Raw genomic sequence first — 72089 nt, 5'->3', positions numbered from 1 at the left:
ATCTCGCTCATGGAGGGTATTCCACAAAACTATGCTGGGGCAGTTGTTGTCACAAGTCACGGGTGAAACTAACAACCAAACAAGAAGCTGTACTACAGGACAAGTTCTACGTTAGTGAGTCTCCTGACTAGGAAGGATCACTGTACCGCTTCGGAGAGTTCCTCTGGCCCCAGCATGCAGTGGGCCAGCTCGTGCATGACATCAGGCTGATACACATAGAGCAGAGATACTGTCAGGAGATTGTGGGCATATAGGAAAACAGTGCGTGAGAGCGGAAGAGAGAAACTGGAGGGAGAATGACAAAGCAGATCAGTGAGAGAATGTGGCCAGTAATGGGTCTGCAAAGCAAAGGAGAGGTGTAGGCATGAATTTTTCTCATATTCTCACTAGGCAAGCAAATACCACACACATCTGCGCACAGAGAATCCACATGGCCTACTTGAGCTTGAAATGAGGTAGCACACATTGCATAGCTTAGAGAAAAAAAAAGTTTGGACACAAAGGTTAGAATAACCTTACACCTTAGTGACATATTTGCCACAAGGGGGAAAAAAAAGAAACAAACTAGCTGTCAGCCTTCTCCCCCCTGCTGACACGCTGGCTACATGTAGCACGTAATGAGCTTGAATGAGCCATGGAGGAGTGTGCGCACACATCAACACAGAACTATGCGTGCAAAGGGCAGAGGGGGAAGAAAATGGGGTTATGGGGCCTGGCATCCAACTTACAGGGACTAGCTTCCAATACCATTTGGAGGGAGACTATCCAGTTTGCAGGGATAAGAGAAGGGGGAAGGAGGGACAGATGAGGAACAGGAGCAGAAAGATTAACACGTCAGAGGTCAGAGACAAAAGGATTGGATCTGCTTCCAGTTTAAACAGATAAGAGTAGAGGAAGGTCAGAACAACATCAAAACGCCATTAGGGAGAAACATTCATGTGAGCGCTAAGGATGCTGTTGCTGTTTTGAAACAAGTGATTGCTTGACACACCTGGATAAGACATTTCTAATAAACGAACCTATTTTGAGTGGCTTTACCTTTTGATGGCTAGGGGACTCCAGTGGGTGGTGCTTGACTTTGTGCTCCCTTTCTGCAATCTCCCTCATCTTCATGTTTACCTGCAGAAGAAAAAAAAAGAATAAAAAACAATTATTAGTATGTTTGCATGGAGTCAATAAACCACACTACAGAATGGTAACAGAGGGCTAGGAACCGGTTATCAACTATCTGGCGACCACTGAATGCAAATGGAAACTGCATATTAAGCAACTGGTTGGAAAATTGTTCCTGCGAGTTGCTGGCTGACAGTGGATGAAATCATTGACAAAGAGGATGTAGCAACAAAAACCTCCTTGTGGATATTTTGATTGCAAATAGATTTCTATGCTTGCCTGTAGTTTGCTTGAATGACATCTGTAGTGAAATTTGAAAAAGTGTGATGCAAGGCAGAAACAAAACATTCACTTAATAAAAAATAAAAGCTGCACCCCAGCCTATAACCAAAACATTTCAAACGGCAAAACCTTTCATTTGAAAGCAACTTGTTTCAGTTTCAGGTATGCGGTGCACTTTTCACAAATTCACAACAGCTTGGTAAGTAATCCGTACAAATGATAGATAACCACGGCAATCTGCTAGGGACAAAATATTTGTAAAGAGGTTGCCATATACTTTTTTGCGATAGGTTTCATGCTAATAGTGGCCAGTAACCTTAGAGAAGAGCTTTCTGGATACAGCAGTTAGTTAGTGAGGCATTTGGAGCAAAATTAAACAACTGCCTAGTCAGAAATTGCTAATCAGGTCAGAATTTTCTTGACGCAAACTTGACAATGTTAGAACAAATTGGTTTTCTGAAATTTAGTCTAAAAAAATGTAATCCATTTAAATATTGCGCTAGTAGACTAAAGAACATATTCTTAGTCTCATGAACAAGGAGATTTATATCACAGTTAATATCAGAATAATTCGATTAAAATTTCCAAGATGATAAAAACAAAATGTGCATTCTGGCAGATTAATGTGGAAAAAATATTTTAGGATTATATCCCCCATAGACTGACAATGTTCTTTCAAAAGACAACTACAACATGAACTTGAGTCTGTGCGTGTAACAGACCTAGACTCCTGTCTATTGGACTATATCCAATCACCAATGACATAAGTGGACCACTTTATTCAGAGCCCCAGGAATAAAGCCAGCTGGATTTTAGAGGATAAAAAGCCTAAACAAGATTTGTTGTGAAAGAGTTTAATAATAATAATGATAATATCCTGCTGTGTGTCTTATCTGGGTCATGAGTGTCTATACCTTGTTGATCCAGAAAACCATAGCATCCTCCAGGTCAAAGGGCAGCTCCTTAGAGGCACTGAAGGTAGAGAAGCGCTTGACAGAGGCCACCACTTTCTCTATGCTGATCATCTCCACTGTGTAAGCCATCATCAGGGCATCGATCATGGGCATGTGAGCACTCTGAGTGAAAGTCAAGAGCAGAGCACATGGCAGTTCAATCCTGCTGTATTTTTTTCAGATTCCAATGCAAACAGGCAGAAATTTTAAAGTTCCCAAAACATAAAACATTTGTTAAAACAAGTGTTACGTAGATGATTATAGGGAACCTAAGCACCTATAGCAGGGTTCTTTTAACATACACTTTTCTAAATTAGCACAATCATCACCGATGCAGCAGAACAAGAGGTATTTTTTTTGGTAATCATTTACAGTTTTCAAAGACACTAAAAGCCACAAAACACTCAGTATTTCACTTCTATAAAATATGCAACTGCTTGGAAAGAGAAGAAAAACTAAATGTTGCAGCCATTAACCTTTTTAATTTTAATGTTCCTTGTCTCATAACACCATATGTTAAATTATCATAAAAACTACATATTAATGCTGGGTGTCATCATTCATTGCCTAATTTCGTCGCACCATCCCACAGACACAGGAAAATCTGGATTGGATTGTTTGGTTTTTTTTTGTTTTTTTTGGTAGGGATTTTCTCATCTCAAACTGAGATGAGAAACAGCCCGAGACGCTTCTCGTCTTCCACCCGTCTCCTTTTTGTGTGTTAGTCTTTCTTCGTATCAACTTTGATGTCAAAACTGTTTTATTTATTTATTTTTCTTACTTGAGTCACAGCGAGTGTCTGAGAGGAAACGATATTCAGAACCTCCACTGTTTCTGCTGGAGCGTTGCTGTTTTTTTGTTCGCTTTTTTTAACTGTCATCACTTTGGTGGGAACACCTTAGAAAGCCGTCCCTTTTCTGGGATCCTCTTTAGACACAACTGATTCTGTTTCTTCACTTGGACTTTCTCCTTCTTTATTGCCATAGCGCTCCAGGGTTCTCTCACGTCACATAGTTTATCACACTTCAAACATTTCTTTTGGAGCCTTAACAGAGCTTTTCTATATATGCTTTAGTAATCCACAACTCATCTTCCATCCATTCATGCAGCACCTATATTGTTTTAAAAGTTAGTAATGACTAAGCATCCTGCTATTTAACAACCACTAACATCTGCGAATGCACAGCATAGACTTCTTAAATAATGTTGCTATCCATGGCTTCAGTGGTACGGCCATGAGGTTCTTAAACAAGTGTGAAGCTTTAAATAACCACAATGGCTTAATCAAAGCTGAAGTCTCTCAGTCGGCACAGTAGGTGTCCAATGTTAAACCCGCTCTTCAACTCCTAATGCAATCAAGAGGCCCAGCAGGGGCATCCCATCACCCAGCGAGCCGACAGCTGATGCCTAAAAGTCAAAATATTGATCCTTGATGGTCAGAGTGCTAATTAGATCCAATCAAATACCAGGGAATCTTAAATTCCCTTTGGCTAGTGAATCTTTATTTTGTAAAAGTCCACTACTAAGTATTGTTACTTATGTAAAACATCATAGGCAGCACCTGAAACTATAACAAAACTATTACAAAACACATATATAACAACACACACAAGTTTCAAGCAGTGCTTTGTGCAACACACTGCTAGCTTAATCCAATTGGTGATGGAAGTGCACAGAGATTAGGCTTGTTAACATAACAAATGAGAGCTATTCAGAGCTTTCTCCACTGCATGACCTACATGAACACAAACAACACTAAAATACACTTCCAAACAAACTAACATGGTATTGTCTGAGACATGGAAAAGTTAACAAAACAAAGTAGGAATGACTATTGTGCATACGGGAATCTAAAAACTGCTTAGCTCTGGTAGCTCTTGGTCTCAAAATCAGACTAAAACGTTTTCATGAAAGAAGCCAACTAAAGGGTAGGGCTGACCTAAATACCATTTTGGGGGCTTTTAGGGTTTGTTGAGAATTATTTGCAAACATCTGAATCTTTGAACACTGAGAGAATCATAGAGCGAGGTCTGGGGACAGAGGCAACCACTGTACCTACAACAGTTTTAGGAGCCCTTTTAGTTTTTTTTGGTTCAAATGCTTCCTTGGACACCAATGAACATAACATAACATAATAGGCCAAGGGGTAAAAAACGTAAACATTTGTCGATGGAGTGAGACTTTTGCTCTAATTTGCCAAATCAGGCAGCTCTCTTGGCTGAACCACACTTATTACTTACAACAGTGTAAAGGGTAAGAAAGACAGCCCTTTCATTTTTGTTCTGCATGTGGGGCAGGAAAACCCTGACTAAATTATCCAAAATTTAAAATGGCTCAAAGTCTTAGCAGGATATAATACTACAAGAGCAGAGAGGAAACCCCCCCAAAAAGAAGCCAATATTATTCTTTACCCTAACTACACTATAAATAAAGCCCATTGATTCTGAACAAATACATACTGAATTCAATTTAAAACATCCAATGTGGTCTGCAGAAAACAACAAAACATATTTAAACTTGACATTAAATAACATCAAAATAGCATATTTAGGATACATGAAAGTGTAAGATGTTCAGTCTTTTGTTCTCCTATAACACCATGGCCTTCAACAATGCAGCATGTAGCCCCATGTGGAGCAGGGGCTGCTGGTGCCCCAAGCTCTCTGTGTACACACTGACCATGTGTGCGCACACACACTGTAGTATAAATTGGTCTACAACAAAGGGTAGCTTCACAGGATTTTTCAAGCCCCAGCTGTTTCCCAAAAAAGAGACAGGCAAGGTGCAGAGGAAGTGCCTGTAGGTGTAGGATCCCCTTCATTTAAACAGACACACAAAGTAGGAAAACACAGGTTGCTATGGAAACACCTTGTCAAGTCAGCAATATGGCAGTGGGGGTTTCAACAGTCTGTCACAGATAAGTGGTGTCCTGTTCAGGATTTTCTGACATCCTCACTTGGCTTTGTGTCTGGCCGCTTACATACCGGCCTGCCTGGATTATTGTATCAGACTGCTGGGAGGAAAAGCAGACGTACATCACTTAGGAGCCAGCCTGCAGAGGAAAGGCCTGCTCAACACCACTGCTGGTTTCCATGGTAACAAAGGGGTAGGAAGTAGGGAGATGTCTAAGAGCAAATGAGGCTGTTGGTGTTCATCCTATCCTGTGTGAAGTGCTCTTAGTTAAAGTGTGATACATCGTATTTCATCACCAAGGGTTCTGCATTCATTCACACGGATCTGCCATGGTGACTCAAGCTGTGCAGATGTGGAAACAATGCAGAGGGCATTTAACCTCATTATGAGGTGATCTGTGAAAATCTTACAAGGATTACACTTGCCTCAAGACAACTAAATGGGTCAACAGGGCAAGTAACCAGTCACCAACATCTTTACCATTTTGCTAAGTAGAAAGCTTGAGAAAGGGAGGACAGCTAGGCTGGATAAGCATTTAAACTGAGCGTTTAGGGAGCTTTTCCAACAGATGGATGAAAATGAAGGTGAGAAAAATACCAGACACAATGAATTCATTTCAACAAGGTATTAACACAAGAGCAAACCTCTTAATGCTAATGCCCCCCACTCTGAGGGAGCACAGAGATCAGTTTATTTAGCAGGATTTCTATTTTTTAGTGATCCAGCCAAGGAGAGGGGAGAGTCATTTTACAAGTATGTTGCCTCTTGCATATGATTGCAGCAGTGATTGGAAAACTGACCAATAACACTTTATGTTAGACACTGAGAACAGGGACCGCCATCCAAATGCAAAAAATAAATAAAAAATAAAAAAAATCATAGTGCATCTCTCTTACTCCTTAGTTGCTCACGTCAACTTGAGCTATCACACATTATGTTTGATTTATGTACATTTAATGAAAGTTTACTTGTTAAAATATGGGTCAAAGGGATGTACTACAAATCAAATTCACCATAGCCAGGCTTTTTTGTGTTAGCTGGATCACCAAAACCCTATACTGCTTTCCTAGATAACGAGTATCGCAGTAGAGGTCATCGACTTTACCTGTTAACCCAGGCTTTCTAATTTAGGATTTGTGTATGGAGTAAGAGTCAAATGACCTCTCAGCAAACAAATAAATTACAAATTTTACAGCATGCTTCATTCAGAGGTATTAGAAAGGCCTACCTCAAAAGTTTGCATGTAAGGAATGTATTTCTTCCTCAGAGAATATATAAAGTGTTTAGAGGCCACTAAAAAAGCAGCGCATTAAAAATATGTTAATCAAAGCTGATTTTTAACCTCGACACTGAACATACACAAGGCCACAAATTTACTGAATATGAGATAACTGCATCAGTTAGTGTTGGTTGTTGACAAAGATTACCTAATGTCAATTTCAGTTTCGAAGACCAGAATTATCTCTAACTTCTATATTTCCAGGTATACTTTAGAATGATTCAAATAAAAGAAAAAAGAAAAAAACAAAACAAAACAAAATAATGTAAACAGTGCAAATTATTCATTTATACCAATGGTGGAATTTCATATTTGAAAATGTTTAAACTGGTGCTGCTTCACTCTGCTTTTATCAACACAAGTTGTAGCCATATTATTTAAATAAATGTATTTATACGTATTGTCAGTTAAGAAGTGAATGGGGACCTTTGTGTTTAACTAGCCAATTCAATGACCAAAGAGTTGCAGGATTACACTGTGCAGGAGTGCCAATTAAACTGTGATTAAAATTGCAGTGTCTGCCCACCTTTCAAAGATAACCTTGATGGCATTCTGTCACTGTTGCGGGATTTGACCAAATTATTAATTTGATTATGCCCAACTCTGCTTCTGGATAATTCTAAAATTACCAACTTCTTTCAGATTTAGTAACCAAAATGTCTACAGTGTTATCAATAACAACCAGTAGAAAAGAGTAAGCTCCTGCCTTAAATGAAATGCAATAACCAGTAATAATAATTACTGACAACTCACCTCTACCTCCTGTTGTATTTACATAAAAAACACGGTGGTTTATCTGATACTGTGGTATCATCTTTTAACATCACAGTGATGTTTATCTTTTAACTTGTGTAAAAAGAGCAAACTGTTAGTAAAGATATGAGTAACCTGTGAGTAGTGGAAAAAGACTCATTACAAAAGCATATATAGTATGAAATAAGTGCTTGTGTTAATTAAATTAACTGTGGCTAAACTCTTTCAAGACAGATTAAGGACAACAACACCTTTGCACAATGAAGAAAAGAAAAAAAAAAAAAAAATCACGCCCACACCTTTCACGGTAACCCCATACACACCTTACATGCCAGCAGTCAAATGTCACTTATCCATTTGAATAGATATGATGCAGGAAATATTCAAATATTCTGGACACTGTACTAAAAGCAAAGCATGCTTAAAACTCTTTACAAAGTGGATAATGTAAAGAATCTGCAAATGTTTTTGGTTTTATGTGCACTGACAGATGTTTTTAGGTTTGCTGGTATTGCTGGATAATAATAAAGGGACTACTAACTTTCACTGACTTCACTGAAGAAAGATAATGCATCTGAAGCAGGAAGAGCTCATCCCCTGATAGACAATCTGTGCTGCTGAGATACACTTTGTAATTGCTATTAGTTTCACGGCCTATATGAGCCTGCATGTGTCAGCTGATCAATAAAAGCATTAACATACCAGTATTATAGTACGTTTTAATTTCAAACCCAAGCAGCAGCTACATGTGAAAATAACAAATCAGCTCCTAAACTTATTTTTCCACAAATTCATTCATCACTAACCTGCTAGCCCCTGCCCTTCCGGTTTTGTGTTTCATTACTGGCTTTCAGGAGAGAAGATAGTTTACTTTAGGCTTTGGAGATCTACCACAAGGTGGAGGGCCAATCTAACAAGAACATGCAGCAGGTGGAGCCCTTCCTTATGTACTGCTACACCAGTTTACCATGTGTCAAGCAGAACAAGTACTACTAACTGTCCATCGACTGGACAGGAGACTCACTAGACAGGCAGGTGACAATATTAGGTGTTATTGCCACAAAATACTGCAAAATTTGAGAGGATTTTGGACTCACCATTTTGATCGGCATACAGGCCAGGTCCCCCTCTGTAACAGGTGTGTCATCACTCTCCACCACATAAATGCCCTTCCTGGACAGAGCTTGGATGACAGACATGTGGGACTGAAGAGACGCTGCCTGCTCAGTTTTGAGGATGAGGGCACACACACGGCAGTAAAGCTCACAGGACAGCAGCAGACGAATGACAGGTGGCTTGATGTGTTCCTGGTCATACTGGTCTGTATAGAACGGGTCCCTTAAGTCCTCTGGAATATGGTCTGCAATGGAGAGAGTGTTTGAGGGGGAAGTCAGTGCCCAAAATACAGGAAACATCCTGAAGCAGTATGTGAGGTTAACACTAGGTCAAACTATACATGGACTGAAGACATACAAAAGCTGGTTAAGATAACATACAAAATACTACATGAAAAAGCAGCCACAGCTCTGACTGCTTTATCTACAGGCTACAGTAATGTGACAAAGCCCAGTGCTTTCCATGTAATATTTGTTCTATACCACTATTAGTTTACTTGTAGCAAACATGAACTTTTGTAATTGCAAGTTACAAAGCATTTCCTCAGGAGCGTATCAGGGAAACAGATCCTTGGTAAGCCAAGACCTCAGTGAGACTTCTCAGGTGACACTGTGGACTTTGCCAGCATTAATTCAACAGTGCTGCAGCACAAAAGCCCCCCCCCCCCCCCCGAAACCCACAAAAAAAACCCAGTTGACCTACAGAGACATTTCTGTTGCTTTGAATATGAAGTCATTCTCAAAAACAGAAACCACAGCCATATACGGGCATGAGACAAAGCGGCTCTCTCAAGGCATGCACAAACTACATTTTTACTGTAAGGTAAACCAGACACAGGAATAAAATGAGTGTAAAGGCATGTGCAAACCTGTCCAAATTCAAAACAGAACAGGGACATGATTGAAATGACCCTGTTCTGTAAAATCTGTTCTTAACGCTGTCTGAGCCCCAGTAATACGGCATGAGCTATGTGTGTGTGTTGTGTTCTTAGCCTCTGCACTGACTGACAGGATAAAGGGAGCCACTCGTCAGCAATCTCCTATTCACAAAAACTGGATGGTGGGTAGATTCTAACAACTGGTTTAATGGATGATGAAGTACCAAGGGCAAAAGAAGAACTGTAAAAGCAGGCAGGGTACATATGTACAGAGCCTTTGAGAAGAATGTAAATTCAATAAAATTTTAAGGAAAGAATAATTCCTTAATAAATCAGATGCAGGCTTTCTTTTCCAATTTCTTTTCCAATGGTCAAGAATAAGAGAATTTTTGCAGAGATAACCAATATAAATGACTAATTTATTACTATACTGACTGTAAAAAATGTGTGCCTGAATACTGATTCCAAAAAAAACCCCAAAAAACCCAACAACAACAAAAACCCCAAAGACTTGAGGAAATTTTAATTATAATGAGGACTTGATTATTTTACTTAACATCACAGGTTGGGGGTTCCTAAATTGCATCAAAATGCAAAATGCAAAATATGTTTTTTCTACTCTCCTCTCTTGTGATGTTAAATTTGTTTCTGCCCCTCCCTGAGCACACACCCTGACTTCACACAACCTCTCACCATCTTGTCATTTGGTGATGAAACTTATGAAGTAATTAGGAGCTTTTGTTCTCATGCATCAAATCTGATAATGTAGAAATATGACCAAAAACTTGTATCACAGGGAAGTGCAGCTTTAAAACCTATTTTGAACTTTTTGTCCCAAACCTAGCAAAAATCATTTTGTCTCTAGGTAAAAAGACCCACTGGCCCTGCTAGTTACCTGAGCTCCAGTCAGACCAATCAGAAGCAATAGAAATAAAGCAAAATAAGCTAAACAGCAATCGCAAGTTATGTTGGTGAATTTCCTCTCTGTTCTTGGCCCCTTCCTAGCTAACATTTTTCAGCATGCTGTTCAATGGTATAATTTTAAAAATAAAACAGTTTGTGCCACAATGTTTGTCCTGTTAGTTGAACATTAGTTGTGGGCTGTTACCTGTTGTCTTGTAGTCATCTATTTGATTCATACCACTATAACAATGAGTAAGAAGGTGGTACAAGTTCATCAGGGCTATGATATAGTAATATAAGGCACTTGAAAGAAAAAAACAACAATAGCTGCTGTATTTGTCCACTAATATAGTAGTTTATATATCTGGTATCCTGCCCAGAACATGATGAACATTTGTTGTTGTGTAAAAATAAACTGCAAAGAAGTATTAAATTTAAAATCGCAGTTTTAATATATTTGCCATCCCGTCCTTATTTCAGTAGCTGCTCAGATCATATCGATCCTGTAATCTGCATTCTGCATGCATCACTGAAACACAGGCCAACATGCTGCCAACCCCCATAAGAAATGAAGACGTCATTGCACAACAATAATCTATTACACCAAACACCCAGCAGTTTTGATCATTCCTAAAGAGCAGTGTTTGAGTATATAAACAAACAGTAACATTGGAGTAACTGTGTGTGAAAACAAAAGAGTCTGGTCAGGGCGAGTCTTCACGTTTGAATACATTCAACAGACACTGATGTCATGTGGCAGCTGCCCCCCTGTGTTCCTATTACCCAGAGCCAGGCTGACAAATTTACTAACTGGGATGGGGTGGAGCTGGAGAACCTGGCCTGGCAACAAGACCCAGCAAAGTCAGCCAACCAGGACCAGGACTATACCATGGTCAGCACAAGCAAACATGGGCAAGAACCAGTACTGTGCATGCAGCCATCACAAGTTCTAACCCTCGCTGGTGTTGTGTCTGGCTGTCTGACACGCATGTTGCCAGCAGCTGTGGCAAACATAGAGGGTAGTAAGGACAGGAGACCATATTGACAAATACAACCTTGTGCAAGGAGGAGGGGAACCAGACAGGTGAAAACAAACTAGATGAAAACTAGATGACCCCAACATCCAAAGATTGTTATACTCTTTACAATGAAATTACATCACAGCTCTTTAGGCTGTTTCTCTCCGTCAGCCAGTGAACAAGCCAAGCAAACAAGAGTACACTGTAGCAAAGACCAGATGAGCCATAGGGTGAAAATAAAATGGCCCTAATTTATTGAGTCCCCATGGGAAAAGGCAATTGTGACTGCAGCTGAGAGTTCCCTCCTTCTGGGCCACCAAAGAACTGGGGCTGCTTTACACTTTCCATTGTAACAGAAAAGGATCTCCACCCAAGTTTGTGTGTGGTGCATCATTTTTGTCCTTAGGAAGTGGCTTTTAAGCACCATCTTTCAGACTGCATCGTTAGCCAAGACCTATGATGACAGACAGTGAAATGACAGAGCAGACTCCTACAAGCCTTGATATGAACTCAGACAAAAGTATGAGCCTTAGTAATGAACCTTAAACAAAGAGGGCTTTAGAGCAAAATGCTGGCCTTAAAAAAAACAGGCAATGGAGACAATAGTTTTCCATCCATAACCCAGATTACCTTTGAATATCCAATCTTGCTGTCATTTGTTTAGAATGAATGCACCACTGGCATTAGGAAATCTGAGTAATGACCACAAATATAAAGAGACCACAAAATACAAAGGAAAGCTTGTAATAAGCCTCTGAAATAATGGTCAGAGACTAAACTGAGCCAGCACACATGCAAAGCAGTGAATGGAGGGATTTATGAATCAGATAGCTGAGGTTTATATTATATATAACCAACTTCAACAACTATGATAAGGAAACACCCTGCAGTACATAAAAAAGGTAACTAGCAGTCCTTCAAAGATGTCTTTAGTGAACCAACTTGTGAAATGCTGTCAGGCACTGGTGACTAATCAAGTACCAAAAAGTGAAAATCATTTCTGTTGGTAAATCTTTTACCAATCCAATAAAGCTTCTTTGAGAGAAATTAAGGGAACATTCACATATTATAGTTTCTCCTTGGATTTACTGGACTTAAGTAAGAAAATAGAAAAACTGGACAACATGACTGTAATGTTTCATAACGTGTGTGTTTGTCCGTCTACAGGACAGGTTTCCAATGCAACACTTTTTTTCCCCACAAGAGACCCAACTACTGGAGCATTCACATTTAACCGTTGAGCCGTTAAAAAATTTCTGATAAAAAGTGGGCTGTATGCTTAGATTAAACACTGATACAAAGTAGAGTCACCAAGCAATGTGGTGCATAGACTGCATGAAAGTCAACACATTTCCAAACTTCCTCAAGCATTAGTAGAAGCACAAAATCATGTATGAGCAGCTCATGTAAGTGTAAAGTGTAGATATCCCCACTGCAACCAGTGGGTCCAGTTTACCTTAAAGTCATCTCTTACTAAAAGGGTTCCATAGCATTTCTGTAACTCTCTCCTGTAAATTCATATATGGGTGAGCTCTCAATTAACTTAATTTCACATCATACCCACCAATTAATGTGGCATACATTTTCCATGATATAAAAGTGTCATATTTTAATATCAACAGCATAGGAATTTCTTGCGTGTACATTCCCTAGCATGCAAAACAAGACAATCCAGACATGTTAGACAGCCAGACCAGTGTGTCAGGCTTGACAATTTAGTACCTACAGACTAAGCTACATCAACAACCTTTAAACCTAAGCACAACACTATGCGAAATATGCAAGAAAACTGTTCACACATAAAGGTGGAACCAAGAAACTTGTTTTACTACTTGTGGGGAGGAGAAAACAAACAAACAAAAAAAAAAAAAACTGTCAAGTACAACCGAGCTAGGAAGGCACGTGACCAGTCATCAGTTGCAACCAAAAAGTAAACAAATCACTCAACTACGTATTACTGGAGCGCTTGCTAGTTTTGCTCCATATGACAGGATGAGCAAAATGGTGGCTTGAAATCACTCAATTACTGACACGGTTACATAACGAGCGGCCAAGGACATGATGCCAATCCAAATAGTGGTAAAACTGGGATTACAAAGCTCAACCCAAGACATAACATCCAAGTATTTTTCAGTTTAATTATTATGTGAAAATATTTTTGCAGGCTTCTAAAGAATTACAAGATTAAACCAGTTAAGTTATTGTTATACCTAAGTGTTAAGCAGTATGTTCTACTTTTACTTAAGGTTTCCAGGAAAAATGCTACCTACACTACATTTGTGATTACATTTTACTTAGGCTGTGTCACAACTATTGATCTCTATAATACTGGTGCTGCTGCTGCTGGAATCTTGAGGCAACAGATTCACAGGTCAAATTAGGTAGTCTGTCATCAATGACAGTAGTTCATTGGGAAAAAAAGGGATGGAAAATGTCCTTTGTTTTGTTTGCACCAACAAATTCTGCTGTCTGCAAGTTACAATTTTAGATAAAACGTTCAGTATTTTTATTTTGTATCATAAATATCATCACTGCAATTTCTTTGAAACATCGTAATATAATTTAGAGATTGTATCACCCACCCTTAGCTCCAACATGAAAACTTTTTTCTATACAAAACATATTGCAGAAAAGTATGTTTGACGGAGAACTTTAGCACAGAAGAGCAGCTGCAATTCAATTGTTTACAATATCATCAGAACAGTGCGGTGCACATGCAGCAGTTATGTATCAAAGCTCAGCAGACAGTGGTTGACTCAAATGTAGTCTTTGTGAAATAAATTGCAGAAGATTTTATATAACAATGTCTCCATAATTCCTTTTGCCACCTAACATAAAATATGCACATATCGTGAAATATTGACCAAGGATATCAACTGTACTAAAGGTAAACAGTAGTACTTTTTTAAAGGGTCCTAGTTCCACAACTTCACTAAAACAGATCCTAAAAAGCTTACCTTAAATTTCACATAACTCATTTCACCCTTAAAATGTATTCCACTCTTGGCAAAAGCAACCACAGACAAGGCAGGAAAACCTGCCCCTATCTGACAGAGTTACTAATGCCGATACAATCTCAACAGGCAGTGCGAGTGACTGGCAGTGCAGATCAGTATTTTCCATGCTCTGACTACAGTCAAACAGATATAGCCTAATCCTTAGTGCCTGTCATTCAGGCCGATTTGGGCTCAATCTCACTGGCCGCCCTACAAGAATGGAAGGATCTGGTGAGTCAGTATGGGAGTTCAGTTGCCAAGTGCCATGGGGGGAAACAGTTTTGGCTCAAGAGCACAGACACAAGTATTTCTTCCTCTTGGATTTTTGCTGTCAAAGTTTCGCTGCTGGAGCGCAACACAATCTGCTGACTATCACTGTAGAGAGCAGTAAACACAATGTGCCAACAACAACATCTGAAGTAACTGTGAGACATGACATTTGTGTAGCATGAATGCAAGTAAAATTACTTACCAATACCATAGGCTTTGGCAAACAGCCACCGTAGGTTGGCTGCTATTTTTGCTCTGGCGGAGTCATACATCTCCAAAGGTACCACGTCCATTGTGCCTTCTGCAACCCCGGCCAGTTCTACTGTTCTCTTAGTACTGTCCCCGCCAGCACACAAATCAACATCCATCTTTAACCAAAAAAACAAAAAACAAACAAAAAAAACACATTGTTAAAGACAAAATTATACAGGACATTATGCTGAGTAAGAGCCAATGCCAAATAATATGATATTAGCCAGGCATGATTTGCCAAGTGACAAATTCCTTTAAAATGACTCATAAGTGATTTTCTGATACATATTTAACTGAAATCTCACTGACTACAATGTTTGTTGCTTATCAACAGAATATGTTGTTTTTTTTTATTTCCTTCCTTTAGTGACCCATTAGAATTACATGTGGTCATTGAGACACAAGTGTCAAAGAGGCATTTCGCAGTCACTCATGATGTCAAACAGTAGACAATAGACTTGAGATTTCCAAGCAGCAACTATTTCTTAAATCACCTTGAACTGAAGTCATGGTGACTGCAAGAATGAATCTTTATGATCATTATGTACATTTTGACAAGCACACAGTTGACTGTACTATTGCACAACTGCAAAGCAAAGGATATGATGTTGGTTTAACCTTTGTGATCACAGTAAGTTTACTTGCAACAAGTACATGTAGACAAAAAGAATGTGATCAATCTTTGTCATAGTTTAGAAATTTGATACTCACGTCTACACTGTGCAACACAACTCTAGTAGCAGTTGCCAACTTTAGACAAAATGTATTCCACCTCAAATACAAACTTACAAATTACCAATGTCAGTCAGCCAAGCAGACTTGTGTTTTCTGATTAGTTAGATCAAAATCACAGCAGTTTCACTTTTAACTTCTTTGTCATATAGGTGTTCACCTTTTACTTGGACAACGGTTCGACAGGTTCTGACTGTCTTATCCTGTCAACAGCCTAAAAGGCAATACTAATTACATTAATAGGTTAATAGAAGGATACTGACTAAATTTAGTATGGTTTTGACAGAAAACTAGTGCACACCTGCTTATCACACATGAGTTCTAACGGATTTTTTCCGTTTGTCAGAAATCTAAAGTTCTCTTTGGTCATGAGTTTAAGTTATCGCATTACCTGTAAAAATATTAATAATAATAAACAAACCTGTAACAATTTCATTTACATTAACGGCCCACAACAGTATTGTAAACGCTGCAAGGCCATAACTAATGTTAACATACTTTAATACGTTAGCAGGCTAACGTTACGATAACGTTATTAACGGGATCAACCGTTAGCTGAAACAGTAAAGATTTTCTTAACATTTGGTCTACTAAGCGGCCATGCAATGAAACGCAAAGCCGCTAACTATCACCAGCTAACCGCTAGCTTGCTAGTGTGTGCTGTACAGCAGGACCACTCAATGGTCCCATGAATGACGTTAGCTAGCTGGCAAGACATTACCTTGAAAGGTGTGGTGTAAGTCCAAGTCACACTTTCGTTCCGTCGGGTAAACGGTTAACCAAGGACCTGTCTCAATAAACAGGAGCCTGCTATATAGAAAACACACCAGCGGCAGCGACGCATTATAGCCAGCTAATAATGCTAGCTTGGAGGCGAGTCGGTGTGGTCCCCTCCCAACAACAAGAACCGATCCGCGGCCTGTGTGACAACCGCTCCACGGCAGACTTTGGGCCGAAACAACACAGGGAGAAAACGGGAGGCTCACCAGTAAAAAAGTACAGCGTACGCGGGTCTTAAGGCTGGAAATCTATCTCAGTGTTAAACCCTCCATGTTAGATAAAAAATAAGCATACGTTTGGGGCTCGAGCAATGCAGCGAGGATCAGCAGTGTCTTCGCGCTCTGCCCATAGAAATGCAATTATTATCCCAGCCTTCCCAAACGCGCACAATGCGCATGCTTGATTAGCTTCCAGACTATACTCGTAATACTGGAAACTGAAATCCCGCCTTGCATCACAGCTATGCTTTTTACTATTAATATTACTTTTTAAAAATATCTTATTTTTAACTGGATTCATGCGCACTGCATTTTTGTAACATGAACTCCTAAAGAACCTGTTTAAATAATGTTAATCAATTTTTTTCTCTGATAGGTCTATTTAATTAACCCACAAGAACGTCAATTTAATTTCTCTTAAAAAATAATATTTCAACATGCACTTGCGTTAATATATGCATACATTTTTTCTTTTGTACTTTAGTCCTGTTTTGTCCTTGCGGTCTTGACCAATGATGGCATCTAATGGTGAAAGATGGTATAGGAATTTGAAGACTTGGGATGATTTTGTAGAGCATGCGTAATATCCGTAATTGTTCCTCAAAGTTAAAACTGAAGAAGCACTGTCCTTCACACTTCACACCTTCATTACATATTTAATATGTATTTATATAACTAATGAAAGAAAGATGCCGTTTTAGCTCCTGGTTCGAAATCTAAAACTGTAAATCATTTCACAATGTTTATTCATATATCATTTATGGTGGAAATACTCAAAAACTGGTGAAGTCAGAGATTTTAAGAAAAACTGAACATGTACTTGACTCCATGCAGTTTGCATGCCAGCATTACAGGCCACATAATGGAGTAGAAGATCCCACAGTGACCTTTGTTGAACCTAACTGGATTCTCGTGCTCAAGTACTTTTTTGGCTCTCTTTGGCTTTTAACACAATCCATCCTCATATTTTAATCAGAAAGCTTTTAGAACAATTTAACCCAAATAAAAACATTTTGCTGGAGTCTTGGGGGATTTTTTTTGTTTGTTTGTCTAGCAGGACTCAAAGAGTCCAGATAAATGCAATTCTTTCTAATCAAGTTTGATTGTCAATTGGCTGCCCACAGGGATGTGTGCTTTTACCCTTAGTATTTATCCTGTATACAAATATGTGTCAATGTAGGAACATTAATAGTTGGCTCCTGGACAAAGACACCAGCCATGGCCCAATTCTCGATGAAACATATCTAAAAAAAGATATGAGGATTGATTTTAGAACACATACTCATAAACAACAGGTTACAGCCATTAAGGGTCAGACAGTGGAATGAATTCACCGTTATAAATATCTCTGATTATTGATTCAAAACTGAACTTTGAAGCAAACTGTGAAGTTGTGAGCAAAAAAGGGCCCCTGTGTCTGTCATGTTATTTCCATACTGAAAAGAACAGTGATGGTTTGATTTTTGTCTTGCTTTCACTGACGACATAGTTTGGATATTTATCTGTAAAGAACAAAAACTCACTCCATCAAATTATTAAATGGTCTGTCTACTGTGAAGAACAACTTGGTATAAAAGCAACTTTTCTCCAGCAGATAAACAGCTAGTTGTTTTTTTATATTCTACATAATGTGGGATGAATTATATTCTTTGTTATTATTTATTATGTTGTTTTTATGCTTATCTGTTGTTTGTGATCTGTGTTTGTTCTGAACATTTCTTTTAGACAACTTGCTGAAAAACATGCTAAAATGTTCCTGAGATAAGAAATGTTTAACTGAGCAGGCAAAATTCAATCTTGATGTCAAAAAGAAAGTATTCATAGTGTTTCTATGAATCAAGGTCAAAACCAGGTACAATACTAGCAAAATAAATCTGAAAAATAAAGACTGTATAACACTGTCTATAAAAACAACAACAACCACACATAGACAGTGAGCCACAATTTGGCAAGTCCCTGAATTCACGCCAACTTATTTGCCATAACTGAACAACAAAATCAAATATTTACAGTTGCAGCTAAACAGCGCCATCTCCAGGCTTAAAGCAAACAAGTCAGGTGGCCCAGATGGTTTTCCTTTTGAGTGTTTTGAGGTTTTTCAAACTGAGTTTGAAAAACTCAGTTTGAACTGAGCTAAGCCTTGTTTTTGGCTTTCAATACAAAACTAAAGGATTAAAAAATGGCCCCTCATGGAGCAAAGCAGTTAAATCAATTATGCCCAAAGAAGAAAAAGACAAACTAGAATGTTGACCATCTAGAGCAATCTTCGTATTATGAAACCCAGATTAAACTATTAATGACCAATGCGATGGAGATGGATCATCATGAATGATCCTCCAGTCTATGTATTACTGGATTAGAAAAACCTGGAAAGATTTATACAAAAGGTAAAAAAACTCAATGGAATAAAGGCCAGTTACAATTCTGGAATGATTATATAAAATATTATTCTTCTGCTTATCTGGGGTAGGGTCACAGGGGCAGTAGCCTAAGCAGAGCAGCCCAGACTTCACTCTCCCCAGCCACCTGATTCAGGGAAGACCAAGATGTTCCCAGACCAGCCGAGAGATATAATCTCCCCAGCACGTCCTGCATCTGCCCCAGGGCGTGTCCCAGTGGGACAAGTCCAGAACACCTCACCTAAGAGGCGCCCAAGAGGTTCTACTCTGAGCCCATCTTGAATGGCCGAGCGCCTCACCCTATCTCTAAGGGAGATACCTGACACCCTTCAGAGAGAGCTTATTTCCCACACTTGTATCCGTGATCTCATTCTTTTGGTCAAAGCCCAGAGCTCATGACTATAGGTGAGGGTAGGGACATATATCAACTGGTAAATCAACAGCTTCGCTTTTACAGTCAGCTATCTTTTTACCATGATGGACCAGTACAGTGACCACATCACTGCAGTCGCACGACCAAACTGTCTGTCGATCTCCTGCTACCCTCTCCCCTCACTCGTAAACAAATTGGAAAAATTTAGAAGGGTCACCTCACATACAAAACAGTTGCAGCCTGGCTCTGCCAGAGGTTTCTTTCTGTTAAAGGGGAGTTTTTCTTTCCCACCGTCGCCTAGTGCTTGCTCATAGGAGATTGTCAAATTGTTATTTGTTTTTTTTTACCTTAATACTATAGACACTTTTTCGAATTTGGAGTTATATAAATAAATTGGAACTAAATTTAATTGCCCTATTGAAGAACAAATACAAAAAATGGTCAAAATATTCAAATTGTAAAACACCAATAAAAGAACCATAAATCAAATAACCTATAGTTCTGTTTTTGTCTGTTTTGATTCGAGTGCATTTCTGGATACCTGACCAGTTTGCCGTAAAATGGATAAGTGTCCAAAAGCATACAGTACACGTAACTCTAAATTATAAATGTAAGAGTGGCGGCTTTCTGTCTCCCTGCGTTAACCCTGAGTGGCGTCCTGTCCTGCTACCATACACCATAACGCAACTAAGTTCTATAGGCGACCTTTTAATTTTAATAATTGTATATATAATTTTATAAGTTGGTCGGTTTAAAGAAAGTTTTATTGTACTTTCATTGTGAATACATTAAAAATAGGCTGAGATAAAAGGAAATGAACAAATCAAAGGAGCTTGCAAAAAGAAAAGCGTCTGGACTTCTTTAAGCTGCTTGAAGACGTTTCACCTCTCATCCGAGAAGCTTCTTCAGTTCTAAGGTCAAATGGCGGAGAGTTCCAGATTTAAACCCAGTGGGAGTGTCCCCCCAAAGAGGGACAAAAGGACCCCCTGATGATCCTCTAATCACATGAGCCAAGGTGTGAAAATGGGTGTGGGTCCCAATCCGCCAGGGTTTCGGGTGAGCTCATTGTGAAACCTGGCCCCACCTTATCATGCGATTTCCTGAGGTCAGATGGCCCAGGATGTGAGTGGGCGTTAAGGCGTCTGGGGAGGGAACTCAAAACTGGATTATAGATGGCAGACAGTTGGTGTCGTAAACCACCGCCTCTGAAAAATGAACAAATATTAGATAAAATATATTATATTATATAAAATAAAATACAGTAATATTTATAAATGTAACTAAATTTAATGTACTGTATACAGGTAAACTAATTCCATCCACCTAAAGATGGGCGGCATTCTGCACTGATTTTCAATGTGGCATTGCTGAATGGAATCCGTGAAACAAAAACACAACATACAACCACAAAAAATAATTTTAATGCAATAGTGATTTAGATGCCAGTAGCCATTAGGCTGCTTGAACGAACAGACTGTGAGCATATTGCATAGGTTGTTGATCTGGGACAGTCCGACACGTGGGCTGGGTGAAACAATAATCTGACTCCAACAACTCCCTCTTCACTGCCCCTTAGCAATAAAATTCACTTTGTTCATTCGGGTTCCTTCTGACCGTTTTCAGCATTTCCTGTGGCCATTTTTCTTCCTTAAGCGTACAATCTCCCAATGTTCGTATCAGAATATTAAGAGGGAAAGATAGTTTGGTATTCATGCCAATGCAAAGCATGGAGGTGGTGAGACAACTGGTCACGATGGCCATGACAGATTTCCAATTGGGCACAGTGTGCAGAAAGGTTTCCATAAATTCAAACATGCTGCATCACTTTGTATCACACTGTGACCTACCAGTCCATAAACACATTTTAATGATGGTTTGTAAAAACAACATTTGAAGCATTATATTTTTTCACATTTGTAGATTAGCTTCAAGGTTTGCTAAAAATGTTATAAATATGAACATATTACTAGTTTGGCTTTGATATAAATAATGTAATATATATAGTTCAACCAGACAATTTTCTCTAAAAACATTTAAATATTTTCAAATATTGCATTTACCAAACCATTTGATGTGGTGCTCTTATTTATAGGTAAAGTTCTACACAGATTAGTTAAAGCCATTTCTCAAATGCCAAACTAGAAGGGGGTAGAGCAGAGGTTTGCCATAGCGACAAGTTTAGAAAAACAATCTCAGCCTCCCTGAGCAAAAAGTCACATCAACACCACATTTTAAATATTGAATAAAAACACTCAAAAACTTGGCAAAACACACCACCCTCCATATTGTTTTTAAATCTCTTGTACAACAAGGAGAGGCAATGCTCTCCTTCATGTATCTGGAGACTTTAAGTACTCAATGCAAAGGTTATTATTAACACACTACCCATTGCAGTTCACACATCTCTAACACTCAAATATATGTCTATACAGGTCAACAGAAGTCCTTGCTATTGCACAGAAATACAGGGTTTTTTTTCCACTGGGTACATCTAATGACAAGGCAGGTTATACAGTGACATTTTGGTTTGACAGCATAAATGTTTGTTGCTCTCAAAAAGGAAGAAAAAAAGAAAAGGAAATAAAAACAAAACAAAAAAACAAATCAAAACATAGAAATTGGTTGCATGTCAACTTCTATTGTTTCCACATATGTTTGAAGACACTCGCACCTCTCAAGCATGAAGCGAGCATGCATCTTCATCATTCAAATTTAAGTTTAAAAAGGCAACCACCTTGTGATAAGCTTCACGTCTTCGCTACCACTACATGCTTTTGAGACAACACACAAACCCTTCTTTCTTCTTGTACTAGTGCTGCGGTACGCGATATTCATAGATGTGAAGAAGTGCCAGACGAGAGCAACATGACAATATGACAATCATGAGCACATCGACAGTAAACACACACAGGCCTAATATAAAATCTTCTCGTAAAAACATGACTGAGACACGATTTAGTGTACAGTTTTGCTCTAAAAGGCAAGAAAGTCAAATAAATATGTTTGAAGAAGTTCAATGAAGATTTCTTTTTAAAAATCCTCTTTGACTCTACTTTTTCCTCTCAGTTATAAAGCACTGATTTTTGATTAAAACAGAGGGAGAAGAAAAAGAAGATGTGATACTCACAGAAGTCTTCCACACATTCACCACTGATGAAACATTTTAAAGAGACACTGAAAACTGCAGTTGATTTTTAAATATTGCAAAACATAGAAAACAGTTTTTGTTGAAGTGTAAACATTAAATTGATGTCTGATGTCATTTTTACACGTGGACAAATTATATAAAATAAATCATGTCTGTCATACCTATAAATTGTTATCATTAAAATGTAAAAACAATATACTAAATCTCAATTTATATTATTATTATTACTGTAATAATAACTTTATGTTAACATCTGTTTTGTATAAGTGTTTTTACTGTATTGTTATAAATAGTTATATGTGTAACATCTTCATTCATACTTTGACTCTTCTCTCTTTGTCTTTAAAAGGCAAAAAACAATACTTGTGTCTCTCCCACGCTCATACATACACATTCATACATGCAAGCGTACGCCTCAGTGTGATAAAACACACAAACACATACACACGAAGCTGCCACAGTCATACACGGGATGGGGGGGGGGGGGGGGGTCACCAGGAGGCTCTATGTGCGATTGAGGGTCTGGAAGATTCTGGATATTTGTAGCATGACAGGGCCGGTCTCGGGATCGTTCATCCACTGGGTGCTGTTCAGAGGATTCTCCAGCATGTCTTCAAACGCTGCACATAAACACAAAGCATATTTGTGAGTTATATACTAGACCCCCAACCCACAAATCTTTCCCCTCTTCTGTCAACTAGTGAAGACAGGTAGACAGGCCTTTCTCTATGTCATATGCCTTAAGTGGACACTGATGTCAACCGCTGGTTTTGGGCTCAGTGACTTAAAGCCTAAACATTAGTGCCTACATTGCTTCTTTATGTTTTATATATCATTGTTTGGAGCCAGGAGTGACCGTTTTTGAACAAGCGAGTGGAGTGTTGGGTTATTAGCTAACCTATAGGGACAGATATCAAGAAAAAAAGTAACAGACTAATAAAATATCAGAACTTCACTCACCGAAACCAAAGCACAAGTCTTCGTGGATGTTTAGTATCACACAAACAACAAAACATAATATAAAATAACCATATATACAGGTGAATGAAATAAAAAGAATGATTTCACACTGTTCGAACAGTTTTCCTGGACCTCTCAGCAAGATCTTTTTCAGCTGCTGGTGGTTTTTCTGTCTCATTTTACAGAATGAGACTATATTTGAGTTCCTAAAACTACACAATAATATAAGGATGTGAAAAAGTTTTTGATATTACTTTAGGGGAGAATTTTCAAAAACAGGACACTACGTTGGCTTTTACACTCAATGAGACTATACCTAGAAGAGTTTTGGGATTGGTTAAACCCAGCTGGACGACTGGATTTTCCAGGATGGCTTGAAACAGTGGGCTGTTGGTGTCGATGCCTTTGTCCAGATCTTCTGGAGAAGGTTTCCTGTCTCCCAACAGCCACTCACACTGCAGGAATACACAGTAAGGAACAAAAAGGACACCAATTAAAATCTTTATGGAAGTCAAAGTATAAAATTAACTGAAAACAAGTGAAACAGGTATTCAATGTTACTGGACTTGTTGTTTTCGGAAGGTTTCAGAAATTACTGGGGGGAGGGAGCTAAATGTTAAATTTGTTTATTAATAGTAAAACTACTGACGATGTGTAAACTTACCGCTGCATCCTGTTGGTTGTTATTGACTCTCAGAGCATCGATCACCTCCTTTTCATCAAAGCCCATCTCCATCAATGCAATGACTGCCTGCAGAGTTCATTAAAAAAAAACAAAAAACACATACAGTTAAAATCCTGTCTATTCCAGCAATTCCAGCAGCTATCATGGGGACACAAAACTTACTTAATAAGATGTGAACAAGTTATGGTAAAAAAAAAAAAAACTTCCATCAAAATCGAATATCACTCAAGTTTAAGTGTGGCCCTGTCCCACATAAGATAAGATAAGATAAGAAGAACTTTATTTATCCCGAGGGAAATTCTTTTGTCATACACATGCTCAATGCAGCAGGAGAGACAGAGGAACAGAGGAATAAGATATACAATAAGAATAGTAGTATACAGTAATATACAATAGGATAGTGCAAAATATAATATCAAATAACTCAAATAACATGCAGCCGATGAGAACCCTGAGAGGAGATTTGTAAAATCTGAAGTCTTGTATAAAAGCTAAAATTGCACCCACCCTTGAATCTGGCCTGAACTCCCTTTTCCTGCGGATCCTCTTGAAGATCTCTGTGAGTTCATCCTGCTTGTTGCTCTCGTCTGTGCTCGACTGGCTGGATAGGCTGCGGTGAGGGTTAGGACCAGAGGCTGAAGCAGAAGCTGAAGCAGGGGGGGCTGGGGTGGCAGCTGCCGCAGCTCCTGCTGCCCCAGAAGAGTCCTGGCCTGGTAGTGGCGTGTCCACAGAGGGGTCATCTACATGCTCAATCAGCCACTCCATAGCCTGGGTCACTGACATGCTATAAGGAGATCAGATAAAACTACAGTTAGTTAATTTTGCAACAGGGACATATTTTTACATATATATACTCTTATTCTTTTTTTTCCAAATATAACTATAGATACAGCCTTACTGGTTCAGTCTCAGAGCTTTGATTGCTCTGCTCTCAGGGAAACCCATCTCAGTGAGCTGCTGGAGGGCCGTTTCATCCACCCGATCCTCTTCATCTTCATCCAACATTGCTATGAGACACAGACACACAAAGAGAAAAGATCTTTGGTTGACAGCTAAATGTTTGGAACAATCAAACATACAGAAAACCTGCACTGCCAAAATAAATGTGCGCAACTTCAGATAAAAGATAACATCTAGTTTCTAAAAAGTGCCCATTAGTATGTTTTATTTATTTATTTAGGACAGTGCATGTTAATGAACATAAATGTAAAATAAATTACATGAATGTAAACATGCCAGATTATAGCCAAGGGCTAATTTCCATCTGTTGTCCATAAAACATTAAAAAATAGACATAATAATTCATAAAAAATTCACAATTCATTTATAATAAAAACTCCATCACCAAACTCACACATACACACCATTCTATTCCCAAATAAAACATTAAAACTATACAACTTATACATGATCACACACTTGATTTGTCGATAACCAGTTTTTAACCTGTGCCTTAAACAAGTTGAATTTTGAGCATTCTCAAATGGATTGTTGTGGCTAAAATAAAACCCAATCCTAACCCTAACCACAGACTTGGTAAATGTTAAAACTCAGGTGGGCAATTAATTTTCCTGAGAGAAACTGGAGAGATGAATCAATCGTTTTAGAAAGATTAAAAATAATAATACAGCAGAAATGAATTCAAGTTAATGGTGCTGTGACAGAGCCAGTTTTTCCACTGGAAAATCGGTTAAAGGTTTAAGGGATTTTCCACTTTACCATTTGCCTTTTTGAACAGTTCGACAGCATCAGGGTTCAAGGCAAGAAGCTTCTGTGCGACTTCAATAAGAGAAACCAGGATTTTTCTGAGCTCTGTTTGAAACTGCAACAACATAAACAACAATATACAAGGACATTAAAAATAATTACAAGCTATCAGTGCAGGTACAGTGCAGGTAAATTTCTCATTTACAATATTTTAAAGTATTATTGTAATTTATCTACATTTCAGTACACCCTGTGAGCTAAAGCTAAACCTCTCTTACATCTCTGATGTTGTGTTGCGTAACAGTACGGTCTGTGTGGCGTGTGGATAGGCTGGCGGTGGCTTTCAGAATAGCATCTTTATCTGGAGCTTTGTTTTCTTGTTTCTTCTGTGATGAACAGAATAAACAGCAGTTAATAAAATATATGCATGTTTAAAAAAAGGACTTCTTCCCAAAAACTGGACAGAGGACTTACCTTGTCTTCTGAACTAACGTCAGCCGTCTTTGGAGGGGTTGGTGGCGGTCTTTTCTTTATGAGCAGCAAAACATCTACAACATACATTAAACATGTTAGCTTCATGGAAAACTGTGGCAAACCATGGCAAACTGGAGAGACGCTACATACCTTTATCTTTGAGATTTTCATCAGCAACAGTTTTTGCGTCAGAGAGGACTCTTTCTGTAGCAGCATGAATAAGTTTATGATGTGTAAGGGTTTTGGGATCTTCTAGACTTCCATGTACACACTACAAATTAAGCACAAAACAAAACAACTCAGGCACAGCCAGATAACTCATTGTAACTAATCACTTTCTTTGTTTTAAATATCATTCAGTTACTGTTATAAGTAGGACCAATAATGACAGACATTTGAAAAAGTTATTTAAAAGAAGAGAAAAAGGAAAAAAAACAAAAAAACCCGATGACACATAAATTTTACAATAATGACAAAGCAACAAGTGGTTAACATATCTGGGTTATACATGAGAAACTAACCCTGATTAATGTGGTCACAAGCTAGTGTGCTTGTAGTGAAGATCCCCAGACTGGATAAATGTGAGTGATGCATCAGGAAGGGCACCTTGTGTAAAAATCTATGCCAAATCAAACAAGGAGCAGCCAGAGGTTTTACTTAGCCTTGCTGACTGATGTTAGTAAATCAACAAATATCAATGTCCACTTACTTTCAAAAATAGTTTCATGAAGAGGTGAATGACATTAAAACTGTTAAATTTATTTACTGTCAAAACAAGCAAAAAGAAAAGAGTATTGGTATTGATATAAGCTATTAGATGAGTATCACGACCAGCAAGATTAGGCTGTATAACAGTAGAGCCCAGGAACCTGAACCTGCCTGCCAAAGGATCCATTTTGGCTTTGCAAAGCGTTAAAATTGCAGTGAAATAATTAATTATTCAAATACTTTTATAAAATGAACTGCCATTCGTTTCCTGATGATTCTAGCTTACACAGGAGTAAAAATGCAGAGAAAGTATTTCTAGGTCTATACAAGTTATATACATTAAGATGGCTGTGTATTGTAATATGGATGTAATAAGAGTAGACTTAAAGAAGTCAAGTTGCTTTCTTTCCATGCTCCTTAGTCTACCATGATCTAGATGACCAAGATCCTACACAGAAACAGTGGATTGAAAAAACGTAAACACAATTTTTAAGTTGTACATGTCACAGTGTGCTAGTTATCTGCTTTGTAAATGGCCTGGTCATTAAAAAATAAAATAATTGAACTAGTAACTAACTATTTTAACTAGAAATAGTACCATCTGCTTCTGCTTTCTGACAAATTTTAATGAAAGCGGTGTACTTTGTTTTTTTAATATAGAGTATGGCAATGGTGCTGTTGGTCTATATGACTTATGCATTAAAATGGGTCTGACACCCCTGCAACAGAGAAAGCCAGATCCTCACAACACAGTTGCAGGAACAAGCAAATTTTCGAGTTTTGGTTATCAAAATAACTTTAGATCTATTTTCTCTTGATCAGCTTTAATCAGTTAACTACATCAGCTCTGATATTTAACCGAAGATACAAACAGAGTAAAAAGAGTCTCCCTATGTGGAGGATTAGCTGCTTTCTCTCTTTGCCTTGTCATCATAAATTCAGGATTGGTTGGGTAAACAAAACATGACTCATCTAAAAACTCTAAGCACTGACTTCATGAAGTTTCAGAGACGTATTAATTAATTTAAGAATATACTGGGCTGACACGAAAACCAAAACTTAAACCACTACTTGAGTTTTCGCCATAGCCCAAGGAAGGAGAAGTGAAGTGAGCTGTATAATAATAGAATGGCTAAAAAGTAGCATGCGTCTCTTAGTAGCTACTGGGACAACCAACCTGCTAAATTATAAATAGCAAAGTCTACCCAGTTACTATAAATACAGCGCCAGTGATACTGACACTGACAGTTTACGAAAGGGACATGGCACAGTGTAAAGCACCCCAGGCAGAGGAGTGACAGGTCGAAAAAAAGGAAGCAGGGCAAACACAAACAAGCCAAGAAAAACCTACATGTTTCAAGCACCTCTCCTTTAGTTTCTCAACAGTCGTGTCTTCCGTGACCTCCTCCAACCACTCCGTGCCGTCCATGGTGCAGATGTGTATTTTCAGCACTTTGCCGGCAAATATTTTTTCCTCCTGCACGAACATAGCTGCAGACTTAACAGTACCAGTCCAGTGACGATAGCTAGCAGCAGTTGCTATGTGCCTATTTGGCAAGCTTGCGTGCTAACCTTAGCACCCAGCTAGCCGTCGTCTGTAAATCCACCAACAACAGAGTGAGAGCGGGCACCGACTAGCTGAGGGCCATTTGGGGGTTCCTCGGTCGGTTTTCGCTGCGGTGGTAACCGAGAAACACGTCCTCTGCAAGGCGAGTTCTTGTTTTTTCCTGTTAGCTCACAAGCAGTAACTAGCGAAAACCCTATTTTTACTGTAACTTGAACTTTGAACTCCCAACTGTACCGCCAATGCTGGATTGTGGGATGTGTAGTTCTTTTGAGTGACAGGCCCAAAAATACAATCAACCCGGTCAAGCCGTTTTTAGAAAACACAGTTACTTGCAACAAAATTATGAAACATCGTAATATTTGCTTCTTTAACCTGCACTTAGAGGATCCTCAGATCGGTCCAACATCAAGGTAACTAAAACAAAGCTGAAACTGGAGTTAAAACAACAACAACAACAACAACGAGTTAATTAATATTAAAAATAGGCTTCAGAAAAGATGAATATCAATTAGGTTACTATATGGCAATACTAAATGACAATATGAGGAGTGTTTTTTCTGTTTGTTTTCATTTTTCCACCCTGTCGATCGATTATATTAATACCATTTTTCTAATATAGATCGATTAAAAAATGTTGCAAAAGAGTTGTTCAAAATGCTTTAATAAATAATATGTACACGATAAATCTACGAAAAATCAGAAAGAATGTATACTCCATTATTATGTAAATGTGTGTGTAACCTTGGATCCTGACAGGTGTGTTGATCTTTTACAAAAATAAGCTGTTGTAGAGTTTTATAGAAAAATAGCAAAAACTATTTGCTTAAGTATCTCTATGGCAGCCAGTCTGAGCATGTTGAGCATGCATATTTGCTTTTACTTAATCATTATACAGTAAATTGAGGAATGGGTCCCACAGCTTATACCAACTATGGTATTCAGATGATTTGTTCTTCTTATGAATTTTCACGATGTTGTATAAATATTGCAGCTGTAATTCACTTAAAGAAAATTAATTATATTAAGTTTAACAACTGTCACCACCAGATGGGGACATACTCCATCCATACATACAGTGAAATAAAAGTAAGAGCCAGATCACAGGAAAATTCAGCTTTACTCATCACAGGCTAACCTAAATGCAGTGATGACTTTACTGGATTTGTACTTTAGATGTTTATTATAAACACACAAGCATAAAAAATAAAAGACAATTATCACTGATTTCAAGACACACAGGTGCCCTTTATTATAACAAGAAACATTTTTACAGATTGAAAATGAAAAGGGAAAATACATTTGTTGCAAATTATAGCTTTATAAAGACAAAGGAAACATATTGCAGATATTGCATTTTTCACTACAACCTAATGTGGTTTTTAAAAACAGAACTTTTTCCAAACTACACCAGAGTGCATCTCACAAAACATTAAGGTGGACACAACTTGAGAACAAAACCAACAGTTTTCATTTCATTGAAGTGTAACAAAAAAAAACTTTCTATCATACATAAACGTTTGCCTCAATGGATTTGTGTGTTCCAGAATAGCAAATAAATATCAATTTATAAAACCTCAATATTTATTTATTTTTCCATTTTTATATGAGAAAAACACCACCTAACAATATATTGTGCCTATTTGTATAGAGTTCAAATTTATTTATGCATAAGGGACAATAGGATACAAAATATAAATTCTGTTCTGTTTTACATTTTAGAGGCTGATGATTGGTGTAACACCTATCAAAATTGCATGCTTAAGACATAAGATTTCTTGAACAAAATCTTGCTTACGAGGGACACAAGGGGCATATTTACAGAAGGAAGAACACAGCCATAGGCTCAAACTAAGGGAGAGAGAAAATGGAGATTCCTTTTCCCTCTAAAAAAAACATACACTGTGGCCGACGGGCCAGATCTCCAACACCACAGGACTCGCAGATACTCAAGCCTGCCTTAACTGCCAATCTCCAAGATGGCCTTATACTGTACAACATATCACATTCCCACTCCATTTCCACACGAGTGAAATCAAACCAAGAGGCGCAACATAATGCTGTTCCACTGATTCAAGAAATTTACATGACTCTAAAGAGTGTAGCTAAGAATCACATGATATTTATGGAAGCTCCCATATCATACAGGACCTGTACATGGCATTCATGTACTGTTAACAGTTTAACATCAGTTGATATTTCAGATGCTTACAAATAACTGAAATAACACTGAAACTTAATATGTGCTCTATAAAAATGCCCCTTAATCACGATTTTCATTATAAACAAGATTATACAAAAATATATATATATAAACATGAGAAACCATATAAAAAAAAGGCAAAGTCCTTAAGGGAAAATAAATACCCAGTGTGTATGCTGCGACTTCACTCCAGAAAAGAAGTACTAAAAGAAAAGACTTACTATAAAAGGCCATCCACTGCCCTGCTTATGACATAACACCGTGGACCCCACAAATTTCTGAAGGCAGGCAATGCTTATAAATAAGACATTAATAAATAAAAGAATGGATGAAACACAGATGTTGCTGTTAGTATAAAAGCTTATGAAGGTTTTTTAAAATCCCGTTTACAGCGTTGCCCTTTCTCTTTTTCCTCCAAGAGTGCCTTTTTAGACCAAAAAAAATAAAATAAAAAATACATATGTACAGCAGCTCAGCTGGGTCTGAAGATTTTTATTTGAACTGTTCAGGTATGTGTGCAATCTGAGACTGCATGCTTGTCGGTGGACTCGAGATGCCCTCTGACCAGTCGGACATGTTGGAATGAGGAGATGAACTGGACCACTGGTCAGGGGAGCCAGGAGAGGGTGTCAGAAAGGGGTGGTCAGGTACTTGGACCTGATGGTTTGGGGTGTTGTCAATGGGGCCCGAATAACTGTGCTGGGAGGGTGGGGTGAGGAACTGGGTGCTAGGCATTGACTGGCTGATGGAGGAGGGCATAATCTGGGTCTCCTGAGGCAGGATGGTGCGGATGGGCATGGTGGAGTTGCCTGTGCCCTGCTGGAGCTCTGGAGAACTGAGCTCCCCACTGATGAAGTTTTGGGTGTTGGCTGTGTTTGAGTTCTGGTGCTGCAGCTGGATGCTCTGCTGCTGCTGTTGATGCTGCTGCTGCTGCTGTTGTTGAAGCTGCTGAAGGTTCTGCATCTGCTGCATCTGTTGAGCTTGCTGTTGCAATATGTGCGACTGTGGACCCATTCTGGTGTTCTGGATGCCCTGATATGTCATCATCTGAGTCAGGCTGCTGTTTGGGTGGCCATTATGGAGCGTTGTTGTCATCATCCCGTGCTGGCCTCCCTGGTGAAGACCTCCTTGACCACCAGAGTTGTTTCTCATTGGGTTGTACTGACCTGGTTGGCTCATGTTGCCATGCATCCTGGACAGCCAATCACACTGTCCATTCATGGCGCCCTGGCCACTGGAGACAGTAACAGGTAGATGGGTAAGACGTGGAGGCATTGGGTCAAACTGCATTCGAGCCAGCTCCTGCTTGCTTGGCATCACCATGTGGTTTACAGCCAGGTGTGGGTCAGACATCCCCTGCAGATGGTTCAGGGATACAGACGGCGACTGCTGGAAAGGTGAGGTCATCATCGGCGGTGAAGCTACATCAGAGACATAACCATGTGGAGACTCCAGGGAGTCAACTGGAGACAGAACAGCTGAGCTATCCAGGAGGTTCCCGGGCTTCCCATCCTGGGAATTCTTCTTCTTCACCTTCATGTCTTTTCCCTCCTTGCACCCAATGCCTTTGGTGCTGGGCTTGCGTGCCTTTTTGCTCTGGCCTTGACCTTGAGGCTGGGGCTGCTTCATGTTTCCCAGGAAGCCATTAGGCGAGCAAAGAGGGGGTGATAGTGTGGTGCTTAGTGACCCTCCATGCATGGGAGGACTTCGTACCAGGTTGTACTCGTCCATCAGCCGCACAATGTCGTGATGCATTCTCTCTTGTGCAATGTCTCTGGGTAGCCGGTCCATGTGATCAGTTATTTCTCTGTTGGCAAAATGGTCCAGCAAGACCTTGGCAGTCTCATAGCTTCCTTCCCTAGCAGCCAAGAACAGAGGTGTTTCCTCCTGAAGTAAACAGAAAGGAGACAATATATTAAACAGTTTAACAGATGCACAAGGAATGTTCCTTCATTGCAGAAAGGGGGTTATTTCTATACCTTGTTATTTTGCATGTCCTTGTTGGCACCATTTTTGAGTAGCACAATGGCTGCCTCCACGTTATTTACTGCTGCGGCCCAATGTAGGGCTGATTTACCTGCAGAGACAGGAACAGGGTCATTAGATATAAAATTCTTTTTGCACCACATTTAGCACTAAAATGTGAAGATTTCAGACTTTTGTGAATATCATAAGTGGCAAAAAAAATTTAAACTTTACCAAAATCATCAATTGCATTGACATCAGCATGGCAGTTAATGAGCTCCTCCACCATGCCCTCCACTGCAAGCCTGGCAGCCAAGATCAGGGGTGTAGTGCCATCATGCATGCGGGCATCTAAGTCTGTGGCACGGTTCCTTATCAGAATCTGCAAAGATATACAACACATTACACCTTTTAAGCTCCATTAGATTCCTTTAGAATAATTTATTTTACAGGAAATTTAAAGCATTTTAACTTTGTACTATTAATAATTTTTTTAATAGCTACATTTTTCACACAAAATGGTCATCACAATTTTAAGATGAAAAAAAAAAAAGACTTTAAAGGAGCCATGCTCACATTTGCATTTTGGGTTTCCTAATCCAAAAAGAAATAAATAAATGATAAAGAAACCCACCTGGAACACTCCTTGGGCATCGGCTGCCACAGCAGCATGCAGAGGAGTTCTGCCCATGTTGTCTTGTATGTTGGCATCAGCGCTGGCCTCCAGCAGGCGTTTAGCAGCATCAGAGCGGGCATAGCGAGCAGCCAGGTGAAGAGCTGTTTCACCTGTCCGATCAGTCTGGTTGTGGAGGTTAGCACCTTGATAGATGAAGTCATTGATCACATTAGCAGAGGCGTCCTCCTCCTCCTCGCTGTTGCCTGTTTCTAAACCTCCGCCACTGCAGGACGCAATCATCAGGGGTGTAAATCCATCTGCACGGAAGGGCCAGAAGAAGCGAATGAAAAAAAAGGCACTGCATGGTCAGCACAGTACAGTCATATTAACTACTGCAAAACTACAAGAGGGTTCACTTCAAAGCACCTGGCAGATCAAAACAAAGCAACAAACAAATCGAATGTGGATTTGACACTTTTTCCTGGGTTGAATCATCACAGCGCTCTCTTTTTCGATAATAGATTCTGATCAAGGCCCCGGCACAGGAGAAGCTTCAGAAGGAAAGCGAAGCTAGAGGGATAGAGGCCAAGGCTTGCTAAAGCTAGACTACTGCAAAAACGAAGCATTAATATCTTGGCTGTGAGAGGCGGCTCAGTCAGTCGACTTGGATAGGTTTTCTCCTCTTCAAAAGGATAGCAAGCCCCAGATCTCGCAGATTTGGTCGATTCAAGTGCATCGATCCGCAACGGGGGGAAAAGTGTGCTCTCAAGTTGTTAAACCTGTTACTTTGATTTTTCGTAGCTTTTCTTCAGGGAATTTGCCACTTAGTACAAAGTTAGGTTTTTGCATCTGATGCCTTCATTGGTTTTTGTAATGTAGAATAAAAAAAGAAAAAAAAGAAAACAGAGGCCTATTACTGGTCAAATGATTAATCTGATCAGGAATCAGTGTTTTCCCCCAGGCATCTGGCTTCTAGCCAGCTGCTTTGAAGAAGATCCTTTACCCTGAGGACATGGAGCTTTAGCAGCTCCTACATGCGCAATTACACACACACGCACACACATAAAAAACACACACACACATCCTTAGGAAATGTGAAATGTTTGCCCAGAAAAGATATTAATCAATTCACATACACAAGAAAAACACACACAGAAAAATGTGTGACTACTAGAAATGTGTGCTCAAAAAGTTCTTTGCCCCTTGATCCATTCAAATATCAGTAATAGCTTTACACTACCGAAGGATTTTCCTCTCCCAGTTCTGTCACCTAGACTTTTCAGTTCTGTATTTCACAAGCAAAAACAAAAAAAGGCAAAAAAAGAGACATGTATATGTATATATATACATACATACACACACACACACACACACACACACATATATATATATATATAAAAATAAATAAATATATATAAATATAAATATATATATTAATGCACAATTATATATAATTATATATACATAATTTCCTAAAAACTGAGAGCTTTGCTGGCATGTGAAGCAGTTACAGCTCAGTAGTCTCTGTAATTTAATGGTTTATATAAAGACAACCAAGTCATCCGCAATAAAAATAACCTAAAGATAAGAGAAGGTCCCGCTAATATAAATAGCATCTATGGTTAGTAACACACCTGGACCGCGGACATTGACATCCAGGCAGTCATTCTCAATCTCGCCCTGAGGGGGTGTGGGAGCTATAGATGGGATGCGCAGGTCAGCGGCATCCAGGTGCTGCTGCGTCCACTGGCGGTTGTCTGTCTGGTCGTCCGCATCCAACACAGCCTGCTCATCAAACTGTTAAAACGGGGACAGCAGGAGGTTAGACAACTGAAACTGACTTTAAATCGAATTAGAAAAAAACAAAAAAAGTTTAAAATGTATTATAAAAAGATCATAAAATTATTTTAAACATTTAAAAATACACAAACAATTCTCTCAAAGCCTAGAATTAGATGTCTTATGAAATAGTTGCTCAGACTATAAAATTGAATAATAATAATAATAATAATAATCATTATATTTTAGTTATGTCAGAGTTCCTTACCCTAAAGCGTTTCGCATCTGAAGGTTCGTCTTCTCCCCACTCAGTGTGGGTGTCATCCATGAGAGAAATGTCTGAGGTGTTTTTCATTGGCCTGTGATGAAGCAGAAAACCTTTTAAAAATCCTCGTACTCCACTGCTTCAGTCTCATACAAGCCACTCACCATTAATGGTGTAGCGAAGCCGAAAAAACAAAAGCATTGATTGATTTCATACCACACCCCTCTGCCCCAACAAGTCAATTAATTCACACGTAAACCTGCTATATCATTATCATTAATGATCCAGAGAAAAATCCCATTTTTCCAAATTTGGCGGATCACCGGTAACAACCATTTTTACCTAAAGAACTGGCCCGTCACCCAACCCGCAAAGAAACACACACCAAATGACAGCGAGCGCCGAATAAATGTAAACTTACTTTAATCCCACCGAATCCTCTCCAACAGGCTCACGTCTCTTCTTCTTGCTATCTGTGGTCTTGAAGCCCTCGGGAAGCCAGAGCCGCCCGTGTTCATGACGGCGCTTTCGGGCAGCCACCATTCCCAGTCCAAGGAAGGCCAGCATCCCTAAACCGCCCAGTACCAAGTAGATTAGGTAGGAAACCTGTGGCGGCTCGGGTTCCACGCCACCTGGTAGGAAAATGGACATTATGTTCACAGTGGGCTGAGGACAAGATGTGGACCGCTGGACCGGGACACCCAGGATCAGCCTGAGTGTTCGAGCAGAGCTAGTCCGGCTCTCCTTCGCCCCGCGGTTCCCACTCCAAAACGCAGCCAGTGTCTGAAATGGACTGACGATCCTCACCGTTTGTAAAGCTAGCTTCTTCTATCTATTCAGTAATAATCAGAATTGCTAACCACTTTTCATCAAAAAAAGAAAAAAAGGGGATGGGGCGTGATAAAAAAAAAAAGAAAAGGGGGAGAAAAGTACACCACCACCACCTCCTCTCTCTCTTTTCAGCCCAGGGTACCAAGAGACAACTTTACCATTTCTTCTTTAAGAGAAAAAAGGGAGGGGGATTAATGAACTTCAAATTACTGCACGCACTTTAAGCTGTAAAGACGAAGGATTTATTAGGATTTTCGAGATAACAAAGACTCCCAACTTCTAGCACACTCCCGATCAATTTTTCCCCTTCTCTTTTTTTCCACTAACGATTTTGAAATGATAAACTCCCCCAACCTAAACCCTCAGAGATACATTAAGTCCTGGTATTACATTCAGCGAGGTGAAGGTTGCAGCAGCCCCTCACACTGTGGGATGAAGTGCGTGTGCGTGCATGTGTGCGAGTGTGATATCCGGGGACGTATATGTGTACATGTCTGAGAAACAGACAGATACGGTTATGTTATGTGATTTTGGAGGCGGGGGGAGGGTTGGATGAGTTGATTTACGGCAATTAACCATTTTGGAGCCTCAAGCCATTGGATTTACACCGAGGGGAGGACTCATTGTTTAGGCCAAGAGATTCACAACTGCATTTGTTCACGGCTGCATAACAAATACACAATCAAAGAGTTGTAAGGTTAGGACCCGACCAGAGGCCACGTCGGATACATTTGCTTTGAGCGTGAGCATGAAAGAGCATGTTCTGTACGTGTGGACACCACGAGGCCTTAAAAAACCCCATCAGTGATTTTTCATGTTTTAGTCCTCATACTACTAATGGCATTTATTTTACTTTACAAACAATCAAGCTAATTTGTGCGATCCTGCTTTACATTTTAGACTGTCTTCAAGAAACCTTGGGTTTGCACGGAAATGAAAATGATTACCAGTGTGTAAGATACACTAATGTTGTATGCAAATACAACGTTTAAGGAGTGTAGTCGATTTTATGTTTTCGTTTATAAAAAGATCCAATTGAAAAAAAAAAAAAAGACTAAACCAACAATTATATACGAACAGAGATAAATGAACATGTTTTTTACATGTTAATTTAGTTTTGAAATTTTAGGAATAAAAGTATTTGCCTGGGTTTTGCAGGCTACATCAAATGTATTCAAGTGGAGGTTTGGCCTGATAAAGAAATATGCAGTACAACCTGAGGCCAACTATGTTTTTAATAGGAGTCAATGATGGCTTTGTTTTTTTCTTGTGATTTGTTAACAGTATGGAAAATATACACAATCAATAGACTTTTCCATTGAGTGTACATTGATTAGAAAAGTTTCATCATACAATATATGAAAATATGAATATATGAAAATCTGAAGCAGCTGCTTTAGATCAAATATCTTTGGTAAAAAGAATTTGACAAGCTGCAGTCAAAATTTGCTTTTGCTTTATTTTTTTTTTATAGAGAGTTCTACTTTTTGGAAAGCCAACAATGCATACAGACTTTTTAAGTCATGCAGATACCTATTAAATATACTTACTGTAAACAGCTTCAATGGTGAAAGGTACATCCAGTTTGCCACTGGACTCCAAAGCCCCAAGGAACGCTGCAGCATCACTTGTGCTCTGGAAACACTCGGTGGATTGTTGGAAGCACTGACGGTTGTCCACCTCCAAGTGGACAATTGAACTAGAGAGAGAAGAAAACACAAAGTGACTCCAGACTTTATCATTTTTCTGAATCTCATTAGCTTCTGCAAAGAAATAAAAATCTTCTTAAACCCCCCCAAAAAGAAAAAACTAAATCCAAAAAAAAAGATGAGCATATCAAATGACAGATAATGGAAGAACATGATCTGAACAATTTGAAGGTTAATGACTGAAATATTTTCAGAAATGCCTTCTCACCCTTTGATCTGCAAATGATCCAGCTCCCTCTTTGCTCTCTTGCTGTCACCAGCCAAGTCATACAGGCTCCTCTCGACCACATTCAGCACTTTGCCAGGAACCTCTGACCAAGAGTCCACTGAACGCTTGACGTTGTACTTTTTCAGCTCATGTTCGTTCCCATAATATGGGTAGACCATCATTTCCCCCTTTGTATCCTTCTTGAATACCACATTGGTTCGGAGCACGCGGCTCAGCTCGCGCAGGAAGCCAAAGGAGTTGTTGAGGAGGTGTTCAGGGGTGATGTGGACAACCAGGACCAGCTGGCCCACGGCTAGCTTCTCAGGCATGTTGCTGGCACAGTCCAGGCCATCCCACTCGCACTCTGCGTTGTTGCATCCCTGATCGCAATGGCCATCGGCGTAGTGATCCTTGCAGTACTGGTCATAGAGAGGGCTGCAAAAAAAATTGGATGCAAAGGCCCAATTAAATATCTCTTAATTGCACATATATGCTTAAAAGAAGAAGTATATGACACAGAAACTACCTACAGCTCTACTGGAAAATAATGAACTGTTGTATCAAAGACAGTTTTATCACTGTAGTTCTATATCCTGTTTGTTCTTCTCAGCATCTAATTAGAAGCACACCAAGCAAGACAAATACACTTACTTGCACTGTCCTTCCAAGTTCTGGCAGTCAAACCCATCATACAGACATCCAGCATTGTCACACTGTGAGTCACACTTCCCATCATTGAAGTATCGCCAGCACTGCAGAGCGGCCGAGCAGTTCTTCCACGGATCGTTGAAATTGAGCGAGCAGTCGCCGTTGTCCCAGCCGCACTCATGGTTGTTACAGGACACATCGCAGTGCTTGTTGTACTTGCGCTCTTCACACTGCGGGATCCCGCAGGGGACGTCCACTGGGGGTGGCGGGATGTTGTGGCCAAACCCTCCCGGGAAGCTGTAATCCAGGATGTGGCAGCGGAGGCCGTTGAAGTTAGCTGGGCAGTCACAGTGGTAGTACGGCTCCTCTGAGGTGTATTCACACGTGCCGCCGTTGTAACAGGGGTTCGAATAACAGGGACTGTCAGTGGGATATTGGCATTCAGGTCCAGTGAATAATGGAGCACAGAGACACGTGGGACTCTTATGACCGGAGATGCATGTGCCTCCATTGCGACAGTGAAGGCTGCCGCAGGCCTGGGAGTCGTATTCACACGTGGAGCCAGTAAAGCCCTACAGGAAGAATAATATATATGATTTATGCTTATTATATATTAAATAAATTAGACTGATATGAATATAAGCAATCTGTCTTATTCCTGAAAACTAAAATTCAAGCCAATATCAGGCTTAAGCAAAAGATACAAATTTTTATGACTATAATTATCAGTTCAGTCGGGATGATGAGAACACACTTCCTTGAAGTGCTTCTTTTCTCTCAGAGTCTATATAAATGCAGACATAGCGTATTGCAAACATCAATATATGAAAATATCAATGTTTTTGTCTGTCTGTATATTAAAAATACATGAACATAAATCTATGATTAAAGACAATAGGGCTAATTTAGATCAAATATTAGTAAAAAGTATGTTTCCCATTATGGAAGCATCACATCGCCTTCTGCATGTCTCTTTTAAAAGTTACAGTCAACATTTAGATAATATTAAGAGGAATTTTTGCTCTTTTATTACAACTTTCTTATGAGTGACAGAGGTCTGTGTATATTTCCGAGAGTGTGTACTCACAGGAGGACATTTGCAGATGAAGCCATGTGGTGTATTGCTGGCCACAGCACAGGTGCCTCCATTACGACAAGGTTTGCTCTTACAGCCATCGAACACAGTGTCACAACGCTGACCTACAGAGGTGTCACACACAAAAAGGTTTGTCATTTCATTTTCATTCCTCATCATAATTGTAAGGTTAATGCCACACCAGTACGTTTTAGATCAACAAACACTGTATATAAAAGATGGGCAGCAGCAGGGACTGACTCCTGTATCTTGCATCATTGCACTTTGATTTTCACTTGACTTCAGTAAACACTTTCCTGATTAGACTATGGTCTCAGTTGCTACATGCAAATAATATTGAACACAACATGACATTCATTTTGTACATTGTGGTTCCATTTTGAGTTTATTGCATGATAAAACAAATGGTCAACTCCTATCACACTGACACGCTCATCTTGTTAACCAAGGCAGCATAATCTGATCATTGCTACTCTCTTGTCCAAAAGTTTACTTTAAAAAAGATACATTTGCAATGGTGAAAAGCAGAAACTCAAAACTTCCATAAACCTTAAACGGCTGATCTCACTTCGGTTATGTCCATCTTTTATATGCTGTGTGTAGTACAAACATGCAAACTGAATGATGAGGGCAGTTTAAACAGCGAGTGCAAAGAAAATACCAGCCAAAAAGGCAGGCTAACATATCCCCCCTCAAACTCTTTAATATACTCTCTAAGCTGTTTACCCGTGTATCCGGTGCGACACTCGCAGCGGTAGTTGTTGGTGAGCTGGATGCAGCTGTGCGTTCCACGCGGGTCACAGGGGTTTGACAGACACTCGTTCACATCTCCCTCACAGCGCTCCCCAACATATCCTGGAGGGCAGATGCAGTGGTAGCCTCCGACTCCATCCACACACTTGCCTTTGTTGAAGCACTTTGGCTCTTTGGTGACCGGGTCAGTGAAGGGGTTGCAGTCGTCCATATTGATCTCACAGTGAACACCTGAAGATTGCAATGGAAGAGTAAGGGGGAAACAACAATGTCAAGTAATGTGCATTCATTTAAATAAAGAACATGAACAATATATCATTTTGAGAATCACCAAAAGCGGTTATGACTTTAACAAACTGTCAGCAGGTCATTTGCTTTCTATTCTGTCTTTTTCCAGTAAATTGCAGATATTAGTGTCCCTTTAGAGTAATTTTGGATAAAGGGTATGAAATTAGGTCTGGACTTTGAAAAACAAAAAGATAGACATGTCTGCAAAGAAATAAAAAAAAAAAAACAGTAGTTAAGTTTGAAGAGATACATCAGGGCATGTTGTATGAAGAGTTTTATATAGTAACATTTTAATGTTTCGAGTAAGAAAAAGATCCAAAACCAGATTTAAAAAGTCCACAAATAAACAGAGAGTCAAAGTGCTCTGCTTTTCCAGTGTAAATGGCTTTAGGTTAAACCAGACCCGGAAACTGACCAAAAATGATTAAAGTCAAGACGTTTAGAACCATTTTTAAATACTGACCTGAATTTGTTTAAAAAAAACCCAACTTTTTTAATCTTCAAATTTCCAACAACATGTTGGCTGTTTTAGGAAAACCAACTCTATTGCCACTTTAGACTGACCTAAAACACACACGCTCCCTTCATGTCTGAGAGAAAAATCAATAGAGTACTTGACAAGTAGAGGAAGAGATGGAGCCAAGACGGGAGGTGGAGCTTTTATGCCCGGGGTGCTGTTAAGCCCTAATTAATGAAGCGTGGAGACGAGTAGGAGAGAATGGGGAGGCAGAGAGGTGTGGAGGAGTGTGCGTGGGGTCTGCTGACCTTGGGTTCCCCGGGGACAAGAGCATTTGTAGGTATTGATCAGGTCAATGCAGGTGCCCCCGTTCTGGCACGGCTGGGAGAAACATTCATTGATCTCCACAGAGCAGTTGGTCCCCAAGTATCCTGGCATGCACTGAGGAAGAGAGGGAATAAAAGACGAAAGAGGAATAGAAGGAAGAAGGAAGAGCGGGACAGCGAGAGAAGAGAGGGGAAAGTTAATCGATGTCTGACATGAAACAAAGATGTTTTTTGTTTACCTGGCTGTTTTCTGGCCTCCATCCTGCCAAGGCCAGAAGATCCTTTACTCCGGAGAAGATTAACATAACCAAGCTGTTTGTTTTCTATTTATAAGCAAACCTCTTCATTAGGACTGCAGCAGAAAGGATGTCTGCCTTAAACTTAAATTCAATGAACAGCTACAATTACCGCTTCTTAGTTGAATGCCTCCGACAGTTAGTTAAAAAGCAGGTTAATATCATATAATATAGAAGATATATTAATGAGTTGTAGCTTTAAGAGTAAAAATATTTCTGCAAAGAAGCACACATCTAGAGTTATACAATCACCACAAGAAATGTGTTTAACTATAAATGTCTCCAAGTAATGTTAATTAGAACAACCAAAAGTTGCCATAAAATATAAATAACATACTAAACATACTAAACTTGAAGAAAATGCAGTACATATGTGCCATGGTGCACCAAATTTATGTAAAAAATAGACACATAAAAACAAATCTGAACATAGATAGCAAAGGGATAAAAACTTTCTCTTCGCAGTTTTTACCTTGCAGGTGTATCCGCCCAGAAAGTCGGTGCAGGTGGCGCCGTTTTGGCACGGGTTCGGTGTGCATTCATCTACCTGCTCCTCACAGTAGCTCCCGGTGTATCCCACCTGACAGTGGCAGTAGTGAACATTTCCTGCGTCCAGACACTGACCCGAGTTATGACAAAGATGCGCAACATCGACTCCTAAATGGATAGCAAAAGATGATGAAAGTGTTGTAATAAAATTCTTTATATTTTGTCAGTAATCGGCAACTAATATACGACGTGATATTCTAAGTTTAACAGGCTAAACACTGTTTAAAAAAAAAAACACCTGGCATAACAAGGCTTTTGAAACCTCTCACCTCTCTGTTTGGCTGCCACCTCACAGGAAACACTTGGGACGTCACAATAAAGGCCCGTCCATCCAGTCTCACACCCACAGCTGTATGTGGTGTCTGTCTGCCAGCAAGTTCCCCCGTTTTTACAAGGAGACGAGTCACACCAACGAACCAGGTTCTGAAAAGCATAATAAAAGTAACAGATGTTGATTGTGCGGTGTTAATGCAGTATGCATATGTTATTTAGCAATTCAATATGCCAGACAGATGTAATTTGCTCATTTTACGGTTAAAACGCAGGGAGCCTTGAAGACAATCAGAATATCTTTGTTCTACTAGCTCCTCCTACCTGACAGTTTAGTCCTGTGTAACCGTGTGGGCAGGTGCATTTGTAAGTGCCATAGCTGTCCTGGCAGGTACCGCCATTCAGGCAGGGTTTGGAGTCACACTCATTGATATCATGCTGACAGTAGCTCCCGGTGAAGCCTGGTGGGCATAAACATGTGAAGGCATTGATGCCATCCACACAGGTGCCACCGTTGAAGCAGGAGCTGTAGGGAAAAAAATAACAGACATCAGCGCACCAAATTAGGGTTAAAATATTCTACAGCTTTTTAGGGAAATGAGAGTAAATCAATACAGCTCTCATTATATGAGCTGCAGGCAAATTTATATCTTATTCACAGAAAGTTCACCCAGAACAAACATTTTTGTTGCAGCATTGCTCTACTTCAATTTCACACTTTTCCCACATTTTAAAACTGACTGAATAGAGCAGAACTAATGCTTCTGCCATTTTTGCAAAAAACATTAGAGCTACACATTAATTTAATGTAAAAGCAAACTACTATGTTGAAACCTACTGTTGTATATCAATATTTCACCAGAGGGGGCAGTAGTGGACAAGAAAACAAAGATTACATCTCCAAAGCGCAGAAAGTGAACCTGCTGATCTTGAAGAGATTACTCACAATGACACAGTGGCAATGTCTGTGGGGTTTAAATCAAGCAAACATAACCTTCTGTGAGCTCTGTACCTCTCAGTGCAGTCAGGAGTGTTATTTTCACAATGAATGCCACTGAAGCCGAGCGGGCAGGTGCAGGTGTAGCTGTTGACACAGTCAGTGCAGTTGGCTCCGTTCTTACAGGGGTTGCTCTCACACTCGTTGATGTCCTCCTCGCACCTCGTTCCGCGAAAGCCGGCCGGGCAGGTGCACAGGAAGCCGTTCACCTCGTCATTACAGAGCCCTCCGTTGCTACAGGGGTCTGCAGGTGGAAGCATCAGACTCAACTTTATGTTCTTATTGTGCTGCTTGTGTGCACTTTCATCAATGGACACGAAGAGGAAACAGATAAAGGGAGAAGGACTGATAAACTTACTGGGCTTGCAGTCGTCAATGTTGTTTTCGCAGTTGCGTCCGGTAAAGCCCGGTTTGCAGCTGCAGTGGTAACTGCCCAAAGTGTTCTGGCAGGTTGCTCCATTGCGACAGGGATTCTTCACACACTCTTTGATGTCCACCTCGCAGGTTTGACCTAGAAGGGATTAGGAGAGGAAACAGAAAGCAAATATTATATACTTCTTCAAATGCTGGCACAGTAAGTATGAAATTAAGAACATAATCATCTTGATTACAATCCAAGGATCTCTTATTAGAAATGTTTGTATTAAATTAACATTTACATGTGTACTTCTGTTCTCTAAAAAGGCTGCTCTCTGAGTCCTTTTTGACCTTTTCTATGACCTCTTACTCATTCCTGGAAGGTACTCATATATGCAGACATTAATAATTACCTTGCCATCCTTCAGGACAGACACAAGAGAAGTTCAGATAGTCCTCTGATTCCTGACACAGTCCTCCATGCTTGCAGGGTTTGGAGCTACAGGGGGCCATCAGAGTTTCACAGTTCTCTCCTGTAGTGTGCAAACGCAAGAAAGAAATACACCGTTAACTGAATTAAACTCTGTTTAACATTTATCTGTCACTATGTGATACCACGCAGGAGTCATGAACTTGGAGATAACCCAATCCAAATGGACACAGAATCATCTTTCAATCAATGCTATCAGAAGATTTTAGCCAGGTTCTGTCAGTATTTGAGGCCTGTGGAGATATTTCCCTATCTGTTTCCATAACATACTGCTAATACAGGAAGTCGGCTCCAGTTTCCGGCCATTGTGAAGCCATTTGCTGTTCTGTGAGACAGGAAGCAGGCAAACAGGAAATGTGTCAAGCAACCCGTTCCCACCCCAAGCCAAGCAAGAGCCTTTTAGTATTCAAAGCGCTGTGGATTTTTCCAAAAAAATATACAAGACAAATATAAGAACAATTTGCCCTTAAACTTCCCATGGTTATGTGTTTGATTAAATACTAAGCCAGATGACATTAAAATGTTTCCCAGCTCCCATCACGGATGCTTGTGGATCACAGAGGAGCACAGTGAGTCAGAGGTTTGGTGTCTTTGAGCCCTGAGGAAGTCTTGCTGCTGAACTTTACTCAAGAGCTATTTCATCCGCCACACATTTTCCTCTTTGCCCAACAGCCGGTGGAAACTGTCTCCCACAGCAAGGAAATGCCAGAACGCCAGGCCAACACATGGGTGTATCAAATATTTTCAATAATATTTCCATACCCGTGTAAGGCAGGATACAGTTGCACTTGTACCCTGCAACGTCGTCAATGCAGGTCCCCTGGTTAAGGCAGGGATTGGAGGCACATTCGTTGATGTTGTTCTGGCAATTTGGTCCTGCATGCAATAAATTAAACACATTTCAGTTCAAGTGATGGTTAGCAGTGAAACTGTACGGTTCGAATGACACTAAACGAAGCTCATCGACACATGCTAACAAATACTGACCAGTGAAGCCCATGCGACAGGTGCAGACGTATCCGCTGGTCATGTCCTTGCAGGTGCCTCCGTTCATACACGGGTTGGATTCACACTCATTGTTGTTGATGTCGCAGTTTTTGCCGCTCCAGCCAGAGTCACACAGGCATTTATAGCTGACGAGGAGTAAAAGACAAACATCATCGATAAAGGAAAAAAATTCTTGTTGGAAATCTGGGGAAACTTGTTTATTGTCACTGCCCTGCCCCTGAAAAACGTTTATAGACCGCCTCACCCATTTATCTTGTCCTCGCAGTGACCATGGATGCAGGGATTGCTGAGGCACTCATTGACTTGGGAGAAGCAGGTGGTGTCATGGTAACCATCTGGACACTGGCAGGTGAAGCTGTTGATGCCGTCAATACAGGTGCCGCCGTTGTGACAGGGGTTGCTCGCGCACTCGTTGATGTTTATGTTGCACATGGCACCTAAACAGATATTTCGCTTTACTTCCTGACTTCATGAGTCTCCATGAGTTTATAAACAGTGAAAGGATGGGTGCTGAAATCACTGCAATCATTTTTACACTCCAACAGTTTTGATGTATTACATGAAAACGCTCAACAGCTGCACACAAAGCCTCCACACAATCAAGTCTATATATCAACACAGCAAATGTATCAATTTCCAGAAACATACGGCTTTAAAGGCGGCCTTTGTCGGCGACTTGAAGCGTTGATGCCATTCAGGCCCGTGTCATGCGTAGCATAAAGGCAGCCCATTTAGCTTTAAAGCAGGGACCGGCTTCCAAGCTTTTAAAAGCTCAACTTTCAGGAATCTTTCAGGGAATCTTTTCTCCTGCTCAAATCCCCACTGGCCCTGTGTGCCAGAGAGTGTGTGTGTGTCCTCTCTTTGTGCGGGAGGGCAGCTTGCTTGTCCGAACAGCAGCAGGTTGGGGACAGGGTGGAGCTGGAAAGTGACACCGGTCGAGCCTCAGAGGAGCGTGCGCACTCGCTCGCCATCTGTCACCCTCCCCATCAGGACCTTTGAATCCTCTGATGCTGCACCTTAAGCACTCGTTTGCCCACTTTTTACTTCAGACAGATGTTATGTTTAACCTGGCTATATATTTGGAAAAGATGGGCTTTTCCAGTGCATTAGTTTGTGGCAGTAAGCCAAAGATCATGCAATTCCACTTTATCTATTCGAACAACAAAAATCCTAACATTAATCTTCACTAGATTTAATCTATTTGAAATTTATTTTTCGGAAAACTAAAAAAAATTCCTCTATCTGGAATGATCCAAGAGTATAAGTTTTTATGGTCCTTCAAACACAAAATGTGTACTATATCAGAAAAATGTGGTAAAATCAAAGAATTTTCAGGAAACTGCATATTTTGAAAGATGTTGTGAAAATGTGATTATTCATTTCCACTAATCTGGCAAGCCATTATCTGGAAAATCTAACCTCATTCAGAATTTAGGCTGAAACCTGTTATTTTAGGTTAGATCTGTTTTCTAGGTTTTCCTGCCAGGTCAGGGAAAAATAGAAAACTTATACTATCACAATTTCCCTCAGTATCACCATCTCCCTCCCATTCTCCTGGGAGGATTTTGGGTTATCAAGATCACATTTGCACTTGTTACACAGCAAATTTCCAAGTGTAACATAATCAGCCTCAAAGTCTCTTTTAGAGTTATTAAAACAGTCAAAGTAAAAACGAGTAGGCTAGCCCATATAGAGCCCAGAGCAGTTTTACTCATGCAGGGTCCCCAGGAGGGTTTTCTGCAATCAATCCATAGTGGGTCCCCAATGGTATTAGGACAGCTAGTGCTTAATATCTAGGGGGAGTTGAGATGTTTCAATAAATGTCAATAAGTGCACATTTCTTCTGGACGTTATCCATATCTGTGACAGATGCTATGATACAAAGGCATCTTGTATCATATCTACCTTGGATAGTATTTACTGCAGTGACTACAATTGTATGAAAATACAAACAAGATCCTACATGTTAACATCAGAGTACTGAAGCTAATGTCTAAGGCTCATACTGCTTGATTTGCAGTATTTGTTTTCTTTCTTTAAATCTGATGTTTTAACATGCAGTCAACAATCAAACTCTAAGATTCATTAGAGTTATTTCAAAACTACTGTGTTCCTTCTTGCAACCATGATCTGAATCACACCTTCCTGTTTCCTCTTTCCTATATTGAAATCAATAAAACTATGAGCTCCAGTTTACCAGTGTAGCCAGGTTCACAGGCGCACTCGTAGCCATTGATCTTGTCAATGCAGGTCCCGTAATCACAGGGATTGCTCTTGCAGTCATCGATGTTGGTTTCACAGTTGATTCCTGGAAGAAAGTTGTTTTTTAGATTTAAAAAAAAAAATACTGGTGCCCAACATTTATGGTATAAATGTGAAAATCCTAGGTGACTTCCTTCTTGAGTTTTTGCATTCACAAGATTTTTAGAAAACTTGACCTTAAGATTCAGGTCACTGAGAGTCAAACTCATCCAAGATTTTTAGTAGATGCAGCTGTGGTATCAATCCTACGTTGCCTTGTTTTCACGTTATTGCATTCACAAACTTGAGTGTCCATGCTGCCAGTGGAGTGACAACATTATCTCATCAGCCTTTTTATGGCTGAGGGGTAAAATGTTACGCTTGTATCTCCTGCGTGTGATCCTTACCTGTTGTTCCCTTGGGACAGACGCAGATATAGCTGTTCTCCCTGTCCTGGCAGGTGCCTCCGTACCTGCACGGCTGGCTCAGACACTCATTGATGTTGGTCTCACAAAGCCGACCGGTGAACCCGGGCTTGCACTGGCAGCTGAACGAGGCCAGGCCATCAATGCAGGAGCCATAGTGGCAGGGGTCGGAGTAACATTCATTTATGTCTGTCTCACAATGCTTCCCAGTGTAACCTAGGAAAAAGAGTTGATGTCTGTTTTAACTGACACATTCATTTGTGAAATGTTGTTATATTTTAAAGGTCTTGGCTCCTTTTACAATTATTATAATTTATGTTAAGCGTGAATACCTTCAGTGCACTCGCAGGTATATTTGTTGGGTCCATCTGTGCATTTGGCGCCATTTTTGCACGGGGTGCTGGCACACTCATCAATGTCTATCTGGCAGAGGTTCCCACTGAAGCCTGGAAAAGCAACAAAAAGCTGTTATTGTGCGCATGTGTGTGTGAATGAGTGCGTGTGTGTGTACAGACATCTCATTTTAAACCAGCCACACTCATAATCCTGAGCCTATGTTATAAGAGCTCTTAGCGAATCAGAAATCTGCATGTTAATTAACAACTGTGAAGCACTACGAGCTCCCTATTTTCTCCTTTCACTTCTTTTCAGCGCAGAGGCAAAGGGAGAGGAGCTAGTGGGGGAACCGGTTCGTTTAAAATAGGGGAGGGAGGGAGGGAGAGAGGGAGAGAAATGAGGAAAGAATGAAAGTTAGGAGGCCTCCTGACCAAGGGGTGAAAGACAAAGGCCCTCCTGTCTGCTCAAAGCAGCACCAAACTGAGCCTGTTGCCTTCTTTGTTCCCCAAAACCTTTCCATCACAATGCATATTCTCCTGTCTTACTTTCACCCCTTCCCCACTACCCCCTCTACTCCCTGCCCGCCTCCAAAAAGAGCTAGCTTGACCTTTGAACCTCCGGTATTCAAAGTCTTGTTCATTCAAAATCAACCAGTAGGCTTTCTTGTTTTTCCTGGACTTATTCTCAGATATTTCCTCCTCGTCTCCTGTTTGTCACAGCCCAAAGACTAATAGGGTGTTCTCTGATGAAGAGATAAAAAGTTCTACTTCCCTCCCACCCCATCACCACAACATCACAGGAACACACAGGTGCTTAAAGCTAAAGAAAGACCAGTTGTAGATAATCCAGTGAGGAAGTATTTGTGTGGAGAGCTGCAAGCTGATGTATCCCACTGGACTCCCACTGGACTCTGTAGACACTGCTAACAAACTTTTCAGAACAATGTAGTCCAAAACTATGTCGACAGCAGATTAAAGCTGATGCTACTTTAAAAATGAGAAAACTAGCTTTTATTTTGTGCTACTTATATGATATAACTTATATGAATTAAGGCTGAGAGTCTACTTCTTAATTGCATCTTAACTGTTCAATTTCAAGAGCCAAAATTATGACACTTAAGTGGCCTTTAAAACATACATTTAAAGAATATTTTAGGCTAAAATTTCCAAGTAGTCAATGGGATTTTTTAATAGCATGGCAAGCAAAATATTATTTTTACTTTTTTCAAAGCTTGACACAGATCTGTGAAAGAAGAAAAGTGTGAATTAACTCTTAAAGCTATTATTTCAAAAATTTCCAAACAGCACAATACCAAGTGGATATTTTCTGTTGTACGTATGTAAAGATTTAAACGCTACAAAAGGGTGTTTTATGTGACATGTTGTTGTCATTTTTGGCATTACTTGTGCTTTTAGTGTTGAAAAGTGCTATAAATCAAGACAGTTTGCAGTCTGATAGGGACTGTGAGTTTACAGCAGCAACAACAGTCTTTGGTACAAACTGCATGTTTCTTAATAGGAATGTGACGGTTCTGTTCTCCAACAGCACTCCTGACATTAATGAAAAGATTTTCTTTCCCAGATGCATAAGTATGCACACACACAAAGGATGAAGCGGAGATGCAACCACGCACAGGGCCGTGCACATCGCACACCTCAGCAGCCAAAGCGGGATTTATCCCCAGACTGCTGGAATCAGACATTTCAATGGCTCTCAGCGGGGTTTCCATGGCTATTCCATGTACAGAAATGAAAAGGGGGACCCTCGCCTTGGGCCTGGCTCGCAACAGGGACAAATTTACATCTCAACTAGAGCGGTTAAAACCCCTCCCCCCCTTCTACCCTTCCTGCTTTGGCATAACGGTCCGTGCATCTCAACACTACCCACTTCTCCACACACTCTCCCAAAAAAAACACTTCCACCACCACCACTTTGTGCTGCTTCCTCACACAGCCCTCGCTCACTGTCACACACAACGAGTTTTCTTAGGCGCTAAGCTCTTGTGTTCACTCTTGTAGCCCCCTCTCTCTATTAATTCCAAAGCTTTCTTGTTGTGGATGTCTTTTTTTTTTCTTTCTGCTTTTCCTTCTTCCTTTCTTTTTCTCTCAACAGGAGGAATCTTTCTCCTCCACCCAGACTGCCTTTGATCCACCCAACTCTGAGCTCTGCTATTTTCCTTTTCCAAAAAGAAGAAGAAAAAAAAAATCACTTCCACCTCAATGATCCCAGTGAAAGAATGCAAAACAAAAAACACATTTGGGGAGTCTATAGATCCTTCCTTTCTCTTCTATCTTTTTTTTCTATCCAATATTCAGAAGTTGCATTCCTTTGCTCCTGAACAAAACATCAATACCTCATGTACAAACAGTGAAGCTCCTGTAAGAGTTTTGAAAACACCCACATACCTCAAAATAGGCTGAAGAACTACCTCATTTACAACCACAACACAGAAAATGTCACTTTACAGACTGTGGCAGCAGCTCTGCCTTCTCTTATTAGCTCTCTCTTGTTCTCAGTCGCAATCACAAGCCTTGCTTAGTTTCTGCTCGATCATCAGACTTGATAAAAAGGATAACAAACTTGTTCAAAAACTTCAAACTTCCTCAAGCCTTTCCTTATAGATTTTCTTTTACCGCTTCTCCTCAACTGCTGCGTATGTGCGGGGCTACCCGGGCCAGCATAAGCTCGCCTCAGGGCTGGGATTAGTGCCCGTCCAGATCAGTGTTTGTGTGTGTGTGTGTGTTTGTGTTTGAGAGGAGAAGAGAGCGAGACAGAGCAAGATCAGCCTCTGTGCCCCCTGGCCCCACGCCCTCTCCCTCCTCCCCCCTCCGCAGCGGTACGGCAGCCTCACCTGTGGGGCACTGGCAGTGGAAGGCGTTGGTCTTGTCGATACACTCGCCGTTGTTCAGGCAGGGGCTGCTGGCGCACTCGTTCGTATCGATTTGGCAGAACTCCCCCTCGTAGCCTGGCCAATTAGCAAGGGAGGACCGCGAGGGAGATTTGATCGGAGACACACAGTTAGAAGCACTTTCACACTGCAGAAATATACCGCTACATACTGGGTTTAAATGATACAAAGTACTCAGGAATATAACTAAATATTGTTTTATTATCAAGTTGTTAGTTTATAAAACTGACCCCAATTTATGTTAAGCTAAAGGTGATGTCATGTAAAACTGCAATGAACTGAAAATACTTTAGTAAAATATATTTGTAACTTTTCCTCTGAATGTGACTTTAATCATAAGTTTGCTGTTGATCACACTTAGTTAACAGATTAACTAATTCAGCTCTATTTTCTTATGTTTGCTGCATTTTAATACAATCTTGAAAATCACACAAATTCAATCAGAATCCACGATGATGTTGTCGAGCTGAAAGTCTGACCATCAGCCCCAAAATTTAATATAACTCAGTCTAAAGAGTCAAAACTGCAAATCTTCACATTTCAGAATATGTAAAAAGAAATTTCATTAATTAATCAGCTAACAATTTCTAAACTTCAAAACAAACCCATTCTGAAAGGAATCCTAAGTCATTCACATGGGTTTTATTTGTTGACTTTACTTGTCCAATTAGTTACTCTACTATTATTCTTAACTCCCATGAACACAGCAAATTACATGACATGCAAAAGTAAAAATACACACACACAGGGCAACCTCAACATTACACCTACATGAGCTGCTCAGCCACAAAGCTCCTGCTGCAGTTTTTTGTAGTTGATGATGACTGTGTAACTTTAGCCTTCTGTAACTTTACATGGTCTGACACTTTGTGGCTGAGTCGCTGTGAGTTCCTAAATGCTTCCATTCTGCATAAATATCATTTACAGAAGAAATATCATAAATTTACTTGTTTCAAAGACTGCACCCTATTACAGTACAGTTTCTTTCACACGCTCAAATTCAGTGAGTTCTTTAAAAAGACCCATTTTTTTCACACACTTTTGCAAAGACAGACTGCCTGGCTAGGTGGGGGGCTTGCAGCAATGGGACTGAAAACACCTGAATTCAAAGTGTGGCCCGGTCTGTGAGAGCTGAACTACTTGAAGTTCAAAGCAAAACCTATTTTTGATTATAGGAGACTTGTTTAGTGCATATGATTTGCTGCATTTGGTGAAATTAACCAAAACAAACAAAATTCAAGTTAAATGTATTCATATGGGACACATTTCCCTCAAAGGACTTTACAAATGTGCACAGCAGAGAGTTCCAGAGTGCACCCTGTGGGAATGTGACTGAAAAAGTAGCTTCTCCATATAACCAGACATCTTACCTGGCATGCAAATACACTGGAATTTTCCTATTTGGTCCAGGCATGTAGCCTCGTTCAAACATGGGTTCGACATGCACTCGTTGATGTCCAGCTCACACCGTGGTCCCACAAAGCCCCGCTGACACTTACACTGGAATGAGCCCCTGGTATTGATACACTTCCCCGCATGCTCACACGGATTGGAACCTGTTTAAAAAGATCCAGGCTTTAATTTCACTTCCTTTAGCAGGTTGGTGTGTCCATAAGGATGTGAAAAGCAGCAATTTCACTATAAAAGACATTACAGGACGTTGAGTGGCTCAGTGTTGTTTGACAAAGCCAAACCAAAAGCCTCAACTGCGGGATTACAGCAATAATACCCCAGAGGGGGTTATTTACTGCAATTAGGGGTACAATTATGGGTACCAAAGTACCCATAATAGGGCGAAAGAATGACCTTGTATTTCAGCTTGTATAAAGGAATTACGAACCAATGTGTGGTAATTGAAGTTTTCGTGACAGTGGTAAAGCTAAACTCTGAATACTGATGTTGAAATGTGTCTGACAGTGTGCAAAAGATGAGTTTTACCCAGTGAGCATTCATCAATGTCCTGATCACAGGAAGCTCCAACATATCCCGAGGGGCAGGTACAAAAATGATTTCCCGTGACGGGGTTGGTGTCACAGTTGGAGCCCTTTTGGCATGGGTTGCTCATGCAGGCATCATCCAGCTGGCAGAGCAGACCTGGTGCAGAGGACAAAAATAAGAAGGACTTCATTATATATCCAGTAATTTCAATCAATTTCAGCTTTACTGGGTTAGCTCACACAGTTTATGTCAGATTAAGTTCGCACAACAGTTGTATTTAACTTAAGAAGCAGAAGTTCTGCTGCCATGCACTAAGATCGAAATTCCACAAACCTGTGCGGCCGGGGGGGCATTCACAATAGAACGAAGCTACCCGGTCATGGCAGGTGGACCCTTGATGGCAGGCCGCACTGGCGCAGTCATCGATGTTCTCGCTGCAGTCGTCCCCGGTCCAGCCGTTCACGCACACGCACTGGTAACTGCCATAGGTGTTGTGGCATGTGCCGCCATTTTGGCATGCGTTGGGCATCAGCTGGCACTCATCGACATCCTCTCTACAGAGCTGGCCTGTGAAGTGGAAGCACCAGGATAAGTGGGTGTGTGTCCCCAGACAGGCTTCTTCACGGACTCATACAGTGAAGCAACAACATACAGACCTGTAAATTCTGGTTTACACTGGCAGTTGTAGGTGTTGACTCCATCAACACAGGTCCCTCCATTCTGGCATTCATGATTTGGACAGTCATCAATGTTTTGGCTGCAGTTTTTCCCCGTAAAACCTGACATTAACAAAAAAAGAAAAAACGTCTCTCCATTAATTTGCTTCAGTGCGGGTTTACGTTGCATAAACTGTGCCGTCTTTAACGAGACTTTAAATATTTCATTTCTCATTTCTCCTGGTTTGAAAACAATGTCCCATTTACAACAAAGGGAATGAAACTTGCAGTTAAATGTGGTCAACTGTCTTTTCCTTCCCAAGAAAAGCGAGGCTTTACCATTTTGAGGTCTGTGGTAAGCCTGCCACTCTCCTATACAGTTACACAACAAGCAGCCACTGCACTGTACAGCTGGCATCCTGGGTAAAATAAAATGCAAAGCAAAACCAGTACAACACGTAACGACTTACAGTCAGCTTCTGAAACCAAGCTAAACCACTGCTAATATATAAAAAAAAAAAGCAGATGTCTGCAGCTTCCACTGCAATGTTGCTCAAATTTCAACTGAATTTTATTGTCTGAAATTTATTATTGTCATTCAGGGCTCAGTCAAACCGGCCTAGAGACTAGGGAGTTTGGTTGCTAACAGATTGCCATGGTTGCAATTATTCGGTCACAAGTATTCACCATTTAGTCTCTGAGCTGTAGTGACATTTTTAATAGTGTGATGCAAACTGGAGAAAGTTTGCCTTCAAAGTAAAAGTCGTGTCCTCAAGCAGCAACAAACACATCAAAAGGTCTCTGCATCACACTTTTCACACTTTAACTACCACTTGATGAGTAGTTTGCGAGTGCTTGCAGACAAATTGGCATCTTCCTTCCAACATGACATGCAGGTTTGTGACTGCAACTGATCTCTAGGCCTGTGTGACTGAAGCCACTACCATGCTTCTGTATGTGAAAAAAACTGAAATTAACACAAGTGTAACACAAAATTCCCTCTGCAAGTTCCTAGTAGTGTGTGCTTTGAATTGTGCTTTGCAGGCTAAATATTTACTGGGATGAATTCTCTGGCTGATAAATTAGCAATGCAAAATACCAACTGGCGATCGACTCAGCCAATCACACATGATCAATTCATTTAGTCACTTTACCCTAGAAGATCCCAACCCTGACTTACATGGATGTTTTCTTTTAATTACTTTAATGTATGTAATAACTTACAAAAAACTGAGAGACCAACACATTATTTTCTCTTTAGGCTTTTCAAAGAACAGACAAGGCTGCCAGTAAGACGGGATGGAAAGTTGCCACACAAATTCTTTGCGTGAATTTCTGAATTGAAAGGAAACAGAAAAAAAACAAGGTGAAGTCAGTGTGTGTGGAGGTGACAGGGTGGAGGGCAGGGCCGGAGTCCCAGCAAGAACTGCTTCACTCCATCATGTGAAAAGGATGTTGTCCTTTGACCATTTCCTTACGATAAGCCCGGATGCCTTCCTGCTCTGCTTTGTTCGCACACTGTGCACAACAAAGTACAAATACACTCACACACTCACACAGGGCACAGCACACACAGGAGCAGCCCAGCCTAGAATGACATCACCGCTTAATCAGCCACTCGCAGTGCTGATATTTAGGAATCACCTGACCTTGATTCAATGGGGTGTCATGGTGGCTTTAACTTCACAAACGTTAATGGATCTGATCAATCCCACCTTACCACAGCTTCTTAAACAGTACACCTTTATTTTATTCCTTTTTAAAAAGAAACTCCTGAATATTAAAAGCCTAGAATAAAAAATTTGCTGACCTCAGTATTCAACATAAGCCTCCAGCACTGTCACTTTATTTACATGACTGAAGAAAAGCACAGGAGGCCCACTTTAGAGCAATTGTACAGCAAATGATCAAATCATTTAAGACCTGTTTTAATGCAGCTTAATGTTACCTGGCACACAGGAACATTCGTAACTCGTCTCTCCCTTCTGGATGCAGGTGCCTCCATTTTGGCAGGGTGACGGGTTGCAGGGGAAGTAGCGGCTCTCACAGTGCTTGCCTATGTAGTCCGGTGGGCACTGACATCGGTAGTTGCCGACCTCGTTGATGCACACCCCGCCGTTCTTGCAGGGCGATGGCTTTATGTCGCACTCGTTGACATCCTGTGTGCAGGTCATTCCAGTGAAGAAGGGCGTGCAGGTGCAGATGTACTGGAATTCAATGACGGAGCACTGTCCACTGTTGGCACATGGATTAGAGGTACAGGGGTCGGCTCGTTCACACTGCTTACCTGAAGGCACAAAGATATTGTGTGAAAGATTAAACACATTGCTAGACACAGATTTCTGGGATTTCACAACCTCAAAATGACCCATAAACAAAGAGTGTTACTTTTGTTATCCAGTTATCTACTTTCCAATCTTATTTATCATCAAATGCACTTTGACAACCAACCATTGGTTCAATATCATACCACTGTTTTATTTTACCTAACCATCCAGGTGGACAATGACACTTGTAACTCTGGAGATTGTCCAAAGCACAGGTGCCTCCGTTGCGACAAAGTATGCTGGTGCAGGGATTGACAATCTGGCAGTGGAGGCCTACGAAGCCTGGCCTGCAGCTGCAAAAGAAGTCCACACTGTTCTCGCTTAATGTGTGGTGGCACATGCCATCGTTCACACATGGCGAAGCGGTGCATGGATCAGGAAACTGGCACCTGTTTCCTAGGAATCCATCACGGCACCTGGAAACAGCAGATGAGGGAGGTCAGAGGTCAGTTTCTTTATGAGAAAGATAATCCTTTTGTCATATTTAAACAATTTAATATGTAAGAGGTTTATACTTTAAGTATTAATAAAAGCCATGATAAGAACTGAGATTCTCAGCTGCTAATCAGGGTGATGCTTGGATTATACTTTATTATGGATTATACTTTATTTTTATTTACCATTTACTCTTCATTTTTCTGAGGATGTGCACACTACTTTCCAAAGCAAGCCAATGTGCTAGAGCTAAAACTGACAAATTCATATACTAAAAGCTGCCAGTTTCTTATTTAGTTGATTTTTATTTATTAATTGGACTTCTGTTTAGCAGATTTCAATATGCATAGTAAACATAAACATGTAAACTAAAAAGGGTGTCTGTTTTAGATCTGGTAACTTTATCCTGTAAACTATATTATATAAATATTATACACACCAGAACAGATACTTATGGTACCTTTCTGTACCAAAATTCAGAAATCACATTAGTGCTTATGTGCTTCAGTACCCAAGGCACCGCAAGGAGCATATTTACGGAGAAGGATTGTCTAAAACAAGATACTCAGATACTAAAAACTTGACTCATTTGCCAACATTTAGAGATGCTAACAGTGCTGCCTGTGCCTCATCCTGTTAATAGACAACTCGTCCCCGTTTTTTGCCCTCACCAGCATTTTCGCGGTACCGGCATTGACTTTGAAATTCTAGTATTGTGACAATCCTAATACACACACACTAACACAAATAATAAGAGATCAATGAATCAAACTTTTACATGAAGTCTGCAAAACCTGAAACATTTATGTCAAGACATGCTGTCATTTTCACTTCCTGTGATTTTTATTTATTTTGTAATCGTAAAAATCTCTTCATTGTGTTGGCTCCCACTTTTTTCCCTTTACTGATATGAATTGAAGCAGTATTGGGGGGTTTTTTGTAGACAGAGTGGTGAATGCGTCACATTCCCAGTAATTTTATTAAATTCATTGTTTCCCGTGTCAGCCCTAAAAAATAAAAAACACAATTCTTATTATACCTTTAGTGAAAAGTATTGTTCTATCATGAATACCAGCAATTTACCAATGATCTTTTTGTCCACAAGATGGACTAATAAATTCATACATTTTTTTATCCATTCAGTCAAAAGTCCACAATGCTAATATGAGTTTAAACGAGCAAGGCTACCTTTTTGTCTGTATCAATCATTTGCTTGTTTTTACGACACGGCAACACAGCAATGAGAAACTATGCTTTAAACGGGACATTTGTCTTTCTACTGTCACCCCCTGTGGACAATGTGTTTGAAGCTATAAAACAGAGTGGTCTGGACAGCGAGGGGAGGGGGACACGCTCCTGTGATGTTTCTCACAGGTTGTTTCTGAGTCATAAACGCTGCTCGGACCCCAGCGAACAAGTTCCCAGAGAGAGAGCCGCTGATCACAGAGGCACATTCACACATTTACAATTACAATGAGAGGAGCTGAAAGCATGTCCCCTGAGGATGCGCGCGGCTCAACAAAAGGGCCACACACACACATACACATACCCGCACAAAGACAGACGGTGATCGCTATTTTACACAGGGCCACACACACATACACATACCCGCACAAAGACAGACGGTGATCGCTATTTTACACATGCATACACACAGACAGAAAGATTACATGAAGGAATGTTTCACAGCTCCTTGCGTATCCACAGATTTGTGGGCTGGAAGTAAAGTAAAGCCATATTTCTTGGTATGGAAAACTCTTTAGTTTTAACCAGCCACTTACATCTAACAGACACACTCTGTCTTAACCAAAAAGTGATTGAGGTTTAATACTCAGTCCTGCTCTAACTGACCCATAAATCCAAGCAGTTCACAGCGTTTCAAAGATTCAGTCCTATTGTCAATAATGCTGGTTGGCTAGGGGCACAAAAGAAAAATCTGTGGTATTTGGAAATCTTGTTCCTAATCCGTCCTTCCCAAAAGTGGAGGTATGAGAAAAGCAGCCATCATGGCACTCTTCAGCAGCTCTGAGGACTGGAATCTGCTCACTTTGACCCTTTTGTCAGCACTCATTCATCCTGTGGACAAGGCAGCATCTATGCCACAGTTTGAGCTGCAAGCCAACATTATGGCAACTTCAAAGCACCGTGCCACCACCTCAGTGCTCGTTATTCTGTCTTCCCCAGAGAGGATTTGCTCACGCATCAGACAAGAGGATGGGCAGGGGATGAAGTGAAAGACACTGCAGTGCAACCACTCAAGATTCATGAAAGATTTCTGAAAAGTGAATTCCCATGTAGCGGAAAACTACATAGAGAATGTCCTAAAATGCAGATTTGTTTTTTTATGCACATGCCTGACCAGCAAGAGTTTTCTTTCTGTTGTTTTGTTCTCACACAAAAACCATTGTGCACAAAGCATGAAAGACATTAAAAAAACCCCCAAATCTCTCTCAAATACCTGACCCGAGCCAGCCAGTCTGTTAGCACTGAGGGGCTGACAGGACCCTGTCCCCAAACATTCCCAGGGCGTCCACCCTGTGTGTATGTTAGTGTAGGTGGGGCCGAGCTGTGGACCCTGTGCAGGGACAGGCGTGTGTTTAGACAGGGTCTCCCCCTCATGGGATTAGACAGCCTTAGGACTGTGGCAAAGAAAAGAAAACATGACATGCTAGGCTGCCAACTGCATAAACAGTAGCAGTGAGTGGTGGCATTTCACCACGTCTAGAGCAAAGAGTGGCACCTTGCATGCTTGTCATTTAGTCTGAGGGCATTTATAAAAGTAGACCTACTCGTTCCAGCTTTATATTTTTATTCATGGACTCTAGCAGAGAGCATTATGCGATTCACAGTGAAAAATAATCCTTATTTATTAACACCAGGTCAATGTGATTTGTTTGAAAGAAGCCAGCTTTCTTCTGATTGGCTGCTTGTATCATGAACAAAAGGTTTGAACAGAGTGGGTGGGGCTTCTGTGCTCAGAGTCAGAGCTGTGTGCCTGAGAGAACCATATTAAGTATATTTGCTGTAACTGACATCACACAGAGCCGAGAGTAAAAAAATCTCCACAATAAACTGTTGTAAACCAAGCCTTTTCTGAAGACCAACTTTTCAAAGGAAGTGAAATGTGAAATGTGTAGCTATTATAAAAAAAAATTCACAAATTTTTCACAAATTACTTTACAATGTGCAAATGAGACACTTTGTTATTATATCCATCATTTAGTCAATTACGAGGTCCTCTCAAAGACACATAGCCAATATCTTTGATGGAAAACGTCTAATCTGTCAAAACATTGTAACACATTTTGATTAATGATCTAAAAATACTGCCGTTTCTCTTACAGTAAAATTGTTGGCAACTTTTCAGGACACATTGTTTCCAAATGCCAGTAAAAGACACATAAATCTTTCACACCTAGAAAAGAGGCAAACCCTGGTCTGACGCTAAGGAGAATTACCAGACTGAGCCATTAGACTTGACTTATGCACATAAAATGTGTCTTGTCCTGATGACCTCTGGGTTTTTCCAATCTGAACCAAGAGAAATGCTCAGTCTGTCATGAAATGTCAAATAAACTTAAATAAGCAACACTGAAAACTTCTTAAAAAAAAAAAAGTAAATTCACATTTAGTAGTTACAAAGTATTTCAGACTGTCTATGCAGCAGCAACACTGAGTTAATCTGATAAAACAGCTGTACATTAAAATCTATGGACATTCTTCCACATAGAGCATCTCTATTTAACCCGACAGGGGACAGTGGAAGTATGTGTGTGTTGCAGTGAGTCTGGGGGTGGGGAGTCGGCCAAGAGAAAATTTGGCTGCTAGAAGGCCAGTCCAGCTAAGCCCCAGCGGTGGCGGGTGCTGAGGTCGTGAGGCGCCACACGAGCTCGCTGGAAAAAGGCCGCAGGGAGCAGGTGCGCATGCTAATGAGGAGACAGCAGCTGCTACCCCGGCCAGTCATCCCCCCCCTCCCTTTTACCCCTTGTCTCCCATATCCCCAACACTTAGCCTCCTTCCTTTCCATGGCACCCCATCTGACTACTGTCCTCAAACACTAAGAGAGATGAGGGCCGTGCACTCATCTCTCACAAAAATACATGCATTGTGTTGTGATTTACTAATTTTTTAAACTAGTTGTTTCTGTCTTGAGATATCTATTAACATACTGTAAAAATTTAAAATAGCAATCAAAAGAATGGAAATTTAAGGACTCAAAGTTAAATAACATATTGAGTTGGACATTTTTTTTACAGTGTTGGTATTTGAATGAATGCCCCCCACCACCCCCACAAATACTTAGCAGTAAAAATGAGGAGTGAGAGAGGCATAGAAAGGAGAGCGAAGGATGAGTGGGCCCATTGTTTTTCCTCCCCATTCAGCGCTGACCACAGGCCGGGCGTATTCAGCTGTTAGACCTCCTCTTTCCTCTTCTTTCTCCCCCCCCCAAAAAAAATCTTTCTCTGAATCGTCCTTCCACTATATGTGCTCACTCCTGATTTCTTTTTTTTTCACTTCCTCTGTTCAAAGCTGTATGGCTGCTGGCATCCACTCGCTCCCCTCTGTGCACTCTCTTTCCCTCCAAAACCCTCTCTCTCACCCCTTTTCTCCTAAAACCCCTTCTTTTCATTTGTAAGACAGCACAGTCGGATTTATAACTCGCATCTGCTTAATGCTCATCCTCCCAAAAGTTTCTTCCAAGATACTCCAAGCTGCTCTGCAACTTTTTTTTTTGTGGTCTGCAATGCTGGAGGCCAAGCACAAGGCAAAAGGAAAAGCTAAAAATCCAAAACACACACACAGATGCACATAGACAGAGACACACAGACATGCACTGGGACAAACAAAGACGTCTGAGAGAAAGGAAACTGGAACTAGTTTGGTTTGGTTTTCAAGGAGAGAAAGGCAGAAAGGAGGCAGAAGGAATTTTCTGGTGTTTACTCTAAAGAGCCTCCTGTCCTGATTCTTAACCTGAGAAACCTCAATAGGGGCTTGCTGGCAGCTTCCCTTTATGGGTCTTGGAAAAGACTTGCACTAGCTTTTGAAACCGGTTTCTGCCCTCACAAAAACAGCTCTGCATCTCACACCAAGGTCTAAAAGACAAACAGACAGAGCCCCTTGCACCCTTACCTCAAAGCACGTGGACACACTATTCAAACACACTCCGCCTGGGATGCTAGCATTAAGTCAACTGTAGCACACGCTCGACAAAGAATGTTAACAGTTTGGTCTTTAACTTGGCGATAGCCTGTCAAGTACACACTCAGCACAAAACAGCTTTTACGGGCATCAATTTTAACTGCCTCGATAAGAGCCCAAACACATAAAAAAGGTGGGTAAGACAAAAGATATTCAACGACTCTTTTATCAAGTCTTGGCTGTGTTCAAAACAAACAGAGCAAAGCAGCTGCTTCAACAAGTGAAATCTGCCCGACCCGGGAAGCGGGACAATCTCAACAGCAGTCGATAAACTGGGCTGCTAGAAAGGTAAATAAAGAAGACATGAAAAGTGGAGCACAAATCAGAAGCTGAGCAAATATCAGGTGTTTGGGAGGTATCGTGTAACTGCAGCACAGCAGTGGAATTATCTCCGCGGTAAGGCCGATACTGTTATTATCTTTTCTGTCATCCCTCCCCAGCAGCCCTCATTGTTCTCCTCTGCGCTCACTCCCGGGCCATCTCTTCTTCAGTCGCTGCCGCTGTAGCCCGTGGCAACAGGTCTGCACCACTGATGGGATGCATAACAGGGCCGGGCGGCGGCTCGAGCCTGCAGCAGATGTTGTGGTGACATCTGACCCTCGGCCAGGCGTCACTCTAAAGGGGTTTTCCTCAGTGCCGAGCCAATCTGCCATCTGCCATCTTTCTGAGGTCACACGCAGATGGGAGTATGTAATATGTAGGCTACACATGTGCACTGTATACAAATAAAAACCTAGAATAAGCAAAGAGATTTTGGCAGCTGCATGGGCCTTGCTTTATGTGCTCTTTGAGAAGCTTAGTGAATTAGGTTGTGTATTTATTCAATTACTGTGGCATGTAAAGCTCTGTGAGAAACAGATCACTGTCTGGTTCCATTTCCATTAGCAACTTGATCAGGATTTTTTTAGGATAATTCTTTGTTTCTCTTGATCTGCTGGGTATTAAAAACACCCGTCTCATTTTCCAGTAACATTTTCAAACACAAAGACATTTAACTTACTATCATGGAAGAAACTGGAAAAACTGGAAGCTAAAACTAGGACTTTGTTGGTATGATAGATTATAACAGTATTGGAATAGCCCATTCAGCCACCTTCTTTATGGCTTATAGATTTTGAATGCCAGTCAACAGAGGTGCATGTGAGAACACGAATGTTTAAATCACTTGGATTGGACATTAATCTAGAGATGTTCCTGGTATCTAATTTACTAGTCTGATTAAAAAAAGCACCAAGAAAAAGTCAAAAGTGATTTAAATGGCTTGTCTTTAATCAGTCGACTTCCGAGTAAAGATGCCTGCATGATGTACAGCTGTGCAAATGCGAGAGCAAATCAATATCCTGTCCGGTGTATTCACAGGGAGCAAGTGGCTGTCATGTGTCCTGCCACCTGTATTTCCAGCGGTGAGAACATGTCTGAAGTGGACATGTTTCGCATGTTTCACACATCAGGGGATCCCCTGATGTGTGAAACATGCGAGACAATGGTCTGTCAAATTTCCCCCAGTTTCTTTAACTAATTCTTTTTCTCCTCCTCCTCTCCTTTCTCCCTTATAAGTTTGACTAACTGACCTTGTGTCTAGGAGTGAAATTATGTAGTTCCTCTCTCTCCCCCCTCCCCTTATTTCTCCTGTCTCCCCACCACCTTATCTCATTTCCTGGCTGTTTGGTTCATGTCTGGTCTAACTCCCCTTTGGTCTCATCGGATCTGTTTTAGTAGCACTGCCCAGGGGTGAAGGGGCACTCTCCCCTCCTTTCCACGACACTTACCTCTCTCTTTCTTCCTCTCCTGTGTTTTCCCAGCAGTCTGCACAGTAGCAAACACCTCTTTCACACATGCATTTGGCTTGAATCACGCAAATATAAATAACTCTTCACTAAAACCGAACCTGGCACAAAAACCAGGCTTGTTGTTTGTTGTGGAAATGAAACCAAAATTACCATCAAATCCCAACTGGCTACAGAAATTACAGGGGGAAGCGCTTCCACTTCTTGCCCTCTCTTTACATTCATCCTTCTTTTCCTCTCTCTCTCTAATCGTACAGGAGAACTGACCTGGCCAGCCCACATCTGGCAGCCTTCATTAGAGACCCTGTTTATTTGGGAGCAGTATAGCCCATGGGAAAGAAAAAGCTCCCCTTTGGACAAAACACTCAGTGTGTGTGTGTGCGCGCATGTCATGAGCGTAATAGCAGCTGTAATGACTTCTGCTACTGCCACTTTACGAGGCTGGGAACCACTTAAAGGCTTCACGGGTGTCTGAAGGTGTAACTGACAGCACAACGGGATCCTCGGGTTGTTACTTCAAGGGTGAGCCAGAGCATGAAAAATTGTCCAACATGTACATCGCTGTTAAACTGTTGGCTGTTAAGACAACCCTGTGTGTGTCCTAACAGCCACAAAACAAAGTGAAATGACTGTAACTTCCAAACAGCCAATGTTTAATAGTGAAAGTTTCTACTGCTCAACAGGACTAATACATGTTTCTTTTAGGTTTTTCCAGCCTCTTTCTTATCAGATTATCAGGTTGATTTAAGAGTGAAAGCTGTCACTGCATATACTTCAAATAATAGAAAACTTGCACCTTTGGTTACTTATTTACTACTTTGTTTGCCAAGTTTCTCATGTCAGTCCTGTTATTTTAAACACTGAAGGCAGCTAGTAAAACATGATGATTATCGGGCGTTTTCTACCTTTAAAAGAAGCATTTCTTCTGTTATTTCAAAACATACATACAAGATAACACCAAGATTAAACCTACTAATGGTTGAAGCAAGTTAATTCATCACTGCAATGCAATGCTCTGATGTAAACCACAATGGCTGCACCTGCAGTCCACCCTGCCACCATGGAACAGAGAGGAAAGCAACAAGGAGCCCAAAGATGTCCTCAACAGAGGCTCCACCACACAACAGACAGGACCCAAAGGATGGACTTCTGAGATCCTGGTGGCAGTCACAAAGAACACCTCCAAAAGTCATGTGTCCATGCTCTACAGCTTTGTGTTGGCATGAGGTGGAAATACGGAACATTTGGTTGTAATACTGTGACTTTTTAATGTTTATTTGCATTATATTTCTAATCTTTAAATATTGTATCAGTGTTGAGAAATATCTCCACCAATTAATACAATTGAAATTCACCTCGACACCTTCCCTTCAGTGTCCCCACTGAATAAAACCCCCTGCTTCAATGTAATAAAAAAGAAAGTTAGATTAGATTTGATCACTTCATTATATTTGGTGCACTCACAGAGAGCGCAGACCTTTCTATCAAAGGCAAATTCTGACCACTCCCAAACAATCCTAGCACACTATGATTCCTGCTGAAACTTTTAACCCTTGAGCAAATCTGTACTTTTTATTTTTTGTTGCCATGTAACAGACACTAATATCAGTCCTACAATCTGCATTACTGCTGTTATAAACTGCTGTGGTTCACGATAAAGGCATCACACTCCACTCTCTTAATTATTCTGTTTGTGAGTGTGACTGCAAGCTAAAAGCACACCTGGCAGACAAAGTCATTTTTCTATGTGAAGCTGAATGGGCAAAACCACAAGTAATCACGGGTATTATGGAGCATGCTGCTGTATGGGAGAGTGTGTGTCCCTCCTAGTTGTTATACTATAACCCAAAGACAGGTGGTCTGCCGGAAGGAAAATAAAAGAAATGAGGAAGTGTGGTTTGGAGTGTGCAAAGCTTCTTTGTCTCTCTCTCTCTCTCTCTCTCTCTCTCACACACACACACACACACACACACGCTGACTGTCAGTCCTCTTAGCCTATGATCAAAGTTTATGTGATTTGTCTTGGCATATGCCAAACAGGGGGGTTCAAATATCACTAATCCTCGGCACTGAGGTTCCCCACCACCAAGTCGCTTCAGTCAGCCAGAGCTCTCCTCTCACCAGGCGGACTCAAGCCAAAGGGAACCTAACACTGGCAGCAGTGGCCATATAAAAGGCTCGCACTATGTGCTTCTCGTTGTGTGATGATATGATCAGATACGGCACCTTTTCTTCCCTTAGGCCACTTGGATTCTGCTTCCTGACTCTGAATAGAGGTGCAGGGGGGAGTGGAGAGCATGCGGGGGAGGCTAAGATAGACTCATCTGACTGGAGTGAACAGAGGTGCCATTGAAGAATGCCCAGAACCGGAGAGACAAGGGCTCACTTTCACTGAAGGTGGATCTAATACTGTAGCAGTTGCACATACCAGCAAGGAATTAACGACTGGCTGTTATCTGAGGCAACGTTTGCTCAAAATGCCAACAAATGAGCAGATCCTAACAGCAGGATTAAACTTCTCACATTTTCAGAGCCTAAATTTGTTAACCCCTTTCAAGAATCAAAGGAGCAGATATGGCTACTGAGTGTCGCTGGGAGCACAGGTGTGTGAAGGCAGGTGTGTTCTTAACGATAAATTAGAAATAAACAGCTTTACCCGTATTTTTTTTCAGGGAATTTCCAACCAGCTCAGCGTGTGCAGGCTGAAAGTGGAAAACTTTATGCACAGCGCTTTCAAGCTCATAAATTGAGAGCAGAGCTTAAGTTTTGGAAACAAACAAACACACAGATGCATCTCAGCAACAAGTGGGCCAACTTAGTTTACTCACAAGAACCGTTGCATGCAATCGAAAGTTGCAAATGAACCATATCAAGGCATCATGTCATGTTGCTATGATTAGATCTTAGCTTGAAAAAAAAGTGTATTAAAGCCCCAGTGCTTGGAACTTGGTCCTTTGTGTATGATACAGTTATAACCTTTTCATAATTAAATACCTGGACAAAGGGTTTTTGTCCCCCTAAATGCCAGAGGGCTTTTAATTTAAATTTTTTGCTTTAAATTGCACAATTGAGCTACAAAATGATTAGTAATAGTGACCAAACAAAGGGAATTAGAAGGCAGCTTCAAACAAGGGCCAGCTACCTTCTGCAGCTGAAGTAAATAAAGGCATTGGATGCTGCTATAGTCGAGAGATGACAGTGGGTCTATAGTATTCATCTGGCCAAACTCCGATCCTTCACCTACTATGCAAACTTAAACCCTTGCAACAGCTCACCACTTCACGCTGCTATCAACATGCTTTCAGCTGCGTTTTTTCATCACTTTGACCAGCTAACGGTGAAAGTATGTGATCTCTCAGCAGCATCCTTCCTCGCCCCTGTCCCAGCCTGACATCTCTCAACTCTCAGGAAAGAGACGGAGCTCTGCTGCAAGCCGCTTTGATTCTGGCCACTGTGCCACTGGAATCTGTGAGTTATTTTTCCTAGTCTGGATTGGCTCAGCTCTGTCACTGCCTTCTGCTGCTGCCAAGCCTTCGCAGTAAATGAGAGGCCTCCTCGAAGCTCTCCGGAGATAAACTTCAGTTGGGATGTCATTGGGCCAAGCCAGATACGAGGATGAGGTATTTATGGCATGGCATGTCAAGTAGGCATCTTTGACAAACTATATAAAACTGAACTATCCAATGCCACTTACTTGACCTCGATATAGCACTTGAGTTCGAGAGTGGCAGCTAATTAGTTGAGGAGAAACCCAGACTGTAATTCTGACAAGCATGAAGAAGAAAAACACAATCTGTGAGCTGAGAATGTTGTAAACATTTAACTGATTTTAAAAAGCGCACATTAATCATCATCTTACACCTATTTTTACACTAAGCTTCAAACAGGATCCACCTGGTTGCAATTATTTCTCGCTGTTCGTGTCGTGATACTTCCAGCTGTGCTGCTTTAACAAGAGCTGAAGCACTGGCTGGATCAACCCACTTACTATGGAAGTCATCAATCTTGGAGAATGAGGTTCATGTAAAAAGAGCGATAGCATCAGTAAACGTCTCTCTGAGTTTTGGAGCTGTAGAGTGAAGCAAGAAGTTGGTTTGTTAATCTCTTACACTGGTTCACTTTGAAGATCAGCTTACTGGCCAATTAACCTGATAAGTACTTAGGATTGTATATTGTGTTTTAAGGTTCTGGGGAAGCTTTTTAAAGGCTGAGAAAATGACTTTTGGCATTTCATCAGTGAGAGACTGCAAAGCAAAATATTGTGATAGAGGCAGAATTCGCTTTAAAAAAAAAAAAAAAAAAAAAAAAAAAAAAAGAGTTTAGCAGTGCCGTTTCTTGCATCATGTAGTAAAAATCCAGTGACTTGGTCTGCCTAATACTAGGAACTGAAAGTCTACAAGTATATAACAGCTTATCCTGCATTGATTCTGTGCATTTTTCATCTCTTTTCAAGTTCTAAAACTTGCACACAGGACTTAGTACATCAGCGACTGTAGTAATTCAAGGTGCCCTTAAATGTCGCTCTAAATCTCTACTTTTAACAATATTAAATTTACTCTTGACATTGAGAAACTACACACATTTATACGCACAAAGCTGAGTAAATTCTTCTTAACTTCATATCACTGTGAATAACATATTGTAATAGAAATGCAAGAAAAACCAAACGCCCAGAGCTACCTTTCAGAAAAGATGAAATCGAAAGCAGTTACTGTTTTATTGTCTGTTTTATGTCTATTTAGACAGTCTGCCTGACCTTGGAGAACCTTTGAACTTTATTTTTTTGGCCCTCTGGTGGTGTGGTGACAACTAACACAATGAGGGAGAAAACACTGAAACACACAAAGGCATGCTGAACCTCGTGTGCCCGCTCAAACCTTTTCAAAACCGCGACGATGCCCATCTCCATGTTTAATTGGAGACGTCTGAGAGGGAAGACAGTGCAGGGGCACAATGATTGCTTTGTGGCCCAGTGAGGAGGTGGGGTGGGATTGGGTGGGGATGAATACACAACAAGACCAAATTAAGATGTGGCAAAGGGCCAAGATGGCTGCCATGGTCTTTCAGTCCCAAAGCTGTGACCTGGCCAGCCCAATCACTCGGCGGTCACCGGTCTTTGCGACAGTAAGGTGACACTGGCTGATGCAGCTCATGCCAGGGTGGAAATAGAGCCAACGAAGGCTATTGTTGCGGGAGCATGTTGTCGGAGTATCTAAAGTGAAAACATCTCAAAACACAAAACTCTGCAGACAAAATGCAGAACTCGTCCCCATTTTAAGCAGTTTAGAAATCCTCCAGCCTCTGCCATCTGTCCAGGGGACTGAGAGAGAGAGAGAGCACTGAGGGCCATTGAGGAGGGGACCAAATCCCAGGAGAGAGGAGGGGGGGTTGTAGGAGGACAGGGTCTGAGGGTCTCTCTGGGAAGCCTCACCCAGATTAGTCACACAGAATTAATCGTAGGGGAGAACAATGGTCGCCGAGCTTCTGGCAAACCCAGCTGTCGCTTCGTGAAAGAAAAGAAAAACAAGATTTAGGGCTGCGAGAGTTTGGCTGCAGAGGAGAGAGTGTGGTGGCAGTAACACACTCTCTCTCATCGGGTGACCCCTGTCCTCATCAATGTCCACTCAGTTTCTGTCTCAGCTCGTTGGCCATTTGCATCCCAGAAGAGTAACAATAAAAATGAAAAATAAAATAAATAAATCTCATAGATTCCACAATCCCACATCTCTTCCGTGCAGATGTTTCTTATTATTCTTTGGCTTAAAAAAAAGCAAATGCAGTTGTTGAACTTACTTGCACTCTTCGTTGCCATCTAGAGTTGTTTGACATTTCCCCTGGTTCAAACACGACTCCGCCTGTTTGGAGCATCTCAGACCTGCAAACAGAAAGTTTTAATACTTGTGTGCTTTCCTCACACTCCTCTGAAATCACTGATTATTGCCTGTACAACAATCCCTCCAGGTGTTGCAGAAAGAACAGCTTCTAAATATGTTTGTTTCTCCCCATAAATGTAAAATCTAAGTGTGAATCACATGTTGTAGTTTAGCTGTCCTAATTTAAAAAAAAGACTGTGCCATCTCGGAGGATAACACAGCTTTGCGATATTATTAAAACACACAAACGGGCTCACACTGCTCCCAATCCAGAGTGCAAAGGCATGCGTTTACACACTAGTGAGAAAAAGTTGAGTGTTTGCCGGGCAAGTGCTCAAGAGCTGCCAGCAGAGCAAAAATGCGCAAACTGATCCAGGAGAGGTGAAATCGTAAAGGTTTTGCTAAATCCAACAGGTGCAAAAGAAATAAAAAAAAGTAAACATCATGACTGTTAATGAGTAGATGAACCCCGCAGGCGGCAATAAAGTTTAGAAAATTCTGCACTTTAGTTTCAGTTCACAAAAAGTGAGCGCATCAAGATCAATTCACACACTTTTGGACATTTTACAGACTAAATAGTCATAAAAGTGATTTTTTCTCTCAACTTTCTCAAGCAGGAAACTACCACCGAGAGATTCCCCCGCCACTCACCTCGTGTTACTCCTATCAGCGACAACAAGAAAGTTAGTTTGACAGACAAAATATGCATTCCTTCTGGTTTAAAATGATTGTACAAATCCACGTGGGTTTTTTCATAGATCCGATAATGTGTCTTCCTCTTCGACAGTGAAAATGCAAAAACTATTTCAGTTTATCCTTGAGTAAGGTCCACAGAGAGAGAGAGAGAGTTAAAAAACAAACAAACAGTAATGCTGAACTCCGAGCATGAGATGTTGTCACTTCGGGTCCCGAGTTGGGAATGATCTGATCTCCATCCGCCGCTCCGCACCGAGGGGCGTTTTTCTTCCACGGACACATGAACAATCACTCAGTTGGTCCCCAGACAGGCGCAAGCTGCACAACTTGATAAAGTGACAGTAAGGAAGTTTGTTTGTGTTTCCCCCGAGCGGTTTTCCCATGTAGTGAGAGGTTAATTAACACGTCTGGATCATTAGTCCTGCAGATTACATCAAGTATTTACCGTCGGAGTTAAAAAGAGACTGTTGGGCACTTTAAAAAAGGGACTGGGCGTTAATCCAGTCGATCGATGAATTATCTCAGTCCTTAACAGCTTAAATAAAGACAGGCTCTACTTTATTGTACTTTATGCCAATTTAACGTGGTTAAACGACTTCACAAGCCTGATAGTTTTCCATTTTAATCATAGTGACAGCACTTTACTGTAAGACATTACACAAACTCAAGGAAAATAAACATGAACATTATTAGTCAACTTAATATTTCAAATGCTGGTAGTCCTGATTGGAGTCTTTTAATTTGAAAGGGTTGCTTTGAGTCAGTGCATTCACTTTAAAAAAAAAAACAAAACATGCTGATTTTTACTTAATTCACTTTTATTAGGTAGCTTTCATTGTTACTCTGCGACCCAAGATGCTATATAGTACAAAATACATTAAGTGATTATGCATTTTTCTAAACACTTTTACAAAAGCTGGTTATACACGAATAGACTGGTAATAATACAACAGCATAGTGCTGTATTATCATGCATTTTCACAGGACAACTCTCTCTTTCTACAGAGGTCGAAGTGATACCCAGTAACACCTTTTTGCATATAAAATAAAGTTTAACTGTAAATCCAACTCTGAAAACAGTACATGGTTGATAATGATAACTTTAACCATTGCTACCCTTTTTTCCATAACCATTTCAAGTGAATATGTAGGTAAAGTTTATTTATAAAGTGATTCATGGAAATGAATTCACAAAAATGCTGCAAGATCAAAAGAATGAAAACTAAGAATAATCACAATAAAACTAAACAAAACTAAAAATTAATATGGGGGGTATAACAGTACAAGACCTGTATAAAACACAGAACAAAATAGTATAATGGATAGAAGATCATTAAAAAACTGTTACTATTAATAAGAATCACAACAGTAATCCCCATTATGTAGCTTGCCATCACCAGTGTGTGAATGTGTGTGTGAATGGGTGGATGACTGGATATGTAAAGCGCTTTGGGGTCCTTAGGGACTAATAAAGCGCTATATAAATACAGGCCATTTACCATTTACCATTACATAAACATGTTTTACCTGCTTTTTATAGAAGCCCACACAGTCAGCTAAAGGAAGCTGGAGTTGGAGACTGGGAGAAAGGTTTAACCAAGACAGCAAATAAAAATTAAAATTCATTTAATGTGGCACTGATAATTGTTGATTTGATAAGTGTCAGCATTTACAGTTGAGCAA

At 40.5% G+C, this 72089-nt stretch overlaps 3 protein-coding genes across 8 annotated transcripts in view; all 3 read right to left on the bottom strand.

Annotated features, from left to right (window-relative positions):
* camsap1b (calmodulin regulated spectrin-associated protein 1b) overlaps positions 1–16628 on the bottom strand; it is a 29845-nt gene extending 13217 nt beyond the window's left edge. For 2 of the 6 annotated variants that reach the window (XM_084946316.1, XM_084946318.1), the window contains exons 1-6: positions 16180–16628; positions 14677–14842; positions 8391–8653; positions 2310–2471; positions 1039–1119; positions 729–761 (exon numbers count right to left, since the gene is read on the bottom strand). In XM_084946316.1, coding sequence (XP_084802442.1) covers positions 729–761; positions 1039–1119; positions 2310–2471; positions 8391–8653; positions 14677–14842 — 705 coding nt within the window. In that variant the 5' untranslated portion in view covers positions 16180–16628. Of the gene's footprint in view, positions 1–146; positions 207–728; positions 762–1038; positions 1120–2309; positions 2472–8390; positions 8654–14676; positions 14843–16179 lie in introns of all 6 variants that reach the window. The other 4 variants (XM_084946315.1, XM_084946317.1, XM_084946320.1 and 1 more) reach the window with 3 other exon arrangements.
* A 3999-nt stretch (positions 16629–20627) lies between these two features.
* Positions 20628–28710, bottom strand: ubac1 (UBA domain containing 1). Its single transcript, XM_084947113.1, has 10 exons — positions 28262–28710; positions 26353–26473; positions 26203–26276; positions 26007–26114; positions 25741–25843; positions 24920–25028; positions 24529–24805; positions 24001–24087; positions 23653–23791; positions 20628–22996 (listed from the first exon to the last, which is right to left on the bottom strand). Exons 1-10 carry the CDS (start codon positions 28397–28399, stop codon positions 22881–22883), a joined length of 1272 nt encoding a protein of 423 aa, XP_084803239.1. The 5' UTR covers positions 28400–28710; the 3' UTR covers positions 20628–22880.
* Positions 28711–29698: 988 nt separating this feature from the next.
* Positions 29699–70655, bottom strand: notch1b (notch receptor 1b). The gene is made up of 34 exons (XM_084945879.1): positions 70362–70655; positions 69631–69712; positions 56576–56832; positions 56038–56376; positions 54090–54212; positions 53767–54000; positions 53434–53589; positions 52866–53051; positions 51439–51552; positions 48584–48697; positions 48234–48467; positions 47783–47893; positions 45830–46022; positions 45565–45710; positions 45340–45453; positions 44501–44620; positions 44089–44241; positions 43746–43974; positions 43058–43259; positions 42733–42886; positions 42387–42571; positions 41601–41733; positions 40521–40778; positions 39786–39898; positions 38702–39270; positions 38051–38485; positions 37684–37832; positions 35724–35934; positions 35306–35396; positions 34893–35055; positions 33277–33575; positions 32877–33024; positions 32657–32754; positions 29699–32564 (listed from the first exon to the last, which is right to left on the bottom strand). The coding sequence occupies exons 1-34, from the start codon at positions 70417–70419 to the stop codon at positions 31170–31172; spliced, it is 7566 nt and encodes a 2521-aa protein (XP_084802005.1). The 5' UTR covers positions 70420–70655; the 3' UTR covers positions 29699–31169.
* Between the last annotated feature and the right edge of the window lie 1434 nt (positions 70656–72089).

The sequence above is a fragment of the Perissodus microlepis genome, chromosome 12, assembly GCF_051167445.1.
Source record: "Perissodus microlepis isolate ML-2025 ecotype Zambia chromosome 12, ASM5116744v1, whole genome shotgun sequence".
NCBI lineage: Eukaryota > Metazoa > Chordata > Actinopteri > Cichliformes > Cichlidae > Perissodus > Perissodus microlepis.
The sequence above is the reverse complement of the archived record's forward strand: the minus strand, read 5'-3'. Positions and strand labels throughout refer to the sequence as shown.

Excerpts from the sequence above, each read along its gene's own strand:
- notch1b (XM_084945879.1), bottom strand. The coding sequence starts at position 70,419 with ATGCATATTTTGTCTGTCAAACTAACTTTCTTGTTGTCGCTGATAGGA. Across the intron at positions 56,833-69,630 it reads GATGGCAACGAAGAGTGCAA|GTGCCGTGATGGATTCCTAG; the intron begins GTAAGTTCAACA and ends TGCTGTTTCCAG. Across the intron at positions 48,698-51,438 it reads CCACTGCCAGTGCCCCACAG|GCTTCAGTGGGAACCTCTGC; the intron begins GTGAGGCTGCCG and ends TTGCTTTTCCAG.
- ubac1 (XM_084947113.1), bottom strand. The coding sequence starts at position 28,399 with ATGTTCGTGCAGGAGGAAAAAATATTTGCCGGCAAAGTGCTGAAAATA. Across the intron at positions 25,844-26,006 it reads CGCAACACAACATCAGAGAT|TTTCAAACAGAGCTCAGAAA; the intron begins GTAAGAGAGGTT and ends ATGTTGTTGCAG. Across the intron at positions 23,792-24,000 it reads ACAACCAACAGGATGCAGCG|TGTGAGTGGCTGTTGGGAGA; the intron begins GTAAGTTTACAC and ends GTATTCCTGCAG.